Below are 57596 nucleotides of genomic sequence, written 5' to 3'. Positions count from 1 at the left end.
TAGATAAGGAAAAATAGGAACAATACAGGTATGGTAAAGGGAGGGGTGGAAGGAAAGGGGAAGGGGAAGGGAATAAGGAATAGGCACCCACAGGAATGAGGAGGCTCGCGAGGACCAGCCCTGCCCCGCGTCCCATAGCAGCTCTGTGAAGCTTTGGGGAAAGGAGGCCAGCCTGGGGAGGGCAGCAGAGACGCCTTGAGAAGGTCCAGAGATCCTTTTGCCCTCTGTAGTATGTTATATCCCCCCATTTGGTAGCATGTCCAAAACTGATTACAATGTTTTCTTACTCCTAACCTAATTATAAATATGTTAAAAAGCACAAGCCCCGCAATTCCTCACTTCCTTTCAATCAGATCTGGAGCCTTTAATAAGCCCTTGTTGGATTTGAACTCTCCACCGGCTCTATCCATGTAATGGTAGTTAGTGTAGGCCAGCCACAGGTTGCCTTCTTCTTCTTCACCAGGATTTCATTGATTTGCTGAAGTCAAATTAGATAATGTCCACTGCATTCCCATAATCAACTAAATCAGAGAGTGTGTCAAAAAATATCAGATTGATTTGAGGTCACCCCAAACCCTTAATGGTCCTGCTAAGCACTAAAATATGATGGATCTGAGATGGCCAAAGGAGCTCTTTTGAGATTCCTGACATCCTGCCTTGAAGACTTCAACTCACCCATGCTCTCTCTGTCTCTGTCTCCATCTCTCCCTCCCTGTCTCCCCCCCCCTTCTCTCCTGGTCCCTGCTGGTGATTCTGCCCAGCTCCATCTGGACTCTGGGGGGGGGGGGGAGAAGACCCAGAGAAGTAGCAGCTCTGCTCTTTGCCTGGCTCAGCCGCTCAGCCTGGGGCCCTGACAGGTTAGGGTACCCTGGGTGTGTCTTGCCCCCAGGCTGTCCATCACCTTGGTTCTTAACTTTTAATCTCTTTATTCTAGTTTCAATTCTTTTTAGCACTTTTTAACATTTATTACATTGTAAGCCACCCAGAGTTGCTGTATTAGTGAGATGGGTGACATAAAAAGTTATTAAAATAAAATAAGCTCTCTACTTCTGGGTTGTTGTTTTTTTGACATGCTGAGGTGGAGCTTTTTGTCTCTGGACCTTTAAGCAAAAATGCCAAGTTACTTTTTCTTGTTCCTCTAACTGCTCCACTTGCAAAGGTCTTGATTGCAATTCCAGGTGTTATTAGTGAACAGTTTGTGGCCAACCTCTTTGGCTTCTTCAGGTAAGTGTTGAAATAGGTTCTAGCTAAGTGCTGGTTCTAAGGATGACTCTGTCAAGCAAAGCTTGGGCCAAGTGATTGGGATGGACGAGGTCTGGGTGAAGCTCATTCATGGCTCCTTTGCAAAACCCTTTCATAATTTCCTAATAAATTAATAGGCCAGATCCTGAGTGGATTGGCTGCAGGTTCCCAAAGTCTTCAAGGGCAAAGGCTGAGTAAAGTGCAGAACAGTAGTAGATGAGTAGTAGAGACAAGCAGAGCCTCTGTACCCGAGAGTTCGCTTTGAGCCCCCCCTCCAGATGGGGGTCCTACCCAGCCTCTCCTGGAAACCTGCAGACTGGCACCCAGGGAGCTTCTGAGAGACCAGGGAGGCCGAGGTTGCTCAGGGAAACATTTTATTGGAGAAGAGCATCTGATGGGTGAAGTAGGAAGGGTCACCCCCCCCAAGGCCCCCCAAGGCAGAAACCAGGGAAGCCTTGCTCTCTTCATCCTCTCATTTGATGCGGTAGAAGATGCTGGTGCGAAGGCTACAATGAAGCAGGAGGGAGGGAATTGTCAAAATTCATATTGGCATGATTGGTGTCCCCCCCCCCCCCCCGGCTGAGCATTCCACTCCCACCCCATTGCCTCCTCCCACCCACTCACGTGAGAATGAAAGGGGGGGCAAAGGAAATGGATTCGGCTGGTTCTCAGGGGCAGTCAGGGCCAGGTAAGTACCCAGCCATGCATTGCAGGCCACCTCTGATGAGGGGAAGGACACTGATCCAGAGCAGGCTGGGCTAAGTCTCCTCGGCCTTCGGGGGGGGGGCACCCTTGAAGCAGCTCCATCCAGGTGTCCCAGAAGTGTTGCCAGCTGTGGGCAACCCAGACTCTGGTGCCAGGCAAACAGCACTTGTCAGTGAGAAGGACCTGGGCAACCTCCTCCAAAGCTTTGCTGTGTTTCTTTGTGGGGGAATTGGCAGAAGTGGAGTCTCCTAGACTCAAAATGCCAGCCTCTCTCACAGGAGCTGCTCAGCCCTGGGTGAGGAAACGTCCCCGAGAGGCAAACCATTGGGTCGTCCTGGTCGTCCTTTCAAGAGCCACTTTGAGGGGGGGGGGAAAGAGAGAGAAAAAGAGAAGTGTCCAGGGCCCTTCCAGTTAGGGGGCACAGCAGTTCAGTCCCTGCGTTTCCTTACCGGGTCGCCCCCCAAACGTCTTCTGGGAATTCCACTTCGCTACGCACCACCCAGGTTGTCCTCAGCTGCTCCTTTCCGTTCTCGTCCACCAGACACTGGCCCGCAAAGACGAAGGTATGTCCTGTCAGATCAAAGTTGTTGTACCAATTAGGGGGGGGGATATAGTTCGCATAAAGACCCCCTCTCACCTATGCTACCTTTAGATTGGGAATCTTTTATAGATATTTGGGCATCTCCATCTGATGGTTGGGGGGGGGAAGGAGGGAGGAGATTCAGTGAAAGAATCTGCAAGAGGCAGATCTCAGGAAGGGGCGATCCACTTGATTCCTTCTTCCCGTTCTATTTGCTTCCACAACAAAAACTGAGTGGCTCTACCATCGAGCTCCCCGCTGACGATGAGGCCAAAGGTAGGCTGGGTCCACTGGTGCTGGATGCCCTGCAGCGAGGATGGATAGATGTGCTTTGTCGAATAGAGAAAGAAGACGCCGCTCAACACCCCCGTGTCACTAACGCTGTTGATCTCTATGGTGTTCCCATGGTCATTCATCCAGATGCCGGTCAGGGAGCACTAAAAAAAAGCGGGAGAGGGGAGGAAAGCGGCTCACGGCGCTAGCCAAGCCCAGCTGTCCAACAGGTAGAGGCTCTGCCTCCATTTTCTCCGGGGGATCTGAAAACACCCGCTGCTCCCACGTGCCCGATCTCCGGGCTGCCCACGCCGCGTCGGGCTGAGAATGGCGGCCATCCCAAAGTCCGTCGGTCGAGGCGCTTGCGGGTGCATCGCTCTGCCAGCAGCGCATTCGCGGCCGAGCACGGAGGAGGACACGCTCGGCCGACTGTCCGTCGGAGACCGAAAGCCTCTTAGCGCGACGGCACCGGGTGCGATCAACCCCGAGGAAGCGGCACCCTCTGCGCAGCGCGCCGGCTCCCACCAGCTGCTCCTGCCGCCCACCCGAGCAGAGGCTGGTGTGTGTGTGTGTGGGGGGGGTCTTTCCACACGGGAGGCTGGAGCTCTCCGCCCGTCACCTCGGATCTCACCTTGACGGGTCGCTCCGAGTTTTGGGGTTCGGCAAAGGTTCCCGAGCAGCCGAGCAGGAAAGCGAGGAGCCCCAGAGCTGCCAGGCCAATCGCCATGGTGGTCTCCAGGAATCTAGACGTGCCAGCCCCAGGCGGGACGCCCCTTATAAAGCCCCGCTCGCACCCGCTCTCCCCCCCCTTTCAGCTGCCGCCTCCCTCCACCACCCCCAGCGGCTGGGAGGGGCGGGATCCCCGTCCGAGGGGCGGAGGCTTCTGCGAAATCGCTGGTCCTGCTGCGAGCGCTGAGCAGCACTTGGGCAGGAAGAGGGGAGAGGGGCATTTCTCCTCTGGAACCCCACCGCCTCTGACCCAACACGGGCATTCTTACTCACCTCCTCCTCCTCCTGCTCCTCCTCCTCCTGCTGCTGCTGCTCCTGCTCCTCCTCCTCCTCAATTAGCTTTCCCAATTAGCTTCCCCAATTAGCTTAAATCCCGGGCTTTCTCCTCAGCTCCTCAGCCCGGCAAACCCTTATCAGCTTCTCCTTGGGTTCCCACAGCAGCCTTGTTATTATGGCTAGCTGAGCTTACATTCCCCCCTCCCCCCATGCACCTGATTTCTAAAGGTAAGAAAAAGCCTATTAAAGGAATAGAGAAAATGGCTGCATTTTCATCAGTTGTCAGAGCGGGAGAATACAATGTCAGCAGCGTTGACATCCACCACCCCCCTTAAAAAAAGACAAATCCTTCAATTCAAACAAAATCATAGTTTAGGGGTCGCCCCTTGGTTTGTTAGGGTGTTTCTCATAGAATTTATTAATGAGCCTGTCTGCTTTTACATCACTAGATTTTACCCATGTGGCTTCAGTCAAAGGGTATCCTTTCCTCTGCACTAAGTACTGTAACTTTCCCTGAAAAAGTCTAGAATCAAGAATAGGCTTCCCTTCATAATGAGTCTGCCTGGCTGGCTACCAGGAGAGGCCCAGATGCCTTCTTAGGGGGAGGCCTTAAGGTGGAGCCCCGAGACAGGCTCAGCAGTTAGCTAGAACCTATTTCCACACTTACCTGAAGAAGCCAAAGAGGTTGGCCACAAACGGTTCAGTTATAACAACTGGATTTGCAATCAAGAATTTTGAAAGTGGAGCAGTTAGAGGAACAAGAAAAAGTAACGTGGCATTTCGCTTAAAGGTCCAGAGGCTAAATGCTCCACCTTAGAGTGTCAAAAAACAACCCCAGAATTGAGAGTTTATTTTATTTTAATAACTTTTATGCCACCCATCTCACTAATACACTGGTTGGCTTACATTGTAATAAAAATTAAAAAGTTCTAAAAAGAAATGAAACCAGAATAAAGAGATTAAAAGTTAACAACCCAGGTGATGGACATTCTGGGGCTAAGAATCTTGTCTACCCCATGAGACACCCCCAGGGTACCCTACCCTGTCAGGATCCCAGGCTGAGCAACTGAGCCAGGTTTTCAGGCCCTTCCAGAAGGCCAGGATTGTATTCTTTTGTGTTTGTGTGTGTGTGTGAGGAGGAATCTCACCTCTGAGGGTAGAACTTTCTAGGGGGGGGGGCAAAGCAGAAAATGCTCTTCTCCTGGAGCCCAGCAGCAGAAATTCTTTTTCCAATGGGATCCAAATTAGGCTGCTTCCACTGGAAGGAGAGGGGCCAAATAGTCCCATTGGGGAGAGGCAGTTCTGCACATACCCCAGCTGCACTAAGTGCACCCCAATGCTTATTATGGGATGTTACCCAGCTGCATTTGTCTTCAGCACATCAGGAACAGGTGATGAAATATAATGAAATGCTGATGTGTTTAGGACTTATATTACTTTTATTGCAAAGTTAAAGTAATAGAACCTTGCAAGGCTGAATCTACCTCCCTCTCTTCATCTTCCTGAAAGGGAAGAAATTCCTTAGGCCTGAGACCCTTCCTCAAGTTTCATTTCTACTTTGGACACAGTTTTTTTCATCTGATCCTCACTTCTCTTGAGGCTCTTCCTCCTGTTTCCTCTTGTAGCCCATTCTGTCACCAGGGAGGTACACCAGCAAATGGGTAATCTGATGCACAACTGGAAGAGATGCTCAGAAGAGAAGATAAAAGCGAAGGAAAAGGGGGGGGGGTTTGGCTGGGTCTGTTGTCCAAGGAAGGGAAAGAAAAGACTGGATCTGCTGCCAGGAGGACCTGGTTGGAGGTGAACAAGGAAGAGGCAAAGAGAAGAGCTGCTCCTTCCCTGGGTCTTCTCCCCCAAGATTCCAGATGGAGCTGGGCAGAATCACCAACAGGGACCAGGAGACAAGAGAGGGAGGGAGAGAGAGGCAGAGAGAGAGAGGGAGGGAGAGAGAGAGAGAACATGGGTGAGTTGAAGTCTCTAAGCCAGGTTGTCCAGGAGTCCCAAAAGAGCTCCTGGGGGCATCTCAGACTCATCATATTTTAGTGCTTAGTAGGCGCATCAAGGGTTTGAGGGTGATGCCAAATCAACCTGATATTTTTTGATACACTGTCTGATTTAGTTGATTATGGGAATTGATTTTCTATACTACCTGCCATCCTGCATTCATGCACTTGATTCTTCTTTCTACACAAATGTTGGACTTTGCATTTATTCCTGTTGAAATTAATCATCCTAATTTTTGCCCATTATTCCAGCTTTTAAAGATCCTTTGTAATCTTCATTCTGCCCTCTGAAGTATTTTACATACCCCCATTTCGTATCATGTCCAAAAATGTTTACAATTTTCTAACTCCAAAATTAACTTAATTAATTATTAATTATAATTCATTAATTATAAATATGTCAAACAGCACAAGCCCTGCAATTCCTCACTTCCTTTCAATCAGATCTGGAGCCTTTAATATGCCCTTGTTGGATTTGATCTCTCCAGTGGCTCTATCCATGTAATGGTAGTGTAGGCCAGCCACAGGTTGCCTTCTTCTTCTTCTTCTTCACCAGGATTTCATTGATATTTCTCAATTGTTTTGCTGAAGTCAAGGTACATAATGTCCACTGCATTCCCATAATCAACTAAATCAGACAATGTGTCAAAAATATCAGGTTGATTTGGGGTCACCCCAAACCCTTGATGCTCCTGCTAAGCACTAAAATATGTTGGGTCTGAGATGGCCCCCAGGAGCTCCTTTGAGACTCCTGACAACCTGCCTTGGAAACTTCAACTCATCCATGCTCTCTCTGTCTCTGTATCTTTCTCCATCTCTGTCTCTATCTGTCTGTTTCTGTCTGTCTGTCTCCCTCTGTCTGTGTCTGTTGTGTCTGTGTCTGTCTGTCTGTCTGTCTGTCTGTCTGTCTGTCTGTCTGTCTGTCTGTCTGTCTGTCTGTCTCTCTCTCTCTCTCTCTCTCTCTGACTGTCTCTGTCTCTCTGCCTCCCTCTCACCCTCTTGTCTCCTGGTTCCTGCAAGTGATTCTGCCCAGCTCCATCTGGAGTCTAGGGGGAGAAGACCCAGGGAAGCAGCAGCTCTGCTCTTTGCCTCTTCCTTGTTCACCTCCAACCAGAGGTGATCCACTGGCAGCAGATCCACTCTTTCCTTTCCCTTCCTTCGACCACTGATCCAGCCAAACCCCCCCTTTCCTTTGCTTTTATCTTCTCTTGTGAGCATCTGTTCCAGTTGTGCCTCAGATTACCCATTTGCTGCTGCACCTCCCTGGTGACAGAATGGGCTACAAGAGGAAACAGGAGGAAGAGCCTCAACCTAAATGAGGATCAGATGAAAAATAAAATATGTCCAAGGCAGAAATGAAATTTAAGGAAGGGTCTCAGACCTAAGGACTTTGTTCCCTTTCAGGAAGATGAAGAGAGGGAGGTGGATTCAGCCTTGCAAGGTTCTTTACTTTGTAATAAAAGTAATGTAAGTCCTAAACACATCAGAATTTCATTACCACTTGTTCCTGATGTGCTGAACACACATGCAGATGGGTAACATCCCATAACAAGCATGGGGGGGGGGTGCACTTAGTGAAGTTCTGGGGTATCTGAGGAACTGCCTCACCCCAATGGGACTATTTGGCCCCTCTCCTTCCAGTGGAAGCAGCCTAATTTGGATCCCACTGGCCAAAGAATTTCTGCTGCTGGGCTCCAGGAGAACAGCCTTTTCTGCTGTGCCCCTCCCCCCCCGGAATATTCTACCACCAGGGGTGAAATCCCCCCCCAACACACACACACACACAAACACAAAAGAATACAATCCTGGCCTTCTGGAAGAGCCTGAAAGCCTGGCTCAGTTGCTCAGCCTGGGATCCTGACGGGGTAGGGTACCCTGGAGGTGTCTCATGGGGTAGACAAGATTCTTAGCCCCAGAATGTCCGTCACCTTGGTTCTTCACTTTTAATCTCTGTATTCTAGTTTCATTTCTTTTTAGCACTTTTTAATTTTTATTACAATGTAAGCCAACCAGAGTTGCTGTATTAGTGAGATGGGTGGCATAAAAGTTATTAAAATAAAATACGCTCTCCACTTCTTGGGGTATTTTTTGGCATGCTTAAGGTGGAGCTTTTTGCCTCTGGACCTTTAAGCAAGTTCATTATGTTCATTATGTTTTCTTGTTCCTCTAACTGCTCCACTTGCAAAATTCTTGATTGCAAATCCAGTTGTTATAACTGAACCGTTTGTGGCCAACCTCTTTGGCTTCTTCAGGTAAGTGTCGAAATAGGTTCCAGCTAACTGCTGGTTCTAACAATGACTCTATCCAGCAAAGCTTGGGCCAAGTGATTAGGATGGGCCAGCTCTGGGTGAAGCTAATTCATGGCTCATTTGCAAAAGCCTTTAAGGACTTCCTAATAAAATAATTGGTCAGATCCTCAGTGAATTAGCTGCAGGTCCACAAAGTGTTCAAGGCCAAAGGCTGTGTAAAGTGCAGACCAATAGTAGAGACAAGAATTAGCTTTGAGCCCCCCCTCCAGATGGGGATCCTACCCAGCCTCTCCTGGAAACCTGCAGACTGGCACCCAGGGAGTTTCTGAAAGACCAGGGAAGCTGAGGCTGCTCAGGCAAACATTTTATTGCAGAAGAGCTTCTGATGGGGGAGGTAGGAAGGGTCGCCCTCCATGCCCCCCCCAGGAAGAAACCACGGAAGCCTTGCTCTCTTCAGCTTTACTCAGTGCATTAGAAGGTGTCCATGCGAACTCTACAATGAAGCCGGAGGGAGGGAAATGCCAAAATTCATGGTGGTGTGATTGGTGTGTTACCCCCCCCCCCAGGCCACAGCATCCCACCCTCCATCCCATTCCCTGTGACAATGAAAGGGGGGGCAAAGGAAATGGATGCTGCTGGTTCTCAGGGGCGGTCAGGGCCAGGTAAGTAACCAGCCATGCATTGAAGGCCACCTCTGATGAGGGGAAGGACACTGACCCAGAGCAGGCTGGGCTAAGTCTCCTGGGTCTTTGGGTCTTTGGGGGCCTCCCTTGAAGCAGCTCCGTCCAGGTGTCCTAGAAGGTGGCCTCTTTGGAGGGGAGCAGCAGAGCTGCAGGCCTTGCGCTCAGGGTAGGCACCTGGGTGGCCTCTTTGCCCCATACAAATATGGGGGCTGTGCCAACTCTCCAAGTGTTGCCTGCTGTGGGCCCACCAGACTGTGGTGCCAGGCAAACCACACTTGTCAGTGAGAAGGACCTGGGGAAGCTCCTCCAAAGCTTTGCTGTGTTTCTTTGTGGGGGAAGTGGCAGAAGTGGAGTCTCCTAGACTCAAAATGCCAGCCTCTCTCACAGGAGCTGCTCAGCTCTGGGTGCGGAAAGGTCCCCCAGAGAGGCAAACCTTTGGGGCATCTTATCAAGAGCCACTTTGGCAGGGGGGGGGCGGGAGAGAGAGAAAAAGAGGTGGCCAGGGCCCTTCCAGTTAGGGGGCACAGCAGTTCAGCCCCTGCTTTTCCTTACCGGGTCACCCCCCCCCCAATCCTCTGCTGCAGATCCCACCTCCCCACACAGCAGCCAGGTTGCCTCCAGCTGCTGCTTTCCCTTCTCCTCCACCAGAGACTGGCCCACAAAGACAGGGGTGGATGCTGAGGGAGGAGACTCACTGGCAGGTCAAAGTTCTTGTACCAATTTGGGGGGGGGATTTCCCATAAAGACCCCCGCTACCTTTACATTGGGAAAGTTTTATGGGCTCCAAAATATTTGGGCAGGTCCAGCTGATGCGAGGTGGGTGAGTGGGAGGGGGAACATTCAGGGAAAGAATCTGCAAGAGGTAGATCTAAGGAAGGGGAGATCCATTAGATTCCCTCCCTCCTGTTCCATTTGCTTCCACACCAAATAGTGAGTGGCTCTACCAGAGAAGCTCCAGTTGAGGGTGAAGCCAAAGTTGGGTTGGTGCCCCTTTGTGCTGGACGCCCTGCATCGGGGGTGGCCGGATGGGCATGTCGGAGGCCGAGACTGCCGTTTGGTAGAGGCCGCTGAAGACCCCCGTGTCACTGATGCTGTTGATCTCCATGGTGGAGTTGAGGTCTTTCTTCCAGCTGCCGCTCAGGGAGCACCAAAGGAGAGCGGGAGGGGGGAGGAAAGCGGTTCATGGCGCTAGCCAAGCCCAGCTGTCCAACAGGTAGAGACTCTGCCTCCATGTTGCCTGCGGTTAGACGCGGTGCGGCGCCCGAGAAGAAGTGGGCATGTGAAGGCAGCCGGGTTCAGCGGTTCCATTCCAAACGAACGAAGAACAGAATGCAAAGCGCCCCCCCCCGAAGAAAGTTGGCCTGAAAGCGGGAGGTGAGAAAGCAGAGATATTTCTTCCCCATCAGGTGTGCCGGTTGAGGGTCTCAGCCTCCCTTCCTCTTAACTTCAGAATCCGCAGCAGCCTCTCTTTAAAGGCTTTTCCCCTTTCGTTTGACCCTCTTCTTTTTCTTGCTCAAAACTTCCAGGAATCGCCTCCTTCCTATTTCTCACCCTCAACCCACAAAAGTAGAAAGATCTCCCCATTGTTTCTTTCTTGCCCAGCAGGCTCCAATGATCCTTGAGTGGCCACTTCTCCTGGGCCTTGTTCCAGGAGCCACCAAGAACACCAGACTGCTGATTCCCCCCTCCCCACATCTTGCTTCTGCCCTTGGGCCAGGTTCTCCTGGAACCCGGCCCTCTCCCTCCCTCCCTCCCTCGGCCTTCTTTTCTTTTCACTAAACATGCCTGGTTCTGGATCTCTGAGGATTTAGCCAATTATTCCCCTGATCTGTCATCGGTAGTTCCACATTCTCTATTTCCTCTGTGCTGGACCAGTTATGTAATCATCTGGCCAGAGTATGTACTTGAGAATTGTGTTAAGCTCTGTCTCCTTAAGAGATAGCTTATGGGTAATGTAGTTTAGCTGTTTAGTGAACCCTATATTCATCAAGTCAGTGGGAGGGGCCACTAAGTTCATCACAGGATATCCTGGCTATGTGCCAGCTTGTGAAAGAATGCTTTTGTGTAAAACCAGCATGGGGAAGCATGCAGGTACATCCTCTGTAACCAGGCTAGAGCTGATATGAAGGAATTACTGTTTTTACCTAAGTAAAATGGACAAATGTAACATCCGAAAGCATCTTCAGAATAGTAAGTTTGTATGTCACAAGGGAAGAATAAGCAACTATACAATTGCCAGTTTGCTATGTGGTTAGCAACGCTTTGCTCATCAGGCTACCACTTCAAAGCCGGTTCTTCTCCGAAGCCAGAACTTGCCCACCTCCTCGGGGCATGAAGGAAGGAAGAGGAATCCCTGGAATTGATTTCTGGAATTGCCATTGTTACGCAGTATGGTCACGTCATTGTAAGTCAAGGACTACTTGCAGTGAGTCCCTTGAATATGACCTGTTCAGTGTGAAATATATGATATTAAAATAGCAAGAGGAAAAACATGGGTTCTGCCCGAGGAAAGCCCTGTTCCTCTATGGTGGCAAAAGAGCCAGAGGGTGAAACGTTGCTGCCAGATTCCTCCTTACTTTCTGCTTATTTGGTGGCTGAGGCTTCTTCCATGTCTGGGCTCCCCTGCCCTATCTGGGCATCCCGAAGACAGCTGCCACCTTGTGCAGGATGTCTCAGCCAGGCCCTCTCCTGCCCATCTCCTGCTTTGATACTCACCCAGGTACACCTGGTGCAGCTTCAGCAGGTGCCCACAGAAGCACTTGGACTCATCACCCACCCGGAAACGATCCCAAAGGGATTCAGGAGAGCGCCAGCCGATGTAGAGACCTTCAGAGGAACAGAGGGGCCTGCTGGGTGGGTGGGCTTGCAGAAGGCTGTCTGCCCAGGGTTCTCCTCATCATCATCAGGAAGACCAGCTGCCCTGGCCGACTCCCCCCTGACCTGGCGCGCCCTTCTTGGCCGGCGGGCCCTTCTTCTTGGCTTTCCTCTGCTCACCCGGGCTCAACCCGGCCGGAGCGCAGGCTTGCTCCCCGCGGCCTTCCGCCTCTTCCAGCCGCGGCCGCAGCCCGTCGGAGGGCGCCTTTCGGGACAGCGGCGACGGCGAGAGCGAGAAGGAGGAGGGGGGGACTCCAGCGGCGCGGAGGACGGCTCGCTCAGGCTCGCGCCCTGCGGCTCCGGCCACTCGGACGAGGAGGGCAGGGAGGGGTCCGGGAGCTCCCCCTTCTCCTGCCAGGAGGTCGAGCACGGCAAGACTGTCCTCATCACTCCCCAGGGAGGTGGGGGCGGGCAGGATCAGCTCTTCCTCCACCTCGTGAGCCGTGGGCGCTTCCTCCTCCTCCTCCTCCCCCTCCTCCTCCCAGGACTGAGGCGACACCGCCGGAGGCAGCGAGGCCGACGCCACCGTGGGTTCCGCTTCCATGCTGGCTCTGCTGGATGCAAGCAGGAGAGGCGACCAGGCGGGCCGCGTGGGCCGGGGAAGGGCGCGGGGAGGGCTCGGTGGAAGGGAGCCGGGCAGAGGCCGAGACGGCTCACGCGCGCCTGGCCAAGGATCCGTCTGGGGGCTCTACCTCCTTCTGCCGCTGGGTTGCGCGCCTTGTGGTGCTAACGCCAGAGCCGCCTTGCCCGAAACTACCGCCGGCCCATGGAGCCCCGAGCCCCGGGAGGCCTGGCGATCTGCCGGCCGGCGGAGCAATTGAACTTTCCCGGCACCCAGATGCGGAGGAGAGGGCAGGGCGAATTAGCGGGCCGGGAGGGGCGCAGGGGGGACAGGGGCAGCCGGGGGTGGAGTTTGAGCAGGCGTCTCACCCCCGCCCCCCGCAGCTCCTCTACGTTCCTGGGATTCCCCGTCGGGTGGAAGAGAGGCGGCGGCCTGGAGGCCTGGATTCCCCGGCGGGGGGAGGAAACCTTTCCAGGGCAACAGAAGCCTTGTTTTATTGGCACAGCAGCCGCCAACTGGGTTCCGGCGTTACTGCTCCGCTCCTCCCGCCTCTCTTCCGGCCGCCGGAACCCGGGATCTCCGCCTGGCCCCTTCCGACCAGCCCCTGCTGGGGCACAGACGGCACCCACAGGAATGAGGAGGCTCGCGAGGACCAGCCCTGCCCCGCGCCCCACAGCAGCTCTGTGAAGCTTTGGGGAAAGGAGTCAGCCTGGGGAGGGCAGCAGAGACCGCCCTGAGAAGGTCCAGAGGGAGCTCCGAGGTGCTGAACTCGGCATAGGATTCTCGGTTAAGTCCAGGATCGCATTTCCTCTTGCTCTTTTCTCCACCAAATGAAGTTGTCAGAAAGAGAGGACTAGGATAATTACCCCCCCCCCTTATCATTCATTTCCTCTTGCTCTTTCTTGCGTTAAATGAAGTTGTCAGCAAGGGAGAACCAGGATGCCCTGATAATTGCCCCCTCCCCTTATCACTCTTGCAGACCTCCCTGATAACCTCTCTGCTCATCTGATGCAGAAAGACCTGGCCTATATCTTCTGCCTGCCCAGATGGTCCATAGTAACTTCCTTCGGCAGGATCCCGTATCAGTTTTCTATCTATACTACCTGCCATCCTGCATTCATGCCTTTGATTCTTGTTTCTACACAAATGTTGGACTTTACATTTATCCCTGTTGAAATTAATCATTCTGATTTTTGCCCATTATTCCAGTTTTTAAAGATCCTTTGAAATCTTCATTTTGCCCTCTGAAGTATTTTATATCCCCCCATTTGGTATCATGTCCAAAACTAATTACGTTTTCTTACTCCTAACCTAATTATAAATATGTTAAAAAGCACAAGCCCCGCAATTCCTCACTTCCTTTCAATCAGATCTGGAGCCTTTAATAAGCCCTTGTTGGATTTGAACTCTTCACCGGCTCTATCCATGTAATGGTAGTTAGTGTACGCCAGCCACAGGTTGCCTTCTTCTTCTTCACCAGAATTTCATTGATTTGCTGAAGTCAAATTACATAATGTCCACTGCATTCCCATTATCAAGTAAATCAGAGAGTGTGTCAAAAAATATCAGGTTGGTTTGGGGTCACCCCAAACCCTTAATGGTCCTGCTAAGCACTAAAATATGATGGGTCTGAGATGGCCAAAGGAGCTCTTTTGAGACTCCTGACATCCTGCCTTGAAGACTTCAACTCACCCATGCTCTCTCTGTCTCTGTCTCCATCTCTCCCTCCCTGTCTCCCCCCCCCCTTCTCTCCTGGTCCCTGCTGGTGATTCTGCCCAGCTCCATCTGGACTCTGGGGGGGGGAGGAGAAGACGCAGAGAAGTAGCAGCTCTGCTCTTTGCCTGGCTCAGCCGCTCAGCCTGGGGCCCTGACAGGTTAGGGTACCCTGAGTGTGTCTTGCCCCCAGGCTGTCCATCACCTTGGTTCTTAACTTTTAATCTCTTTATTCTAGTTTCTATTCTTTTTAGCACTTTTTAACATTTATTACATTGTAAGCCACCCAGAGTTGCTGTATTAGTGAGATGGGTGACATAAAAAGTTATTAAAATAAAATAAGCTCTCTACTTCTGGGTTGTTGTTGTTTTGACATGCTGAGGTGGAGCTTTTTGTCTCTGGACCTTTAAGCAAAAATGCCATGTTACTTTTTCTTGTTCCTCTAACTGCTCCACTTGCAAAGGTCTTGATTGCAATTCCAGGTGTTATTAGTGAACCGTTTGTGGCCAACCTCTTTGGCTTCTTCAGGTAAGTATCCAAATAGGTTCTAGCTAAGTGCTGGTTCTAAGGATGACTCTGTCAAGCAAAGCTTGGGCCAAGTGATTAGGATGGACGAGGTCTGGGTGAAGCTCATTCATGGCTCCTTTGCAAAAACCCTTTAATGACTTCTTAATAAAATTGTTGGTCAGATCCTCAGTGAATTAGCTGCAGGTGCACAAAGTGTTCAAGGCCAAAGGCTGTGTAAAGTGCAGACCAATAGTAGATGAGTAGTAGAGACATGTAGAGATTCTGTACCCGAGAGTTAGCTTTGAGCCCCCCCCCCGATGGGGGTCCCACCCAGCCTTTCCTGGAAACCTGCAGACTGGCACCCAGGGAGCTTCTGAAAGACCAGGGAGGCCGAGGCTGCTCAGGCAAGCATTTTATTGCAGAAGAGCGTCTCCTGGGAGAGATAGGAAGGGTCACCCCCCCATTTCTCCCCCAAGGCAGATACCGGGAAGCCTTGCTCTCTTCACCCTCTCACTTGCTGCGGTAGAAAGTGCTGGCAGCAAAGCTACAAGGAAGCAGGAGGGAGGGAAATGTCAAAATTCATATTGGCATTTATTTATTTATGATTGGTGTCCCCCCCCCAGGCTGAACATTCCACCCCACCCCATTCCCTCCTCCCACCACTCACGTGAGAATGAAAAGGGGGGGCAAAGGAAATGGATGCTGCTGGTTCTCAGGGGCGGTCAGGGCCAGGTAAGTACCCAGCCATGCATTGCAGGCCACCTCTGATGAGGGGAAGGACACTGATCCAGAGCAGGCTGGGCTAAGTCTCCAGGGTCTTTGGGTCTTTGGGGGCCTCCCTTGAAGCAGCTCCGTCCAGGTGTCCGAGAAGGTGGCCTCTTTGGAGGGGAGCAGCAGAGCTGCAGGCCTTGCGCTCAGGGAAGGCACCCGGGTGGCCTCTTTGCCCCATACAAATATGGGGGTTGTGCTGGGCTACTGCTCTTTAATTTGAGTAGAGCAATTAATGCCAACTCTCCAAGTGTTGCCTGCTGTGGGCCCACCAGACTGTGGCGCCAGGCAAACCACACTTGTCAGTGAGAAGGACCTGGGGAAGCTCCTCCAAAGCTTTGCTCTGTTTCTTTGTGGGGGAAGTGGCAGAAGTGGAGTCTCCTAGACTCAAAATGCCAGCCTCTCTCACAGGAGCTGCTCAGCCCTGGGTGAGGAAACGTCCCCGAGAGGCAAACCATTGGGTCGTCCTGGTCGTCCTTTCAAGAGCCACTTTGGGGGGGGGGGAAGAGAGAGAAAAAGAGAGGTGCCCAGGGCCCTTCCAGTTAGGGGGCACAGCAGTTCAGTCCCTGCCTTTCCTTACAGGATCGCGTTCCAATCCTCTGCTACGGATCCAACCTTCACACGCAGCAGCGAGGTTGTCTTCAGCTGCTCCTCTCCGTCCCTGCCCACCAGACACTGGCCCACAAAGATGGTGATGGATTCTGAGGGAGGAATCGGTCAGAGACTCACTGGCAGGTCAAAACTGTTGTACCAATTGTGGGGGATATATATCCCATAAGGACCCCCGCTCACCGATGCTACCTTTAGGTTGGGCTTGAAAAACTTTGGGCTGCTCCAGCTGATGGGGTGGGGGAGGGGAAATAATCTGCAAGATGTAGATCTAAGGAAGGGGCGATCCACAAGATTCCCTCCTCCCGTTCTATTTGCTTCCACACCAAATAGTGAGTGGCTCTACCAGAGAAGCTCCCGTTGATGGTGAAGAAAAAGACAGGCTGTGGCCCCTGGAACTGGGTGCCCTGCAGCGGGGATGGAGAGTCGGAATCGTCGGAGGGCGAGACTGCCTGTTGGTAGACGCCGCTGAACACCCCCGTGCTACTGACGCTGTTGATCTCTATGGTGGAGTTGAGGTCATCCTTCCAGCTGCCGCTCAGGGAGCACTAAAGGAGAGCGGGAGAGGGGAGGAAAGCGGCTCACGGCGCTAGCCAAGCCCAGCTATCCAACAGGTAGAGACTCTGCCTCCATTTTCTCCGTGGAATCTGAAAACACCCGCTACTCCCACTTGCCCGATCCCCGGGCTGCCCACGCCGCGTCGGGCTGAGAATAGCGGCCATCCCAAAATCCGTAGGTCGAGGCGCCTGCCAGACCGCGTCCGGGACGGCACCCCGCGGGTGGATCGCTCTGCCAGCAGCGCAGCGAGCGAGAGCAGCAGCCCCGCCGGCAGGCTGCCGAAGCCGCGGCCGAGCACGGAGGAGGACACGCTCGGCCGACTGTCCGTCGGAGATCGAGGGCCTCTTAGCGCGACGGCATCGGGTGCGATCAACCCCGAGGAAGCGGCACCCTCTGCGCAGCCCGCCGGCTCCCACCAGCTGCCCCTGCCGCCCACCCGAGCAGAGGCTGATGTGTGTGTGTGGGGGGGGGCTTTCCACACGGGCGGCTGGGACCCTCCGCCTCCCACCCCGCATCTGACCTTGGCGGCTGGCTCCGAGTTTTGGGGTTCGGCAAAGGTTCCGGGAAAGCCGAGCAGGAAAGCGAGGAGACCCAGAGCTGCCAGGCCAATCGCCATGGTGGTCTCCAGGAATCTAGACGTGCCAGCCCCAGGCGGGACGCCCCTTATAAAGCCCCGCTCGCACCCGCTCTCCCCCCCTTTCAGCTGCCGCCTCCCTCCACCACCCCCAGCGGCTGGGAGGGGCGGGATCCCCGTCCGAGGGGCGGAGGCTTCTGCGAAATCGCTGGTCCTGCTGCGAGCGCTGAGCAGCACTTGGGCAGGAAGAGGGGCGGGGGGGGCATTTCTTCTCGGGCACCCCACCGCCTCTGACCCAACACGGGCATTCTTACTCTCCTCCTCCTCCCCAATTAGCTTAAATCCCGGGCTTTCTCCTCAGCTCCTCAGCCCGGCAAAACCTTATCAGCTTGTCCTTGGGTTCCCACAGCAGCCTTGTTATTATGGCTAGCTGAGCTTACATGCCCCCTCCCCCCATGCACCTGATTTCTAATCCTAAGAAAAAGCATATTAAAGGAATAGAGAAAATGGCTGCATTTTCATCAGTTCTCAGAGCGAGAACATCCAATGTTAGCAGCCTTGACATCCGCGCCCCCCCCTTAAAAAAAGACAAATCCTTCAATTCAAACAAAATCATAGGTTAGGGGTCGCCCCTTGGTTTGTTAGGGTGTTTCTCATAGAATTTATTAATGAGCCTGTCGGCTTTTACATCACTAGATTTTACCCAAGTGGCTTCAGTCAAAGGGTGTCCTTTCCTCTGCACTAAGTACTGTAACTTTCCCTTAAAAAGTCTAGAATCAAGAATAGGCTTCCCTTCATAATGAGTCTGCCCGGCTGGCTACCAGGAGAGGCCCAGGTGCCTTCTTAGGGGGAGGTCCTAAGGTGGAGCCCCGAGACAGGCTCAGTAGTTAGCTAGAAACTATTTCCACACTTACCTGAAGAAGCCAAAGAGGTTGGCCACAAACGGTTCAGTTATAACAACTGGATTTGCAATCAAGAATTTTGCAAGTGGGGCAGTTAGAGGAACAAGAAAAAGTAACGTGGCATTTTGCTTAAAGGTCCAGAGGCAAAAAGCTCCACCTTAGCATGTCAAAAAACAACCCCAGAAGTGGAGAGCGTATTTTATTATAATAACTTTTTATGTCACCCATCTCACTAATACAGCAACTCTGGTTGGCTTACATTGTAATAAAAATTAAAAAGTGCTAAAAAGAAATAAAACTAGAATAAAGAGATTAAAAGTGAAGAACCCAGGTGATGGAAATTCTGGGGCTAAGAATCTTGTCTACCCTGTAAGACGCCCCCAAGGTACCCTACCATGTTAGGGACCCAGGCTGAGCGGCAGAGTTAGGTTTTCAGGCTCTTCCAGAAGGCCAGGATTGTGTCTTTGTGTGTGTGTGTGTGTGGGGAAATCTCACCTCTGGTGGTAGAATATTATTGGGCGGGCAGCAGAAAAGGCTCTTCTCCTGGAGCCCAGCAGCAGAAATTCTTTGGCCAGTGGGATCCAAATTAGGCTGCTTCCACTGGAAGGAGAGGGGCCAATTAGTCCCATTGGGGTGAGGCAGTTCCTCAGATACCCCAGAACTGAATCCACCTCCCTCTCTTCATTTTCCTGAAAGGGAAGAAAGTCATTAGGCCTGAGACCCTTCCTCAAATTTCATTTCTACTTTGGACACAGTTTTTTTCATCTGATCCTCATTTAGGTTGAGGCTCCTCCTCCTGTTTCCTCTTGTAGCCCATTTTGTCACCAAGGAGGTGCACCAGCAAATGGGTAATCTGATGCACAACTGGAAGAGATGCTCACAAGAGAAGATAAAAGCAAAGGAAGGGGGGGGGGTTTGGCTGGATCAGTGGTCCAAGGAAGGAGTGGATCTGCTGCCAGGAGGACCTGGTTGCAGATGAACAAGGAAGAGGCAAAGAGCAGAGCTGCTCCTTCCCTGGGTCTTCTCCCCCAAGACTCCAGATGGAGCTGGGCAGAATCACCAGCAGGAACCAGGAGACAAGAGAGGGAGGGAGAGAGAGGCAGAGAGAGAGAGGCAGAGAGAGAGAGGGAGGGAGAGAGTGAGAGAGACAGAGAGAACATGGGTGAGTTGAACTCTCTAAGCCAGGTTGTCCAGGAGTCTCAAAGGAGCTCCTGGGGGCATCTCAGACCCATCATATTTTAGTGCTTAGTAGGGGCATCAAGGGTTTGGGGGTGACGCCAAATCAACCTGATATTTTTTGATACACTGTCTGATTTAGTTGATTATGGGAATTGGTTTTCTATACTACCTGCCATCCTGCATTAATGCCTTTGATTCTTCTTTCTACACAAATGTTGGACTTTGCATTTATCCCTGTTGACATTAATCATTCTGATTTTTGTCCATTATTCCAGCTTTTAAAGATCCTTTGAAATCTTCATTCTGCCCTCTGAAGTATTTTACAACCCCCCATTTTGTAATTTCCAAAACTGATTACAATTTTTTAACTCCAAAACTAACTTAATTATTACTATTATTATTATTTATTGAATTTATATACCGCCCTATCTCCCTTACGGGACTCAGGGCGGTGAACAGGCGATAATAAAAACCACGATAAATATACGCAAGTTTCTGTTCTAAAATCAAATTAAATAACAGGCCTGCTCTAAAAATACCCCGTACAAAACCCCCACTAAAACATAATCAAACTACGCCAGGCCGGCCGCACGGAATAGATAGGCCTTCAGGGCTCGGCGAAAAATTAGTTATTAATTATAATTTATTAATTGTAAATATGTCAAACAGCACAAGCCCTGCAATTCATCACTTCCTGTCAATCAGATCTGGAGTCTTTAATAAGCCCTGGTTGGATTTGAACTCTCCACCGGCTCTATCCATTTAATGGTAGTGTATGCCAGCCACAGGTTGCCTTCTTCTTCTTCTTCACCAGGATTTCATTGATATTTCTCAATTGTTTTGCTGAAGTCAAGGTACATAATGTCCACTGCATTCCCATAATCAACTAAATCAGACAGTGTGTCAAAAAATATCAGATTGATTTGGGGTCACCCCAAACCCTTGATGGTCCTGCTAAGCACTAAAATATGATGGGTCTGAGATGGCCAAAGGAGCTCTTTTGAGACTCCTGACATCCTGCCTTGAAGACTTCAACTCACCCATGCTCTCTCTGTCTCTCTCTCCATCTCTCCCTCCCTGTCTCCCCCCCCTTCTCTCCTGGTCCCTGCTGGTGATTCTGCCCAGCTCCATCTGGACTCTGGGGGGGGGAGGAGAAGACGCAGAGAAGTAGCAGCTCTGCTCTTTGCCTGGCTCAGCTGCTCAGCCTGGGGCCCTGACAGGATAGGGTACCCTGAGTGTGTCTTGCCCCCAGGCTGTCCATCACCTTGGTTCTTAACTTTTAATCTCTTTATTCTAGTTTCTATTCTTTTTAGCACTTTTTAACATTTATTACATTGTAAGCCACCCAGAGTTGCTGTATTAGTGAGATGGGTGACATAAAAAGTTATTAAAATAAAACATGCTCTCTACTTCTGGGGGTGTTTTTTGACATGCTAAGGTGCAGTTTTTTGCTTCTGGACCTTTAAGCCAAAATGCCAAGTTACTTTTTCTTGTTCCTCTAACTGCTCCACTTGCAAAATTCTTGATTGCAAATCCAATTGTTATAACTGAACCGTTTCTATCCAACCTCTTTGGCTTCTTCAGGTAAGTATTGAAATAGGTGCTAGCTAACTGTTGGGTCCAACAATGACTCTTATCAAGCAAAGCTGCCTCCTCACAACCTGCCTGTGTCTCTGTCTCTGTCTCTGTCTCTCTCTCTCTCTCTCTCTCTCTCTCTGTCTCTCTCTCTCTCTGTGTCTCTCCCTTCCTCCCTCTTGTCTCCTGGTCCCTGCTGGTGATTCTGTCCAGCTCCATGTGGACTCTTGGGGGAGAAGACCCAGGGATGGAGCAGCTCTGCTCTTTGCCTCATCCTTGTTCATCTCCAACCAGGGAAGAGATCCACTCCTTCCTTTCCCTTCCTTGGACCACTGATCCAGCAACCCCCCCCCCTTTCCTTTGCTTTTATCTTCTCTTGTGAGCATCTCTTCCAGTTGTGCCTCAGATTACCCATTTGCTGGTGCACCTCCCTGGTGACAGAATGGGCTACAAGAGGAAACAGGAGAAAGAGACTCAAACTAAATGACGATCAGATGAAAAATAAAATATGTCCAAGGCAGAAAGGAAATTTGAGGAAGGGTCTCAGACCTAAGGACTTTCTTCCCTTTCAGGAAGATGAAGAGAGGGAGGTGGATTCAGCCTTGCAAGGTTCTGTTACTGTAACTTTGTAATAAAAGTAATGTAAGAATTTCTTGGTATTTCATCCTGATCTGCTAAAGACACATGCAGATGGGTAACATCCCATAACAAGCATGGGGGGGGGTTGCACTTAGTGAGGTTCTGGGGTATCTGAGGAACTGTCTCACCCCAATGGGACTAGCTGGTGCCTCTCCTTCCAGTGGAAGCAGCCTAATTTGGATCCCACTGGCCAAAGAATTTCTGCTGCTGGGCTCCAGGAGAATGCCTTTTCTGCTGTGCCCCCCCCAAGAATATTCTACTACCAGAGGTGAGATTCCCACAAACACACAAACACAAACACAATCCTGGCCTTCTGGAAGAGCCTGAAAACCTGGCTTAGCCACTCAGCCTGGGATCCTGATAGGGTAGGGTACCCTGGGGGTGTCTCATGGGGTAGACAAGATTCTTACCCCCAGAATGTCCAACACCTTGGTACTTAACTTTCAATCTCTTTATTCCAGTTTCATTTCTTTTTAGCACTTTTTAATTTTTATTACAATGTAAGCCAACCAGAGTTGCTGTATTAGTGAGATGGGTGACATAAAAAGTTATTAAAATAAAATACGCTCTCGTTTCTGGGGTTGTTTTTTTGACATGCTAAGGTGGAACTTTTTGCCTCTGGACCTTTAAGCAAAGATGCCATGTTACTTTTTCTTGTTCCTCTAACTGCTCCACTTGCAAAATTCTTGATTTCAAATCCAGTTGTTATTAGTGAACCGTTTGTGGTCAACCTCTTTGGCTTCTTCAGATAAGTGTCGAAATAGGTTCCAGCTAACTGCTGGTTCTAACAATGACTCTATCCAGCTAAGCTTGGGCCAAGTGATTAGGATGGAGCAGCTCTGGGTGAAGTTAATTCATGGCTCCTTTGCAAAACCCTTTGAGGACTTCCTAATAAAATAATTGGTCAGATCCTCAGTGAATTAGCTGCAGGTTCCCAAAGTCTTCAAGGCCAAAGGCTGTGTAAAGTGCAGAGCAGTAGTAGAGACAAGTAGAAACTCTGTACCCCAGAGTTAGCTTTGAGCCCCCCTCCAGGTGGGGATCCTTCCCAGCCTCTCCTGGAAACCTGCAGACTGGCACCCAGGGAGTTTCTGAAAGACCAGGGAAGCTGAGGCTGCTCAGGCAAACATTTTATTGCAGAAGAGCTTCTGATGGAAGAGATAGGAAGGGTCGCCCTCCATGCCCCCCCCCAGGAAGAAACCATGGAAGCCTTGCTCTCTTCAGCTTTACTCAGTGCATTAGAAGGTGTCCATGCGAACTCTACAATGAAGCAGGAGGGAGGGAAATGTCAAAATTCATGGTGGCGTGATTGGTGTGTTACCCCCCCAGGCAAGAGCATCCCACCCTCCATCCCATTCCATGTGACAATGAAAGGGGGGGCAAAGGAAATGGATGCTGCTGGTTCTCAGGGGCGGTCAGGGCCAGGTAAGTCCCCAGCCATGCATTGCAGGCCACCTCTGATGAGGGGAAGGACACTGACCCAGAGCAGGCTGGGCGAAGTCTCCTGGGTCTTTGGGTCTTTGGGGGCCTCCCTTGAAGCAGCTCCGTCCAGGTGTCCAAGAAGGTGGCCTCTTTGGAGGGGAGCAGCAGAGCTGCAGGCCTTGCGCTCAGGGAAGGCACCCAGGTGGCCTCTTAGCCCCATAGAAATATGGGGACTGTGCTGGGCTACTGCTCTCCGATTTGAGTAGAGCAATTAATGCCAACTCTCCAAGTGTTGCCTGCTGTGGGCCCACCAGACTGTGGTGCCAGGCAAACCACACTTGTCAGTGAGAAGGACCTGGGGAAGCTCCTCCAAAGCTTTGCTGTGTTTCTTTGTGGGGGGAGTGGCAGAAGTGGAGTCTCCTAGACTCAAAATGCCAGCCTCTCTCACAGGAGCTGCTCAGCCCTGGGTGAGGAAACGTCCCCGAGAGAGGCAAACCTTTGGGGGATCCTATCAAGAGCCACTTTGGCAGGGGGGGGGAGAGAGAGAAAAAGAGAAGTGTCCAGGGCCCTTCCAGTTAGGGGGCACAGCAGTTCAGCCCCTGCTTTTCCTTACTGGGTCGCCCCCCCCAATCCTCTGCTGCCGATCCCACCTCCCCACACAGCAGCCAGGTTGCCTCCAGCTGCTGCTTTCCCTTCTCCTCCACCAGAGACTGGCCCACAAAGACAGGGGTGGATCCTGAGGGAGGAGAGTCACTGGCAGGTCAAAGTTCTTGTACCAATTTGGGGGGGGGGATTTCCCATAAAGACCCCCGCTACCTTTACGTGGGAAAGTTTTATGGGCTCCAAAATATTTGGGCAGGTCCAGCTGATGCGAGGTGGGTGAGTGGGAGGGGGAACAATCAGTGAAAGAATCTGTAAGAGGCAGACCTCAGGAAGGGGAGATAGCAAATACTGTATATTCTTGCTTTGACAATATGCAGAACTGTCTGGTATTTTTAGGGTTAATGCAGAGCAGAAGAGGGTGGGGGGGGGGAAAGCCCGGGAAAGAAAGAGGAAGAAAACCTTTGACCTTCACATTAGCTGGATAACGTGATATATGACAGCTAATTTAGGGAGGGAACATGCTGATAATTTAACTGCTCAGAGGAAATGAATTTCAGTTCTTAGCATAAATTTCAAGTTGTGCCTGTGCCGACATTTTGTAACAATAAATTACTTTTAGGAAATTCAATGCCTGGAAGTTCTTTGAAGTGTTTCATTAGCCGGAACCATAACACTCCATTAGATTCCCTCCCTCCTGTTCCATTTGCTTCCACACCAAATAGTGAGGGGCTCCACCAGAGAAGCTCCAGTTGAGGGTGAAGCCAAAGTTGGGTTGGTGCCCCTTTGTGCTGGACGCCCTGCAGCGGGGGTGGCCGGATGGGCACGTCGGAGGCCGAGACTGCCGTTTGGTAGAGGCCGCTGAACACCCCCGTGTCACTGACGCTGTTGATCTCCATGGTGGAGGCGAGGTCATTCTTCCAGGTGCCGGTCAGGGAGCACCAAAGGAGAGCGGGAGGGGGGAGGAAAGCGGTTCATGGCGCTGGCCAAGCCCAGCTGTCCAACAGGTAGAGGCTCTGTCTCCCTATTGCCTGCGGTTAGACGCGGTGCGGCGCCCGAGAAGTGAACACGTGAAGGCAGCCGGATTCAGCGGTTCCATTCGGAGCGAGCAAAGAAGGGAATGCAAAACGCCCCCCTGAAGAAAGTTGGCCTAGGAAGCGGGAGGTGAGAAAGCGGAGATATTCCCTCCCCATCAGGTGTGTCGGTTGAGGGTCTCAGCCTCCCCTCCTCTTAACGTCGGAATCCGCAGCAGCCTCGCTTTAAAGGCTTTTTCCCTTTCGTTTGACCCCCTTCTCTCGCTTGCTCAAAACGTCTCAGGAATCGGCTTCTCTACGTCTTGCAGGCCTCTCTGATAGCCTCTCTGCTCATCTGATGCAGAACGACCTGGCCTGTATCTTCTGCCTGCCCAGATGGTCCATAGTAAACCTCCTTCGGCCGGATCCCGTATCAGTTTTCTATCTATACTACCTGCCATCCTGCATTCATGCCTTTGATTCTTGTTTCTATACAAATATTGGACTTTGCATTTATCCCTGTTGAAATTAATCATTCTGATTTTTGCCCATTATTCCAGCTTTTAAAGATCCTTTGAAATCTTCATTCTGCCCTCTGAAGTATTTTATATCCCCCCATTTGGTATCATGTCCAAAACTGATTACAATGTTTTCTAACTCCTAACCTAATTATAAATACGTCAAACAGCACAAGGCGTAAAATGGAGCCCTGGAATTCCTCACTTCCTCTCAATCAGATCTGGAGCATTTAATAAGCCCTTGTTGAGTTTGATCTCTCCACCATGTGATGGTAGTGTAGGCCAGCCATAGGTTGCCTTCTTCTTCTTCTTCTTCACCAGGATTTCATTGATATTTGTCAAATGTTTTGCTGGTCAAATTACATAATGTCCGCTGCATTCCCATAATCAACTAAATCAGAGAGTGTGTAAAAAAATATCAGGTTGATTTGGGGTCACCCCAAACCCTTGATGCTCCTGCTAAGCACTAAAATATGATGGGTCTGAGATGGCCCCAGGAGCTCCTTTGAGACTCCTGAACATCCTGGCTTGGAGACTTCAACTCACACATGCTCTCTCTCTCTCTCTCTCTCTCTCTCTCTCTCTCTCTCTCTCTCTCTCTCTCTCTCTCTCTCTCTCTCTCTCTCTCTGTGTGTGTGTGTGTGTGTGTGTTGGTGTGTGTGTGTGTGTGTGTGTGTGTTCATAAGGCAACATCATTGGGATCCATCCACATCCATGTGGTTTTTTTCATATATAGTACCTGCCATCCTGCAGGTACTATATATGCTCTCTCTGTCTCTGTCTTTCTGTCTCTGTCTGTCTCCCTGTGTCTGTGTCTATGTGTGTCTCTCTGTCTCTCTCTCTGCCTCTCTCTCCCTCCCTCTCTTGTCTCCTGGTCCCTGCTGGTGATTCTTCCCAGCTCCATCTGGAGTCTTGGGGGAGAAGACCCAGGGAAGCAGCAGCTCTGCTCTTTGCCTCTTCCTTGTTCATCTCCAACCAGCAGATCCACTCCTTCCTTGGACCACTGATCCAGCCAACCTCCCCCTTTTCCTTTGCTTTTATCTTCTCTTGTGAGCATCTCTTCCAGTTGTGCCTCAGATTACCCATTTGCTGGTGCACCTCCGTGGTGACAGAATTGGCTACAAGAGGAAACAGAGGAAGAGCCTCAACATGACAGGGTAGGGTAGGGTACCCTGGGGGTACCCTGGGGAGTGTCTCATGGGGTGCAGGTGCAGTATGTGCAGAACTGCCTCACCCCAATAGGAACAGTGGAAGCAGCCTAATTTGGATCCCATTGGCCAAAGAATTTCTGCTGCTGGCCTCCAGGAGAAGAGCATTTTCTGCTGTGCCCCCCCCCGAATATTCTACCATCGGAGGTGAGATTTTCCCCTTCCCTCAGACACACAAGAACACAATCCTGGCCTTCTGGAAGAGCCTGAAAACCTGGCTCTGCCGCTCAGCCTGGGTCCCTAACAGGGTAGGGTAGCCTGGGGGTGTCTCACAGGGTAGACAAGATTCTTAGCCCCAGAATGTCCATCACCTGGGTTCTTAACTTTTAATCTCTTTATTCTGGTTTCATTTCTTTTTAGCACTTTTAAACTTTTATTACAATGTAAGCCAACCAGAGTTGCTATATTAGTGAGATGGGTGGCATAAAAACTTATCAAAATAAAATAAGGTCTGAATTCTGGGGCTGTTTTTTGACATGCTAAGGTGGAGCTTTTTGCCTCTGGACCTTTAAGCAAAATGCCACGTTACTTTTTCTGTTCCTCTAATGGCCCCACTTGCAAAATTGTTATAACTGAACCGTTTGTGGCCAACCTCTTTGGCTTCTTCAGGTAAGTGTGGAAATAGTTTCTAGCTAACTGCTGAGCCTGTCTCGGGGCTCCACCTTACGGCCTCCCCCTAAGAAGGCACCTGGGCCTCTCCTGGTAGCCAGCCGGGCAGACTCATTATGAAGGGAAGCCTATTCTTGATTCTTGACTTTTTAAGGGAAAGTTACAGTACTTAGTGCAGAGGAAAGGATACCCTTTGATTGAAGCCACTTGGGTAAAATCTAGTGATGTAAAAGCCGACAGGCTCATTAATAAATTCTATGAGAAACACCATAACAAACCAAGGGGTGACCCCTAACCTATGATTTTGTTTGAATTGAAGGATCTGTCCTTCTTGTAAGCCCCCCACCACCACCGGATGTCAACGCTGCTGACATTGTATTCTCCCGCTCTGACAACTGATGAAAACGCAGCCATTTTCTCCATTCCTTTAATAGGCTTTTCTTACCTTTAGGAATCAGGTGCATGGGGGGAGGGGGGATGTAAGCTCAGCTAGCCATAATAACAAGGCTGCTGTGGGAACCCAAGGAGAAGCTGATGAGGTTTTGCCGGGCTGAGGAGCTGAGGAGAAAGCCCGGGCTTTAAGCTAATTGGGGAAGCTAATTGAGGAGGAGGAGGAGGAGGAGCAGGAGGTGAGTAAGAATGCCCGTGTTGGGTCAGAGGCGGTGGGGGTCCCGAGAAGAAATGCCCCCCCGCCCCTCTTCCTGCCCAAGTGCTGCTCAGCGCTCGCAGCAGGACCAGCGATTTCGCAGAAGCCTCCGCCCCTCGGACGGGGATCCCGCCCCTCCCAGCCGCTGGGGGTGGTGGAGGGAGGCGGCAGCTGAAAGGGGAGGGAGCGGGTGCGAGCGGGGCTTTATAAGGGGCGTCCCGCCTGGGGCTGGCACGTCTAGATTCCTGGAGGCCACCATGGCGATTGGCCTGGCAGCTCTGGGGCTCCTCGCTTTCCTGCTCTGCTGTTCGGGAACCTTTGCCGAACCCCAAAACTCGGAGGTCAGATGCGGGGTGGGAGGCGGAGGGTCCCAGCCTCCCGTGTGGAAAGCCCCCCCCACACACACACCAGCCTCTGCTCGGGTGGGCGGCAGGAGCAGCTGGTGGGAGCCGGCGGGCTGCGCAGAGGGTGCCGCTTCCTCGGGGTTGATCGCACCGGTGCCGTCGCGCTGAGCGCCAGAGGCCCTGGGTCCCCGACGGCCGACCGGTCAAGCGTTTCCTCCTCCGTGCTCGGCCGCGACTTCGGCAGCCTGCCGGCGGGGCTGGTTCTCTCGCTCGCTGCGCAGATGGCAGAGCGATCCACCCGCGGGGTGCCGTCCCGGACGCGGTCTGGCAGGCGCCTCGACCGACAGACTTTGGGACGGGCCGCCTTTGCCAGCCCGACCCGGCGTGGGCATCCCCGGGGGTCGGGCACGTGTGAGCAACGGGTGTTTTCAGATCCCCCGGAGAGAATGGAGTGAGAGTCTCTACCTGTTGGACAGCTGGGCTTGGCTATTACCCTGACACGCTTTCCTCCCCCCTCCCGCTCTTTTTTAGTGCTCCCTGATCGGCATCTGGAAGAATGACCTCAACTCCACCATAGAGATCAACAGCGTCAGTGACACGGGGGTGTTCAATGGCACCTTCTCTCTCTATCCGACACCGCGCATCCGTCCATACCCGCTGCAGGGCAAGAAGTACCAGTGGCCCGAGCCACAGTGGCCCAACCCCACCTTTGGCTTCACCGTAGGCGACTTCCTCTTCTTTGGTAGAGCCTCTCAGTCTTTGTTGTGGAAGCAAATAGAACGGGAAGAAGGAATCAAGTGGATCGCCCCTTCCTGAGATCTGCCTCTTGCAGATTCTTTCACTGAATGTCCTCCCTCCTACCCACCCACCCCCCCCGCATCAGATGGAGATGCCCAAATATTTTGGAGCCTATAAAACATCCCCAATCTAAAAGTAGCATAGGTGAGGGGGGGTCTTCATGCGAACTATATCCCCCCCCCTAATTGGTACAACAACTTTGATCTGACAGGACCCATCTCAGTCTTTGTGGGCCAGTGTTTTGTGGACAAGAACGGAAAGGAGCAGCTGAGGACAAACTGGCTGCAGCGTGAGAAGGTTGGATCCGCAGCAGACGATTGGCAGGCGATCAGGTAAGGAAACGCAGGGGCTGAACTGCTGCACCCCCTAACTGGAAGGGCCCTGAGCACCTCTTCTTTTTCTCTCTCTTCCACCCCCCAAAGTGGCTCTTGCAAGGGTGCCCCAATGGTTTACCTCTCTCGGGGCAGCTCCTGCAGGAGAGGCTGGCATTTTGAGTCTAGGAGACTCTGTTTCTGCCACTTCCCCCACAAAGGAAGGCAGCAAAGCTTTTCATGAGGTTCCCCAGGTCCTTCTCACTGACAAGTGTGGTTTGGATGGCACCACAGTCCAGGTTTCCCACAGCTGGCAACACTTGGAGAGTTGGCACTAATTGCTCTACTCAAATCGGAGAGCACAGCACAGCCCCATATTTGTAGGGGGCAAAGAGGCCACCTGGCTGCCTTCCTGGAGCGCAAGGCTTGCAGCTCTGCTGCTCCCCTCCAAAGAGGCCATTTTTGCAGCCACCTGGATGGAGCTGCTTGACGGGAAAGCCCCCAAAGACCCAGGAGAATTCGCCCAGCCTTCTTTGGGTCTTGTCATTTCCCGGCCCTGGCCGCCTCTGAGAACCAGAAGCCTCCATTTCCTTTGCCCTCCCTTTTCATTCTCACCTGCGTGGATGGGAGGAGGGAATGGGGTGGGGAATGGGATGCTCAGCCTGGGGGGGGGAGAGACATCAATCATGCCAATATAAATTTTGACATTTCCCTCCCTCCTGTTTCACTCTAGGCTTGGCGGGAGCACCTTCTACCGCAGCAAGTGAGAGGGTGAAGAGAGCAAGGCTTCCCTGGTTTCTGCCTTGGGGGGGAAATGGGGGGGTGACCCTCCCAACCTCACCCATCAGATGCTCTTCTCCAATAAAATGTTTGCCTGAGCAGCCTCGGCCTCCCTGGTCTTTCAGAAGCTCCCTGGGTGCCAGTCTGCAGGTTTCCAGGAGAGGCTGGGTAGGACCCCCATCTGGAGTATGGGCTCTGGGGTAAAGAGTTAGCTTTGTCTCTACTACTGCTCTACTACTGTTCTGCACTTTACTCAACCTTTGCCCTTGAAGACTTTGGGAACCTGCAGCCAATCCACTCAGGATCTGGCCTATTAATTTATTGGGAAATTATTAAAGGGTTTTGCAAAGGAGCCATCAATTAGCTTCACCCAGAGCTGGTCCATCCTGATCACTTGGCCCAAGCTTTGCTTGACAGAGTCATTGTTAGAACCAGCACTTAGCTAGCAACTATTAAGACACTTACCTGAAGAAGCCAAAGAGGTTGGCCACAAACGGTTCACTTATAACAACTGGATTTGCAATCAAGAATTTTGCAAGTGGAGCAGTTAGAGGAACAAGAAAAAGTAATGTGGCATTTTGTTTAAAGGTCCAGAGGCAAAAAGCTCCACCTTAGCATGTCAAAAAACAACCCCAGAAGTGGAGAGCGTATTTTATTTTAATAACTTTTTATGTCACCCATCTCACTAATACAGCAACTCTGGTTGGCTTACATTGTAATAAAAATTAAAAAGTTCTAAAAGAAATGAAATTAGAATAAAGAGATTAAAAGTTAAGAACCCAGATGATGGACATTCTGGGGATAGGAATCTTGTCTACCCCATGAGACACCCCCAGGGTACCCTACCCTGTCAGGACCCCAGGCTGAGCTGCTGAGCCAGGTTTTCAGGCTCTGCCAGAAGGCCAGGACTGTGTTTGTGTGTTTGTGTGTGTGTGTGTGTGTGGGGGGAAATCTCACCTCTGATGGTAGAATATTGTTGGGGGGGGGGCACAGCAGAAAAGGCTGTTCTCCTGGAGCCCAGCAGCAGAAATTCTTTGGCCAATGGGATCCAAATTAGGCTGTTTCCACTGAAGGAGAGGGGCCAATTAGTCCCATTGGGGAGAGGCAGTTCCTCAGATACCCCAGAACTTTACTAAGTGCATGCTTCTTATGGGATGTTACCCATCTGCATGTGTCTTCAGCAGATCAGGATGAAATACCAGGAAATTCTTACTCACTTTTATAACAAAGTAACAGGACCTTGCAAGGCTGAATCCACCTCCCTCCCTTCATCTTCCTGAAAGGGAAGAAAGTCCTTAGGTCTGAGACCCTTCTTCAAATTTCATTTCTGCCTTGGACACATTTTATTTTTCATCTGATCCTCATTTAGGTTGAGGCTCTTCCTCCTGTTTCCTCTTGTAGCCCATTCTGTCACCAGGAAGGTGCACCAGCAAATGGGTAATCTGAGGCACAACTGGAACAGATGCTCACATCTGTGGAAGATAAAAGCAAAGGAAAGGGGGGGGGTGTTGGCTGGATCAATGATCCAAGGAAGGGAAAGGAAAGGAAAGACTGGATCTGCTGCCAGGAGGATCTGGTTGGAGATGAACAAGGAAGAGGCAAAGAGCAGAGCTGCTGCTTCCCTGGGTCTTCTCCTCCCAAGAGTCCCGATGGAACTGGGCAGAATCACTCACAGGAATCAGGAGACAAGAGAGAGGGAGGGTGAGTGAGGGAGAGGGAGGGAGAGAGGGAGAGAGGGAGAGAGGGAGAGAGAGAGAGAGAGACAGACAGACAGACAGAGACAGAGAGAACATGGGTGAGTTGAAGTCTCCAAGGCAGGATGTCAGGAGTCTCAAAGGAGCTCCTGGGGGCATCTCAGACCCATCATATTTTAGTGCTTAGCAGGAGCATCAAGGGTTTGGGGTGACCCCAAATCAACCTGATATTTTTTTGACACACTGTCTGGTTTAGTTGATTATGGGAATGCAGTGGACATTATGTACTTTGACTTCAGCAAAACATTTGAGAAATATCAATGAAATCCTGGTGAAGAAGAAGAAGGAGGCAACCTGTGGCTGGCCTACACTACCATTACATGGATAGAGCCGGTGGAGAGATCAAATCCAACCAGGGCTTATTAAAGGCTTCAGATCTGATTGAAAGGAAGTGAGGAATTGCAGGGCTTGTGCTGTTTGACATATTTATAATTAGGTTAGGAGTTAGAAAACGTTGTAATCAGTTTTGGACATGATACTTTCTGCTTCAGATGAGCAGAGAGGCTATCAGAGAGGCCTGCAAGAGTGATAAGGGGGGGGGCAATTATTCGGGCATCCTGGTCCTCCCTTGCTGTCAACTTCATTTAGTGGAGAAAAGAGCAAGAGGAAACGCTATTCTGGACTTAGCCGAGAATCCCAGGCCGAGTTCAGCACCTCGGAGCTCCCTCTGGACCTTCTCAGGGCGGTCTCTGCTGCCCTCCCCAGGCTGTCCTCCTTTCCCCAAAGCTTCGCAGAGCTGCTGTGGGGCGCGGGGCAGGGCTGGTCCTCGCGAGCCTCCTCATTCCTGTGGGTGCCGTCTGTGCCCCAGCAGGGGCTGAATTCGGAAGGAGACAGGCGGGGACCCAGGGTTCCGGCGGCCGGAAGGGAGGCGGGAGGAGCGGAGCAGTAACGCCGGAACCCGGCTGGCGGCTGCTCTTCCAATAAAACAAGGCTTCTGTTGCCCTGGAAAGGTTTCCTCCCTCCGCCGGGGAATCCAGGCCTCCAGGCCGCCGCTGCTCTTCCACCCGACGGGAATCTCAGGAACGTAGAGGAGCTGTGGGGGGCGGGGGCGAGACGCCTGCTCAACCTCCACCCCCCCCGGCTGCCCCCTTTCCCCCCTGCGCCCCTCCCGGCCCGCTAATTCGCCCTGCCCTCTCCTCCGCATCTGGGTGCCGGAAAAGTCCAATTGCTCCGCCGGCCGACAGATCGCGAGGCCTCCCGTGGCTCGGGGCTCCATGGGCCGTCGGTTGAGGCGTTCGCACCACAAGGCGCGCCACCCAGCGGCAGAAGGAGGTAGAGTCCCCAGACGGAGGGGGTTCCCTCGACTCCCCCCCCCGTGGGAGAGCCCGGCTGCCCAGGGATCCTTGGCCAGGCGCGCGTGAGCCGTCTCGGCCTCTGCCCGGCTCCCTTCCACCGAGCCCTCCCCGCGCCCTTGCCCGGCCCACGCGGCCCGCCCGGTCGCCTCTCCTGCTTGCACCCAGCAGAGCCAGCATGGAAGCGGAACCCACGGAAGCGTCGGCCTCGCTGCCTCCGGCGGTGTCGCCTCAGTCCTGGGAGGAGGAGGAGGAGGAGGAGGAGGCGCCCAGGGCTGGCGAGGTGGCGGAAGAGCTGATCCTGCCCGCCCCCACCTCCCTGGGGAGTGACGAGGACAGTCTTGTCGTGCTGGACCTCCTGGGAGGGGAAGGGGGAGCTCCCGGACACCTCCCTGCGCTCCTCGTCCGAGTGGCCGGAGCCGCAGGGCGCCAGCCGTCCTCCGCGCCGCTTGAGTCCCCCCTCTCCTGAAAGGCGCCCTCCGGCCGGGTTGAGCCCAGGTGAGCAGAGGAAAGCCAAGAAGAAGGGCCCGCCGGCCAAGAAGGGCGCACCAGGTCAGGGGGAGTCGGCCAGGGCAGTGCCCCCCCCAGATGCAGCCGGGCCCAGGGCAAGGCCAGGGAGGGAGAGGAAAGAGTGCCGGAGCAGGGGCTCTTCCCTCTTCGCCCACTACGACGAAGGGAAGCCGAACTGGACTGGGCTTTGGCCGCCAACTAGCGGAGAAGCCACCATAAAGCGGGTGTTTTCTGTCCAGGGCCCCAGTCCAGCAGAGGAGAAAAGGGTGCCCCCCCACCCGGGGCAGGAATCTTCAGGGACAGGGAGGGGAGGGGGCCACCCCAGGGCAGAGACCAAAGCGGGGTAGCAGTTTGCACAGCCCCCCAGAAGCAGCTGCCAGGCAGCGAAAGGAGCAGAGGGAAGGCAGGGCTGGAGGGCAGCAGCGGGAGCCCAACATGGAAGGTGGCAGGCTTAAAGCAAAGCTGGGAGCCAGGCTGAGGCCGGCTGCTCTCCCTACAGGCTACGCGGTGAGGACCATCGTGCCAGCCGAGAAGGAGGAGCTGGAGTCGGTGGCCAAGGCCATGCACCGAGAGAAATTCGCCAAAAACACCAAGGAGCTCTTCCACCTGGAGAAGGAGGCGGCCCTCAAGTCCATCCAGACAGGTGGGTGGGAGCCTCCCTGCAGCGACCCATGGAGGGGAGGCCCCAGGAGCCACTGCAATGATGCCAGCCACAAGCCTCAGAGGGACCCTCTTCACAGAATTCTGGGCAGGTGGGCACAGCAACCAGGGGCTGCTTTCTGAGAAGCAGCTTGCATGCTCTGCTTCCTTCTGGTGATGATGATGATGATGAGGACGACACTGGGCAGAATCCAAGCTGTTTCCCAGTTTGGCATCTGGGATGCCCTCCTCTTCCCCCCAATAGAGAGGAATGAGTGTTGAGGCTGCTGGGTGGGATTTGAGCTTGCTGGGGCAGGGATTGGGGCCCTGATGGCCATCCAAACAGCCCCCCAGCCCTCTGCAAGCCCACCCACCCAGCAGGCCCCTCTCCTCCTCTGCAGGTGTCTACATCGGCTGGCGCTCTCCTGAATCCCTTTGGGATCGTTTCCGGGTGGGTGATGAGTCCAAGTGCTTCTGTGGGCACCTGCTGAAGCTGCACCAGGTGTACCTGGGTGAGTATCAAAGCAGGAGATGGGCAGGAGAGGGCCTGGCTGAGACATCCTGCACAAGGTGGCAGCTGTCTTCGGGATGCCCAGATAGGGCAGGGGAGCCCAGACATGGAAGAAGCCTCAGCCACCAAATAAGCAGAAAGTCAGGAGGAATCTGGCAGCAACGTTTCACCCTCTGGCTCTTTTGCCACCATAGATGAACAGAACCCACGTTTTTGCTCTTGCTATTTTAATATCATATATTTCACACTGAACAGGTCATATTCAAGGGACTCACTGCAAGTAGTCCTTGACTTACAACGACTATGACCATACTGCTTAACAATGGCAATTCCAGAAGTCAATTCCAGGGATTCCTCTTCGTTCCTTCATGCCCCGAGGAGGTGGGCAAGTTCTGGCTTTGGAGAAGAACCGGCTTTGACGTGGCAGCCTGATGAGCAAAGCGTTGATAACCACATAGCAAACTGGCAATTGTATAGCTGCTTATTCTTCCCTTGTGACATACAACTCACAGTGGAAGGAGAAATGGCCCGTGTTCTGGGACCTGAACTAAGATGCTTTGTCATTCAAGTCCAGGTAGAGTCAACTCAATGATTAAATGGTTTTAAAACAAATATTTATTCCAGGAATCCTTAGCAGAACTTACTATTCTGAAGATGCTTCCGGATGTTACATTTGTCCATTTTAAAATAGGTAAAAACAGTAATTCCTTCATATCAGCTCTAGCCTGGTTACAGAGGATGTCCCTGCATGCTTCCCCATGCTGGTTTTACACAAAAGCATTCTTTCACAATAACACAATTCTCAAATATATACTCTGGCCAGATGATTACATAACTGGTCCAGCACAGAGGAAATAGAGAATGTGGAACTATAGATGACAGATCAGGGGACTAATTTGGAAAAGGATGTCTTACTGGATATTTTCTTTATTAAATTTATACGCTGCCCATCTCACTGTCAAGTGATTCTGGGTGCTATTCAAAACAACCAGGCTGAAGTTTTAAAAACTAAAAAGAAAATACAAAGGATAAATCAAGAGAATGACCTGGAAAATGTATTTTTAATTGAATCTACAAAAAGCCTTATTGTCAAGTCCAAACCCAGAGTGCCAAGGGGATGAGGAGGCGGGGGCTTAGCTAAATCATGAGAGATCCAGAACCAGGCATGTTTAGCGGAAAGAAGAGAAGTCCAAGAGAGGGAAGGAGATGGCTCCTGTGAGAGAGGCTGGCATTTTGAGTCTAGGAGACTCCACTTCTGCCACTCCCCCCACAAAGAAACACAGCAAAGCTTTGGAGGAGCTTCCCCAGGTCCTTCTCACTGACAAGTGTGGTTTGCCTGGCACCACAGTCTGGTGGGCCCACAGCAGGCAACACTTGGAGAGTTGGTATTAATTGCTCTACTCAAATTAAAGAGCAGTAGCCCAGCACAGCCCCCATATTTGTATGGGGCAAAGAGGCCACCCGGGTGCCTTCCCTGAGCGCAAGGCCTGCAGCTCTGGACACCTGGACGGAGCTGCTTCAAGGGAGGCCCCCAAAGACCCAAAGACCCAGGAGACTTCGCCCAGCCTGCTCTGGGTCAGTGTCCTTCCCCTCATCAGAGGTGGCCTGCAATGCATGCCTGGGTACTTACCTGGCCCTGACCGCCCCTGAGAACCAGCAGCATCCATTTCCTTTGCCCCCCCTTTCATTCTCACATGGAATGGGATGGAGGGTGGGATGCTGTGGCCTGGGGGGGGGTAACACACCAATCACGCCACCATGAATTCTGACATTTCCCTCCCTCCGGCTTCATTGTAGAGTTTGCATGGACACCTTCTAATGCACAGAGTAAAGCTGAAGAGAGCAAGGCTTCCATGGTTGCTTCCTGGGGGGGGCATGGAGGGCGACCCTTCCTACCTCCCCCATCAGAAGCTCTTCTGCAGTAAAATGTTTGCCTGAGCAGCCTCAGCTTCCCTGGTCTTTCAAGAGAGGCTGGGTAGGATCCCCACCTGGAGGGGGGCTCAAAGCTAACTCTGGGGTACAGAGTCTCTACTTGTCTCTACTACTGCTCTGCACTTTACACAGCCTTTGGCCTTGGAGACTTTGGGAACCTGCAGCTAATTCACTGAGGATCTGACCAATTATTTTATTAGGAAGTCCTTAAAGGGTTTTTGCAAATGAGCCATGAATTAGCTTCACCCAGAGCTGGTCCATCCTAATCACTTGGCCCAAGCTTTGCTTGACAGAGTCATCCTTAGAACCAGCATTAGCTGGAACCTATTTCGACACTTACCTGAAGAGGTCAAAGAGGTTGGCCACAAACGGTTCACTTATAACAACTGGATTCGCAATCAAGAATTTTGCAAGTGGAGCAGTTAGAGGAACAAGAAAAAGTAACGTGGCATCTTTGCTTAAAGGTCCAGAGAGAAAAAGCTCCACCTTAGCATGCCAAAAAATACCCCCTGGATTGAGAGCTCATTTAATTTTAACAATCTTTTATGTCACCCATTTTACTAATACAGCAACTCTGGATGACTTACAATGAAATAAAAGTCAAAATGCAAAAAAGAATCGAAACTAGAATAAAGAGATTAAAAGTTAAGATGATGGACAACTTGGGGGTAAGAATTTTCTCTACCCAATGAGACACCTTCAAGGTACCCTACCCTGTCAGCCCCTCAGGCTGAGCGGCTGAACCAGGTTTTCAGGCTCTTCCAGAAGGCCAGGATTGTGTTTATGTGTTTGTGTGTGTGTGTGTGTGGGGGGGGGAAATCTCACCTCTGATGGTAGAATATTCGGGGGGGGGGGGCAGAGCAGAAAAGGCTCTTCTCCTGGAGCCCAGCAGCAGAAATTCTTTGGCCAGTGGAATCCAAATTAGGCTGCTTCCACTGGAAGGAGAGGGGCCAATTAGTCCCATTGGGGTGAGGCAGTTCCTCAGATACCCCAGAACATCACTGAGTGCACACACACCCATGCTTGTTATGGGATGTTACCCATCTACATGTGTCTTCAGCAGATCAGGATGAAATACCAGGAAATTCTTACATTACTTTTATTACAAAGTAACAGGGCCTTGTAAGGCTGAATCCACCTCCCTCTCTTCATCTTCCTGAAAGGGAAGAAAGTCCTTAGGTCCGAGACCCTTCCTCAAATTTCATTTAATTTTTCATCTGATCCTCATAATCCACTAAATCAGACAGTGTGTCAAAAAATATCAGATTGATTTGGGTTCACCCCAAACCCTTGATGCTCCTGCTAAGCATTAAAATATGATAGGTCTGAGATGGTCCTCAGGACCTCCTTTGAGACTCCTGGACAACCTGGCTTAGAGAGTTCAACTCACCCAGGCTCTCTCTGTCTGTCTGTCTGTCTCTCTCTCTCTCTCTCTCTCCCTCCCTCCCTCCCACCTCTTGTCTCCTGGTCCCTGCTGGGGATTCTGCCCAGCTCCATCTGGAGTCTTGGGGGAGAGGATCCAGGGATGGAGCAGCTCTGCTCTTTGCCTCTTCCTTGTTCTCCTCCAACCAGGTCCTCCTGGCAGCATATCCAGTCTTTCCTTTCCCTTTCTTGGACCACTGACCCCTTTGCTTTTATCTTCTCTTGTGAGCATCTCTTCCAGTTGTGCCTCAGATTACCCATTTGCTGGTACACCTCCCTGGTGACATAATGGGCTACAAGAGGGAACAGGAGGAAGAGCCTCAAGAGAAGTGAGGATCAGATGAAAAAAACTGTGTCCAAAGTAGAAATGAAATTTGAGGAAGGGTCTCGGATCTAAGGACTTCTTCCCTTTCAGGAAGATGAAGAGAGGGAGGTGGATTCAGCTTTGCAAGGTTCTATTACTTTAACTTTGTAATAAAAGTAATATAAGTCCTAAATACATGAGCATTTCATTATATTTCATCACTGATGTGCTGAAGACAAATGTAGCTGGGTAACATCCCATAATAACCATGGGGGTGCACTTAGTGCAGCTGGGGTATGTGCAGAACTGCCTTACCCCAATGGGACTAATTGGCCCCTCTCCTTCCAGTGGAAACAGCCTAATTTGGATCCCACTGGCCAAAGAATTTCTGCTGCTGGGCTCCAGGAGAAGAGCCTTTTCTGCTGTGNAGAAAGAAACAGCGGAGAGATCTTTCTACTTTTGGGGGTTGAGGGTCAGAAATATGAAGGAGCCGATTCCTGGGACCTTTGGAGCAAGCGAGAGAAGAGGATCAAACGAAAGGGGAAAAGCCTTTAAAGCGAGGCTGCTGCGGATTCCGACGTTAAGAGGAGGGGAGGCTGAGACCCTCAACCGACACACCTGATGGGGAGGGAATATCTCCGCTTTCTCACCTCCCGCTTCCAGGCCAACTTTCTTCAGGGGGGGCCCTTTGCACTCTGTTCTTTGCTCGCTCTGGGTTTTTCGGAGAAATGCCCCCCCCCCGCCTCCTCTCCCAGGTGGACTGCAGAAACTGCGGAGGGTGGGGGGGATTTGCCTCCCTTCGGGAAGGGCGAGGAGTAGCGCGGCCAACGGAACCGGGGATGGGGAGCCAGGCTTAGAGGGGAGCGGATTCTCTGAGCGCAGCAGCCCTTCGCCCCGCAGAGCCCATAAAACTTTCCCAACGTAAAGGTAGCGGGGGTCTTTATGGGAAATATCCCCCCCCCCAAATTGGTACAAGAACTTTGACCTGCCAGTGAGTCTCCTCCCTCAGGATCCACCCCTGTCTTTGTGGGCCAGTCTCTGGTGGAGGAGAAGGGAAAGCGGCAGCTGGAGACAACCTGGCTGCTGTGTGGGGAGGTGGGATCTCCAGCAGAGGATTGGGGGGCGACCCAGTAAGGAAAAGCAGGGGCTGAACTGCTGTGCCCCCTAACTGGAAGGGCCCTGGCCACTTCTCTTTTTCTCTCTCTCCCCCCCCCTGCCAAAGTGGCTCTTGATAGGCTGCCCCAAAGGTTTGCCTCTCTCGGGGACGTTTCCTCACCCAGGGCTGAGCAGCTCCTGTGAGAGAGGCTGGCATTTTGAGTCTAGGAGACTCCACTTCTGCCACTTCCCCCACAAAGAAACACAGCAAAGCTTTGGAGGAGCTTCCCCAGGTCCTTCTCACTGACAAGTGTGGTTTGCCTGGCACCACAGTCTGGTGGGCCCACAGCAGGCAACACTTGGAGAGTTGGCATAAATTTCTCTACTCAAATCAGAGAGCAGTAGCCCAGCACAGCCCCCATATTTGTATGGGGCAAAGAGGCCACCTGGGTGCCTTCCCTGAGCACAAGGCCTGCAGCTCTTCTGCTCCCCTCCAAAGAGGCCACCTTCTCGGACAACTGGAGGGAGCTGCTTCAAGGGAGGCCCCCAAAGACCCAGGAGTGGACATAATGAACCTTGACTTCAGCAAAACATTTGAGAAATATCAATGAGATCCTGGTGAAGAAGAAGAAGGCAACCTGTGGCTGGCCTACACTTCCATTACATGGATAGACCTTATGGAGAGTTCAAATCCAACAAGGGCTTATTAAAGTCTCCAGATCTGATTGAAAGGAAGTGATGAATTGCAGGGCTTGTGCTGTTTGACATATTTATAATTAATAATAAATAATTTATATTTATAATTATAAATAATTAATAACTTCAGAGGGCAGAATAAAGATTTCAAAGGATCTTTAAAAGCTGGAATAATGGGCAAAAATCAGGATGATTAATTTCAACAGGGATAAATGCAAAGCCCAACATTTGTGTAGAAAGAATAATTAAAGGCATTAATGCAGGATGGCAGGTAGTATAGAAAACCAATTTCCATAATCAACTAAATCAGACAGTGTATCAAAAAATATCAGGTTGATTTGGGGTCACCCCCAAACCCTTGATGCCCCTACTACACTAAAATATGATGGGTCTGAGATGCCCCCAGGAGCTCTTTGAGACTCCTGGACAACCTGGCTTAGGGAGTTCAACTCACCCAGGCTCTCTCTGTCTCTGTCTCTGTCTCTGTCTCTGTCTCTGTCTCTGTGTCTGTCTCTGTCTCTGTCTGTCTGTGTCTGTCTCTGTCTCTGTCTCTGTCTCTCTCTGTCTGTCTCTGTCTCTGTCTCTCTCTCTCTCTCTGCCTCTCTCTCCCTCCCTCCCACCTCTTGTCTCCTGGTCCCTGCAGGTGATTCTGCCCAGCTCCATCTGGAGTCTTGGGAGAGAAGACCCAGGGAAGCAGCAGCTCTGCTCTTTGCCTCTTCCTTGTTCATCTCCAACCATGTCCTCCTGGCAGCAGATCCACTCCTTCCTTTCCCTTCCTTGGACCACTGACCCAGCCACCCCCTTTTCCTTTGCTTTTATCTTCTCTTGTGAGCATCTCTTCCAGTTGTGCCTCAGATTACCCATTTGCTGGTGCACCTCCCTGGTGACAGAATGGGCTACAAGAGGAAATAGGAGGAAGAGCATCAAGAGAAGTGACTATCAGATGAAAAAAAACTGTGTCCAAAGTAGAAATGAAATTTGAGGAAGGGTCTCAGGCCTAATGACTTTCTTCCCTTTCACAAAGATGAAGAGAGGGAGGTGGATTCAGCCTTGCAAGGTCCTGTTATGTAAGTCCTAATGTAAGTCCTAAACACATCAGCATTTCATTATATTTCATCACTTGTTCCTGATGTGCTGAAGACAAATATAGCTGGGTAAAATCCCATAATAAGCCTTGGGGGTGCACTTAGTACAGCTGGGGTATGTGCAGAACTGCCTCAACCCAATGGGACTAGCTGGCCCCTCTCCTTCCAGTGGAAGCAGCCTAATTTGGATCCCATTGGCCAAAGAAATTCTGCTGCTGGGCTCCAGGAGAAGAGCCTTTTGTGCTGTGCCCCCCCCCCAGAATATTCTACCATCAGAGATGAGACACCCCCCCTCAGACACACAAAAACACAATCCTGGCCTTCTGGAAGAGCCTGAAAACCTGGCTTAGCTGCTCAGCTTGGGGTCCTGACAGGGGAGGGTACCCTGGGGGTGTCTCATTTGGTAGACAAGATTCTTACCCCCAGAATGTCCATCACCTGGGTTCTTACTTTCAATCTCATATATTGTAGTTTCATTTCTTTTTAGAATTTTTAAATTTTTATTACAATGTAAGCCAACCAGAGTTGCTGCATTAGTGAGATGGGTGGCATAAAAGTTATTAAAATAAAATAAGCTCTCAATTCTGGGGTTGTTTTTTAACATGGTAAGGTGGAGCTTTTTGGCTCTGGACCTTTAAGCAAAATGCCACGTTACTTTTTCTTGTTCCTCTTTTGGCCCCAATTGCAAAATTCTTGATTGCAAATCCAGTTGTTATAACTGAACCGTTTGTGGCCAACCTCTTTGGCTTCTTCAGGTAAGTGTGGAAATAGTTTCTAGCTAACTGCTGAGCCTGTCTCGGGGCTCCACCTTAGGACCTCCCCCTAAGAAGGCACCTGGGCCTCTCCTGGTAGCCAGCCGGGCAGACTCATTATGAAGGGAAGCCTATTCTTGATTCTAGACTTTTTAAGGGAAAGTTACAGTACTTAGTGCAGAGGAAAGGACATCCTTTGACTGAAGCCACGTGGGTAAAATCTAGTGATGTAAAAGCCCACAGCCTCATTCATAAATTCTATGAGAAACACCCTAACAAACCAAGGGGCGACCCCTAACCTGTGATTTTGTTTGAATTGCAGGATTTGTCCTTTTTGTAAGGGCCCCCCCACCGGATGTCAACGCTGCTAACATTGGATGTTCCCCCTCTGACAACTGATGAAAACGCAGCCATTTTCTCTATTCTTTAATAGGCTTTTTCTTACCTTTAGGAATCAGGTGCATGGGGGGAGGGGGGATGTAAGCTCAGCTAGCCATAATAATAAGGCTGCTGTGGGAACCCAAGGAGAAGCTGATAAGGTTTTGCCGGGCTGAGGAGCTGAGGAGAAAGCCCGGGCTTTAAGCTAATTGGGGAAGGTAACTGAGGAGGAGGAGGAGGAGGAGGAGGAGGAGGAGGAGGAGGAAAGTAAGAATGCCCGTGTTGGGTCAGAGGCGGTGGGGTGCCCGAGAAGAAATGCCCCCCGCCCCTCTTGCTGCCCAAGTGCTGCTCAGCGCTCGCAGCAGGACCAGCGATTTCGCAGAAGCCTCCGCCCCTCGGACGGGGATCCCGCCCCTCCCAGCCGCTGGGGGTGGTGGAGGGAGGCGGCAGCTGAAAGGGGGGGGGGGGAGCGGGTGCGAGCGGGGCTTTATAAGGGGCGTCCCGCCTGGGGCTGGCACGTCTAGATTCCTGGAGACCACCATGGCGATTGGCCTGGCAGCTCTGGGGCTCCTCGCTTTCCTGCTCGGCTGCTCCGGAACCTTTGCCGAACCCCAAAACTCCAAGTCGCGCGTCAAGGTCAGATGCGGGGTGGGAGGCGGAGGGTCTCAGCCTCCCGTGTGGAAAGCCCCCCCCACACACACACACCAGCCTCTGCTCGGGTGGGAGACAGGAGCAGCTGGTGGGAGCCGGCCGGCTGCGCAGAGGGTGCCGCTTCCTCGGGGTTGATCGCACCCGGTGCCGTCGCGCTGAGCGCCAGAGGCCCTGGGTCCCCGACGGCGGACCGGTCAAGCGTTTCCTCCTCCATGCTCGGCCGCCTGCCTCCGGGGCTGGTGCTCTCGCTCTGTGCGGAGATGGCAGAGTGATCCACCCGCGGGGTGTCGTCCCGGACGCGGTCTGGCAGACGCCTCGACCGACGGACTTTGGGATGGGCTGCCTTTCTCAGCCCGACGCGGCGTGGGCATCCCCGGGGGTCGGGCACGTGTGAGCCGCGGGTGTTTTCAGATCCCCCGGAGAGAATGGAGTCAGAGTCTCTACCTGTTGGACTTTCCTCCCCCCTCCCGCTCTTTCCTAGTGCTCCCTCACCGGCAGATGGGAGGATGACCGTGGCTACAGCATGGAGATCGACAGCGTCAGTGACACGGGGCTGTTCAGAGGCACCTTCTATTTCGATACGACACTTATGCCTTACATGTTTTCAAACCCGCTGCTGGGCATCCAGCATCAGGGGCTCCCGCCCATCTTTGGCTTCGCCGTCCTCTATGATAGTGAAATCGTTCAGTTTTTGTTGTGGAATCGAAGACACGTGACAGGACCCAGAGCCGTCTTTGTGGGCCTGTGTCTGGTGGACTGGAAGGGAAAGGAGCAGCTGAGGACAACCTGGCTGCGGCGTGAGCCCCCGGAATCCGAGGGAAAGGATTGGGGGGCGGCCTGGTAAGGAAAACCAGGGGCTGAACTGCTGCACCCCCTAACTGGAAGGGCCCTCTCTTCCACCCCCCAAGTGGCTCTTGAAAGGGCGCCCCAATGCTTTGCCTCTCTCGGGGCAGCTCCTGCGGGAGAGGCTGGCATTGTGAGTCTAGGAGACTCTGTTTCTGCCACTTCCCCCACAAAGAAACACAGCAAAGCTTTTGAGCAGCTTCCCCAGGTCCTTCTCACTGACAAGAGTGGTTTGGGTGGCACCACAGTCTGGGTTGCCCACAGCTGGCAACACTTGGAGGGTTGGCATTAATTGCTCTACTCATACCGGAGAGCAGTAGCCCAACACAGCCCCATATTTGTATGGGGCAAAGAGGCCACCCGGGTGCCTTCCCTGAGCGAGCGCAAGGCCTTTTGCGGCCACCTGGACGGAGCTGCTTGAGGGGAAGCCCACAAAGACCCAGGAGAATTCGCCCAGCTTGCTTTGGGTCTTGTCATTCCCCAGCCCTGGCCGTCTCTGAGAACCAGAAGCCTCCGTTTCCTTTGCCCCCCTTTTCATTCTCACGTGCCTGGGTGGGAGGAGGGAATGGGGTGGGGGATGGGACGCTCAGCCTGGGGGGGGGGAGACATCAATCATGCCACCATGAATTTTGACATTTCCCACCCTCCTGTTTCATTGTAGGGCTGGCTCCAGCATCTTCTACCGCACAGAGTGGTGATGAAGAGAGCAAGGCTTCCCCGTTTCTGCCTTGGGGGGCCTTGGGGGGGTGACCCTTCCTACTTCACCCATCAGACACTCTTCTCCAATAAAATGTTTGCCTGAGCAGTCTCTGCCTCCCTGGTCTTTCAGAAGCTCCCTGGGTGCCAGTCTGCAGGTTTCCAGGAGAGGCTGGGTAGGACCTCCATCTGGAGTATGGGCTCTGGGGTAAAGAGGTAGCTTTGTCTCTACTACTGCTCTACTACTGTTCTGCACTTTACTCAACCTTTGCCCTTGAAGAATTTGGGAACCTGCATCCAATCCACTCAGGATCTGACCTATTAATTTATTAGGAAATTATGAAAGGGTTTTGCAAATGAGCCATGAATTAGCTTCACCCAGAGCTGGTCCATCCTAATCATTTGGCCCAAGCTTTGATTGACAGAGTCATCCTTAGAACCAGCACTTAGCTAGAACCTATTTCAACACTTACCTGAAGAAGCCAAAGAGGTTGACCACAAACGGTTCACTTATAACAACTGGATTTGTAATCAAGAATTTTGCAAGTGGAGCAGTTAGAGGAACAAGAAAAAGTAATGTGGCATCTTTGCTTAAAGGTCCAGAGAGAAAAAAGGTCCACATTAGCATGTCAAAAAAAACCACCCCCAGAAGTGGAGAGCGTATTTTATTTTAATAACTTTTTATGTCACCCATTTCACTACTACAGCAACTCTGGATGGCTTACAATAAAATAAAAGTTAAAAAGTACTAAAAAGAATCGAAACTAGAATAAAAAGATTAAAAGTTAAGAACCAAACTGATGGACTATACCCAATGAGACACCCTCAAGGTACCCTATCTTGTCAAGCCAGGTTTTCGGGGTCTTCCAGAAAGCCAGGATTGTGTGTCTGGGGGGATCTCACCTCTGATGGTAGAATATTCTTGGGGGGGGCACAGCAGAAAAGGCTCTTCTCCTGGAGCCCAGCAGCAGAAATTCTTTGGCCAATGGGATCCAAATTAGGCTGCTTCCACTGGAAGGAGAGGGGCCAGCTAGTCCCATTGGGGTGAGGCAGTTCCTCAGATACCCCAAAGCAGTGATGGCGAACCTTTTAGAGACCGAGTGCCCAAACTGCAACCCAAAACCCACTTATGCATCGTCGGGTGCCGGGTGGGTGTGGCCCATTGGGTGGGTGTGGCTACAGTGGTAACAGCAGACTGGGTGGGATAAAAAGTTCAATCAATCAATTCCAACTTTGCAAGATCTTTTTTTCCCCACGAGAAGTTGAAATTGACTGATTGATTGAACTTTTTTTTGTACACGGCGGCGGAGGCCTAAAGCGAAAAGGTTTTATAAAACCCAGCTGAAGGCCTAGGACTGGGGCGAAGGCGCGTGTGCCCACAGAGAGGGCTCTGAGTGCAACCTCTGGCACCCGTGCCATAGGTTCACCACCACTGCCCGAAAGCTTCACTAAGTGCATCCCCCATGCTTATTATGGGATGTGTCTTCAGCAGATCAGGAACAGGTGATGAAATATCAGGAAATTCTGATATGCTTAGGACTTACCTGACTTTTATTACAAAGTTAAAGTAACAGACCCTTACAAGGCTGAATCCACCTCCCTCTCTTCATCTTACTGAAAGGGAATAAAGTCCTTAGGTCTGAGACCCTTCCTCAAATTTCATTTCTGCCTTGGACACATTTTATTTTTCATCTGATCATCATTTATATTGAGGCTCTTCCTCCTGTTTCCTCTTGTAGCCCATTCTGTCACCAAGGAGGTGCACCAGCAAATGGGTAATCTGAGGCACAACTGGAAGAGATGCTCACAAGAGAAGATAAAAGCAAAGGAAAAGGGGGGGGTTGGCTGGGTCAGTGGTCCAAGGAAGGGAAAGGAAGGAGTGGATCTGCTGCCAGGAGGATCTGGTTGGAGGTGAACAAGGAAGAGGCAAAAAGCAGAGCTGCTCCTTCCCTGGGTCTTCTCCCCCAAGACTCCAGATGGAGCAGGGCAGAATCACCTGCAGGAACCAGGAGACAAGAGAGGGTGGGAGGGAGAAAATAGAGAATGTGGAACTACCTATGACAGATCAGGGGAATAATTTGGAAAAGGATGTCTTACTGGATATGTTATTTATTAAATTCATTCACTGACCATTTCACTGCCAAGTGACTCTGGGTGCTATTCAAAACAACCGGGCTGAAGTTTTAAAAACTAAAAAGAAAATACCAAGGATAAATCAAGAGAATGACCTGGAAAATGTATTTGAATCTACAAAAAGCCTTATTGTCAAAGCCAAACCCAGAGTGCTAAGGAGATGGGGCAGGTGCGGGGAGGGGGGGTTTGACTAAATCCTCAGAGATCCAGAACCAGGCATGTTTAGCGGAAAGAAGAGAAGGCCCAGGGAGGGAGGGAGGGGGAGGGCTGGGTTCCTCCCCTTCCTGCCCTGCTCCCTCTGCCCAGCCTGCCCCAGGAGAACCTGGCCAGAGGGCAGAGGCAAGATGGGGGGTGGGGGGGGGGAACCAGCAGTCTGGTGTTCTTGGTGGCTCCTGGAACAAGGCCCAGGAGAAGTGGCCACTCAAAGATCATTGGAGCCTGCTGGGCATCTTTCTTTGTCGCCTCTCTAGAAAGATGAAAACCCCCAACTCCCAGTCTTTATACTTCCTCGGCTAAGGACCCTGGAAACCTCGTTCGCTCTCTTCTCCTAGTTTGCTTTCCCCTTTTCGGAAATTTCGCTCCGACGACGCCTAAGGCTGCAATTCTCCTCCCCTCCGACTCTGGGAGTTGGCTGTGTGGACTACCCCGGGGGGAAATATCTCCGCTTTCTCACCTCCCGCTTCCAGGCCAACTTTCTTCAGGGGGGGCCCTTTGCACTCTGTTCTTTGCTCGCTCTGGGTTTTTCGGAGAAATGCCCCCCCCCCGCCTCCTCTCCCAGGTGGACTGCAGAAACTGCGGAGGGTGGGGGGGATTTGCCTCCCTTCGGGAAGGGCGAGGAGTAGCGCGGCCAAAGGAACCGGGGATGGGGAGCCAGGCTTAGAGGGGAGCGGATTCTCTGAGCGCAGCAGCCCTTCGCCCCGCAGAGCCCATAAAACTTTCCCAACGTAAAGGTAGCGGGGGTCTTTATGGGAAATATCCCCCCCCCCAAATTGGTACAAGAACTTTGACCTGCCAGTGAGTCTCCTCCCTCAGGATCCACCCCTGTCTTTGTGGGCCAGTCTCTGGTGGAGGAGAAGGGAAAGCGGCAGCTGGAGACAACCTGGCTGCTGTGTGGGGAGGTGGGATCTCCAGCAGAGGATTGGGGGGCGACCCGGTAAGGAAAAGCAGGGGCTGAACTGCTGTGCCCCCTAACTGGAAGGGCCCTGGCCACCTCTTTGTCTCTCTCCCCCCCCCCCTGCCAAAGTGGCTCTTGATAGGCTGCCCCAAAGGTTTGCCTCTCTCGGGGACGTTTCCGCACCCAGGGCTGAGCAGCTCCTGTGAGAGAGGCTGGCATTTTGAGTCTAGGAGACTCCACTTCTGCCACTCCCCCCACAAAGAAACACAGCAAAGCTTTGGAGGAGCTTCCCCAGGTCCTTCTCACTGACAAGTGTGGTTTGCCTGGCACCACAGTCTGGTGGGCCCACAGCAGGCAACACTTGGAGAGTTGGCATTAATTGCTCTACTCGAATTAAAGAGCAGTAGCCCAGCACAGCCCCCATATTTGTATGGGGCAAAGGGGCCACCCGGGTGCCTTCCCTGAGCACAAGGCCTGCAGCTCTTCTGCTCCCCTCCAAAGAGGCCACCTTCTCGGACACCTGGACGGAGCTGCTTCAAGGGAGGCCCTCAAAGACCCAGGAGTGGACATAATGAACCTTGACTTCAGCAAAACATTTGAGAAATATCAATGAGATCCTGGTGAAGAAGAAGAAGGCAACCTGTGGCTGGCCTACACTTCCATTACATGGATAGACCCTGTGGAGAGTTCAAATCCAACAAGGGCTTATTAAAGTCTCCAGATCTGATTGAAAGGAAGTGATGAATTGCAGGGCTTGTGCTGTTTGACATATTTATAATTAATAATAAATAATTTATATTTATAATTATAAATAATTAATAACTTCAGAGGGCAGAATGAAGATTTCAAAGGATCTTTAAAAGCTGGAATAATGGGCAAAAATCAGGATGATTAATTTCAACAGGGATAAATGCAAAGCCCAACATTTGTGTAGAAAGAATAATTAAAGGCATTAATGCAGGATGGCAGGTAGTATAGAAAACCAATTTCCATAATCAACTAAATCAGACAGTGTATCAAAAAATATCAGGTTTATTTGGGGTCACCCCCAAACCCTTGATGCCCCTACTACACTAAAATTTGATGGGTCTGAGATGCCCCCAGGAGCTCTTTGAGACTCCTGGACAACCTGGCTTAGGGAGTTCAACTCACCCAGGCTTTCTCTGTCTCTGTCTCTGTCTCTGTCTGTCTGTCTTTGTCTCTGTCTCTGTCTCTGTCTCTGTCTCTGTCTCTGTCTCTGTCTCTCTCTGTCTGTCTCTGTCTCTGTCTCTCTCTCTGCCTCTCTCTCCCTCCCTCCCACCTCTTGTCTCCTGGTCCCTGCTGGTGATTCTGCCCAGCTCCATCTGGAGTCTTGGGAGAGAAGACCCAGAGAAGCAGCAGCTCTGCTCTTTGCCTCTTCCTTGTTCATCTCCAACCATGTCCTCCTGGCAGCAGATCTAGTCTTTCCTTTCCCTTCCTTGGACCACTGACCCAGCCACCCCCTTTCCTTTGTTTTTATCTTCTCTTCTGAGCATCTCTTCCAGTTGTGCCTCAGATTACCCATGTGCTGGTGCACCTCCCTGGTGACAGAATGGGCTACAAGAGGAAACAGGAGGAAGAGCCTCAAGAGAAGTGACTATCAGATGAAAAAAAACTGTGTCCAAAGTAGAAATGAAATTTGAGGAAGGGTCTCAGGCCTAATGACTTTCTTCCCTTTCACAAAGATGAAGAGAGGGAGGTGGATTCAGCCTTGCAAGGTCCTGTTATTTTAAAATTGTAACAAAAGTAATGTAAGTCCTAAACACATCAGCATTTCATTATATTTCATCACTTGTTCCTGATGTGCTGAAGACAAATGCAGCTGGTTAACATCCCATAATAAGCATTGGGGGTGCACTTAATGCAGCTGGGGTGTGTGCAGAACTGCCTAACCCCAATGGGACTAGCTGGCCCCTCTCCTTCCAGTGGAAGCAGCCTAATTTGGATCCCATTGGCCAAAAAAATTCTGCTGCTGGGCTCCAGGAGAAGAGCCTTTTGTGCTGTGGGCCCCCCCAGAATATTCAACCATCAGAGATGAGACACCCCCCCTCAGACACACAAAAACACAATCCTGGCCTTCTGGAAGAGCCTGAAAACCTGGCTTAGCTGCTCAGCTTGGGGTCCTGACAGGGTAGGGTACCCTGGGGGTGTCTCATTTGGTAGACAAGATTCTTACCCCCAGAATGTCCATCACCTGGGTTCTTACTTTCAATCTCATATATTGTAGTTTCATTTCTTTTTAGAATTTTTAAATTTTTATTACAATGTAAGCCAACCAGAGTTGCTGCATTAGTGAGATGGGTGGCATAAAAGTTATTAAAATAAAATAAGCTCTCAATTCTGGGGTTGTTTTTTAACATGGTAAGGTGGAGCTTTTTGGCTCTGGACCTTTAAGCAAAATGCCACTTTACTTTTTCTTGTTCCTCTAATGGTCCCACTTGCAAAATTCTTCATTGCAAATCCAGTTGTTATAACTGAACCGTTTGTGGCCAACCTCTTTGGCTTATTCAGGTAAGTGTGGAAATAGTTTCCAGCTAACTGCTGAGCCTGTCTCGGGGCTCCACCTTAGGACCTCCCCCTAAGAAGGCACCTGGGCCTCTCATGGTAGCCAGCTGGACAGACTCATTATGAAGGGAAGCCTATTCTTGATTCTAGACTTTTTAAGGGAAAGTTACAGTACTTAGTGCAGAGGAAAGGACACCCTTTGACTGAAGCCACTTGGGTAAAATCTAGTGATGTAAAAGCCGACAGGCTCATTCATAAATTCTATGAGAAACACCCTAACAAACCAAGGGGCGACCCCTAACCTATCATTTTGTTTGAATTGCAGGATTTGTCCTTTTTGTAAGGGCCCCCCCACCGGATGTCAACGCTGCTAACATTGGATGTTCCCCCTCTGACAACTGATGACAACGCAGCCATTTTCTGTATTCTTTAATAGGCTTTTTCTTACCTTTAGGAATCAGGTGCATGGGGGGAGGGGGGATGTAAGCTCAGCTAGCCATAATAAAAAGGCTGCTGTGGGAACCCAAGGAGAAGCTGGTAAGGTTTTGCCAGGCTGAGGAGCTGAGGAGAAAGCCCGGGCTTTAAGCTAATTGGGGAAGGTAACTGAGGAGGAGGAGGAGGAGGAGGAGGAGGAGGAGGAGGAGGATTGTAAGAATGCCCGTGTTGGGTGGGGTGCCCGAGAAGAAATGCCCCCCCCGCCCCTCTTGCTGCCCAAGTGCTGCTCAGCGCTCGCTGCGGGACCAGCGATTTCGCAGAAGCCTCCGCCCCTCGGACGGGGATCCTGCCCCTCCCAGCCGCTGGGGGTGGTGGAGGGAGGCGGCAGCTGAAAGGGGGGGGAGCGGGTGCGAGAGGGGCTTTATAAGGGGCGTCCCGCCTGGGGCTGGCACGTCTAGATTCCTGGAGACCACCATGGCGATTGGCCTGGCAGCTCTGGGGCTCCTCGCTTTCCTGCTCGGCTGCTCGGGAACCTTTGCCGAACCCCAAAACTCGGAGTCAGCTGCCAAGGTCAGATGCGGGGTGGGAGGCGGAGGGTCTCAGCCTCCCGTGTGGAAAGCCCTCCCACACACACACACACCAGCCTCTGCTCGGGTGGGCGGCAGGAGCAGCTGGTGGGAGCCGGCGGGCTGCGCAGAGGGGGCCGCTTCCTCGGGGTTGATCGCACCCGGTGCCGTCGCGCTGAGTGCCAGAGGCCCTGGGTCCCCGACGGCGGACCGGTCAAGCGTTTCCTCCTCCGTGCTCGGCCGCGGCTTCGGCAGCCTCCCGCCGGGGCTGGTGCTCTCAATCGCTGCGGAGATGGCAGAGCGATCCGCCCGCAGGGCGTCGTCCCGGACGCGGTCTTGCAGGCGCCTCGACCGACGGACTTTGGGATGCGCCCCCTTTGCCAGCCCCACCCGGCGTGGGCATCCCCGGGGGTCGGGCACGTGTGAGCAGCGGGTATTTTCAGATCCCCCGGAGAAAATGGAGTGAGAGTCTCTACCTGTTGGACATCTGGGCTTGGCTATCACCCTGACAGGCTTTCCTCCCCCCTCTCGCTCTTTTTTAGTGCTCCCTGACCGGCAGATGGAGTGATGAAGGTGGCTACAGCATGAAGATCCACAGCGTCAGTGACACGGGGGTGTTCAGAGGCTTCTTCTATTTCGATACACATATGCCTTACATCTTTTCACACCCGCTGCTGGGCATCCAGCATCAGGGGTTCCTGCCTACCTTTAGCTTCACCGTCCTGTACAATAGTGAAATCTCTCAGTTTTGGTTGTGGAATGGAAGATACCTGACAGGACCCATAGCCGTCTTTGTGGGCCATTGTCGGGTGGACTACGACGGAAAGGAGCAGCTGAGGACAACCTGGCTGCGGCGTGAGCCCCCTGAATCCAAGGGAAAGGATTGGGGGGCGGCCTGGTAAGGAAAACCAGGGGCTGAACTGCTGCGACCCCTAACTGGAAGGGCCCTGGGCACCTCTTCTTTTTCTCTCTCTTCCACCCCCCAAAGTGGCTCTTGAAAGGGCGCCCCAATGGTTGGCCTCTCTCTGGGCAGCTCCTGCAGGAGAGGCTGGCATTGTGACTCTAGGAGACTCCGTTTCTGCCCCTTCCCCCACAAAGAAAGGCAGCAAAGCTTTTGAGCAGCTTCCCCAGGTCCTTCTCACTGACAAGTGTGGTTTGGGTGGCACCACAGGCTGGGTTGCCCACACTTGGAGAGTTGGCATTTATTGCTCTACTCGAATCGGAGAGCAGTAGCCCAACACAGCCCCATATTGGTAGGGGGCAAAGAGGCCACCTGGGTGCCTTCCCTGAGGGAGCGCAAGGCCTGCAGCTCTGCTGCTCCCCTCCAAAGAGGCCCCTTTTGCAGCCACCTGGACGGAGCTGCTTGATGGGAAGCCCCCAAAGACCTAGGAGAATTCGCCCAGCCTGCTTTGGGTCTTGTCATTCCCCGGCCCTGGCCGCCTCTGAGAACCAGAAGTGTCCATTTCCTTTGCCCTCCCTTTTCATTCTCACGTGCCTGGGTGGGAGGAGGGAATGGGGTGGGGGATGGGATGCTCAGCCTGGGGGGGGGGAGACATCAATCATGCCACCATGAATTTTGACATTTCCCACCCTCCTGTTTCACTGTAGGGTTGGCTCCAGCACCTTCTACCGCAGAGAGTGGTGATGAAGAGAGCAAGGCTTCCCCGTTTCTGCCTTGGGGGGCCATGGGGGGGTGACCCTTCCTGCCTCTCCCATCAGACGCTCTTCTCCAATAAAATGTTTGCCTGAGCAGCCTCGGTCTCCCTGGTCTTTCAGAAGCTCCCTGGGTTCCAGTCTGCAGGTTTCCAGGAGAGGCTGGGTAGGACCCCCATCTGGAGTATGGGCTCTGGGGAAAAGAGTTAGCTTTGTCTCTACTACTGCTCTACTACTGTTCTGCACTTTACTCAACCTTTGCCCTTGAAGACTTTGGGAACCTGCAGCCAATCCATTCAGGATCTGGCCTATTAATTTATTAGGAAATTATGAACGGGTTTTGCAAAGGAGCCATGAATTAGCTTCACCAGAGATGGTCCATCCTAATCACTTGGCCCAAGCTTTGCTTGACAGTCATCCTTAGAACCAGCACTTAGCTAGAAACTATTACGACACTTACCTGAAGAAGCCAAAGAGGTTGGCCACAAAGTCCAAACCCAGAGTGCCAAGGGGATGAGGAGGGGGGTGGCTTAGCTAAATCCTGAGAGATCCAGAACCAGGCATGTTTAGCGGAAAGAAGAGAAGTCCAAGAGAGGGAAGGAGATGGCTCCTGTGAGAGAGGCTGGCATTTGGAGTCTAGGAGACTCCACTTCTGCCACTTCCCCCACAAAGAAACACAGCAAAGCTTTGGAGGAGGTTCCCCAGGTCCTTCTCACTGACAAGTGTGGTTTGCCTGGCACCACAGTCTGGTGGGCCCACAGCAGGCAACACTTGGAGAGTTGGTATTAATTGCGCTACTCAAATTAAAGAGCAGTAGCCCAGCACAGCCCCCATATTTGTATGGGGCAAAGAGGCCACCCGGGTGCCTTCCATGAGCACAAGGCCTGCAGCTCTTTGCTCTCCTCCAAAGAGGCCTCCTTCTCGGACACCTGGATGGAGCTGCTTCAAGGGAGGCCCCCAAAGACCCAGGAGACTTCGCCCAGCCTGCTCTGGGTCAGTGTCCTTCCCCTCATCAGAGGTGGCCTGCAATGCATGGCTGGTTACTTACCTGGCCCTGACCACCCCTGAGAATCACCAGCATCCATTTCCTTTACCCCCCCCCTTTCATTGTCACATGGAATGGGATGGAGGGTGGGATGCTCTGGCCTGGGGGGGGGGGTACACAGCAATCACACCACCATGAATTTTGACATTTCCCTCCCTCCTGCTTCATTGTAGAGTTCGCATGGACACCTTCTAATGCACTGAGTAAAGCTGAAGAGAGCAAGGCTTCCCTGGTTTCTTCCTGGGGGGGGGGCATGGAGGGCGACCCTTCCTACCTCCCCCATCAGAAGCTCTTCTGCAGTAAAATGTTTGCCTGAGCAGCCTCAGCTTCCCTGGTCTTTCAAGAGAGGCTGGGTAGGATCCCCACCTGGAGGGGGGCTCAAAGCTAACTCTGGGGTACAGAGTCTCTACTTGTCTCTCCTACTGCTCTGCACTTTACACAGCCTTTGGCCTTGGAGACTTTGGGAACCTGCAGCTAATTCACTGAGGATCTGACCAATTATTTTATTAGGAAGTCCTCAAAGGGTTTTTGCAAAGGAGCCATGAATTAGCTTCACCCAGAGCTGGTCCATCCTAATCACTTGGCCCAAGCTTTGCTGGATAGAGTCATTGTTAGAACCAGCAGTTAGCTGGAACCTATTTCGACACTTACCTGAAGAAGCCAAAGAGGTTGACCACAAACGGTTCACTTATAACAACTGGATTTGCAATCAAGAATTTTGCAAGTGGAGCAGTTAGAGGAACAAGAAAAAGTAACGTGGCATTTTTTCTTAAAGGTCCAGAGAGAAAAAGCTCCACCTTAGCATGTCAAAAGATACCCCCTGGATTGAGAGCTCATTTAATTTTAACAACTTTTTATGTCACCCATTTTACTGATACAGCAACTCTGGATGACTTACAATGAAATAAAAGTCAAAAGGCAAAAAAGAATCGAAACTAGAATAAAGAGATTAAAAGTTAAGATGATGGACAACTTGGGGGTAAGAATTTTCTCTACCCAATGAGACACCTTCAAGGTACCCTATCCTGTCAGCCCTTCAGGCTGAGCGGCTGAACCAGGTTTTCAGGCTCTTCCAGAAGGCCAGGATTGTGTTTATGTGTTTTTGTGTGTGTGTGTGTGGGGGGGGAAATCTCACCTCTGATGGTAGAATATTCTGGGGGGGGGGGCAGAGCAGAAAAGGCTCTTCTCCTGGAGCCCAGCAGCAGAAATTCTTTGGCCAGTGGGATCCAAATTAGGCTGCTTCCACTGGAAGGAGAGGGGCCAATTAGTCCCATTGGGGTGAGGCAGTTCTGCAAATACCCCAGAACATCACTGAGTGCACCCCCAATGCTTGTTATGGGATGTTACCCATCTGCATGTGTCTTCAGCAGATCAGGATGAAATACCAGGAAATTCTTACATTACTTTTATTACAAAGTAACAGGGCCTTGCAAGGCTGAATCCACCTCCCTCTCTTCATCTTCCTGAAAGGGAAGAAAGTCCTTAGGTCTGAGACCCTTCCTCAAATTTCATTTAATTTTTCATCTGATCCTCATAATCCACTAAATCAGACAGTGTGTCAAAAAATATCAGATTGATTTGGGTTCACCCCAAACCCTTGATGCTCCTGCTAAGCACTAAAATATAATAGGTCTGAGATGGTCCTCAGGACCTCCTTTGAGACTCCTGGACAACCTGGCTTAGAGAGTTCAACTCACCCTGTGGGAATAATGCCCTTGCAGTCCATGTGTAGGCTGCCATGCAGCTGTACCACGTGGATGGAAGAAGGATGAAGAAGCAGGAAGAAGGAACAAAGAACATTCACCCCCTCTTGCAAACTCCCCCCACTCCCCCCATTTACAAGGCTTGTAAAGTGTGCTTACTGTCACGTACCTATATGTTAATATGTACCTGCCCCCTTCTTACCTTCTGTAACCACCCATTTTATCCCAAATACAATAAAAGGGGTCTTTGGAGTCAGCTCTGGATGACTCATCCCAGACATGCTCTAGGCTCTCATCAGGAGAAGTCCTTGTGTCGTGTCGTTCATTTGCGGCCTTCATGAGAAGCCCACCAGACATTAGCAACTGGTGACCGATGTGATTGTCCCAAAGATGATACGTCCTTGGACCTCTCATTCTCATTGCCGTGAAGAGGCTTGTGCACACAATATTGTCTGAAACAAGACAAATATCCACTCGTGAGTATGGGAGGAGGGTTTTCTAAATCACAAGCAGTGGACTTGCAAGAACTTAGAGAACTAACCAAGTCCTCAATTATTATATTAAAAAACAATGGAAAATTACTCCCTATTTTGGCAAAATATGACCTTGTTGAATTATTATCCTATATTTGGAAACAATGCCCGGCATATCCGGAAAAGGGCTCGCTCAAAGTGACTACGTGGAAAAAATTGGGTACCTATTTCCATGAGAGTCCAAGAGCCCCTGCAAAAATTCTATCCACATGGCGCGTAGTCCTTGAATGCCTCATTTTACACGAGAAAGGACTCACAGACGCCACTTTGCCACCTGGAGAGTTGTCAGAACCTCCGCCTTATCAAAAAATGACTCAAAAAGATCCACCAGAGGCCTTTCCTGTCGGCTCTCTTTGTTCTTCGGCTATCCCACATCAGTCTGCTTCAGCTCCTCCTAGCCCTCCTACTGTGACTCCCCCCCCTTTCCCCCCTTTATTCTTTTGCTTCTTCTCAGACCTCATACACCCCCACACAGAAAATATTAGAGAAACTATCTTGAAGTAGAAAAAATAATAAGGGGAATCTTCAGAGTAATTTAAAGACATAAATTAACTCAAAATGCACTCCTCTGCAATGCGTTTTGAACAATTGGAATGTTTTGAAACTTCATGTAGCTGTTAAGTTTACCCCTGTCAGACAATGTCTTTGTGTTGAAGTGTAATGTGTTTTGTGTATATGTATACATGTGTGTGTGTGTGTGTGTGTGTGTGTGTGTGTGTGGCCACCCAGAACATTATGCTTGGGCTTGGAATGGTGAGAAAAATAGGAGATGATAAAGGGCCCTATATAAAAACCACATGAGACAGAGACAGAGACAGAGACAGAGAAAGAGAGACAGAGAGACAGAGACAGAGACAGATTGAGACAGATTGAGACAGAGACAGAGAGACAGAGACAGAGACAGAGACACAGACACAGACACAGACAGAGGGAGATAGACAGAGACAGACAGAGAGAGACAGAGATGGAGACAGAGACAGAGAGAGCAGGGATGAGTTGAAGTCTCCAAGGCAGGATGTCAGGAGTCTCAAAGGAGCTCATGGGGCCATCTCAGACCATCATATTTTAGTGCTTAGCAGAAACATCAAGGGTTTGAGGTGACCCCAAATCAACCTGATATTTTTTGACACTGTCTGATTTAGTTGATTATGGGAATGCAGTGGACATTATGTAATTTGACTTCAGCAAAACATTTGACAAATATCAGTGAAATCCTGCTGAAGAAGAAGAAGGCAACCTGTGGCTGGACTACACTACCATGACAGACAGAGCTGGTGGAGAGATCAAACCCAACAAGGGCTTATTAAAGGCTCCAGATCTGATTGAGAGGAAGTGAGGAATTGCAGGGCTCAATTTTAGGCCTTGTGCTGTTTGACATATTTATTTATAATCAAGTTAGTTTAGGAGTTAGAAAACATTGTAATCAGTTTTGGACATGATACGAAATGGGGGTTGTAAAATACTTCAGACATGCTAAGGTGGAGCTTTTTGCCTCTGGACCTTTAAGCAAAAATGCCACATTACTTTGTCTTGTTCCTCTAATGGCCCCGCTTGCAAAATTCTTGATTGCAAATCCAATTTTTATAACTGAACCGTTTGTGGCCAACCTCTTTGGCTTCTTCAGGTAAGTGTCGAAATAGATTCTAGCTAACTGCTGGTTCTAAGGAAGACTCTATCAAGCAAAACGTAGGCCGAGTCTCATGGTTCTGATAGATGAAACACATCCAAAGAACTTGGAGGCAAAGTTCTTCCTTAAGGAACATTTTATTCAGGAAACAAAGTATCAGTACTACATAGTTAACCCCAAAACTAAATTCCCTTCACCCTGATACAAAGTAACAAAGTACAATTCTCACCCCCAATAAACTGTCATAAATCACATTCC

General features: G+C 51.4%; 5 protein-coding genes across 5 annotated transcripts; 3 read left to right on the top strand and 2 right to left on the bottom strand.

The window, feature by feature from the left end:
* Positions 1-1714: 1714 nt before the first annotated feature.
* LOC107298134 (avidin-like) lies at positions 1715-3527 on the bottom strand. The gene is made up of 4 exons (XM_015827496.1): positions 3432-3527; positions 2772-2964; positions 2397-2517; positions 1715-1748 (listed from the first exon to the last, which is right to left on the bottom strand). Exons 1-4 carry the CDS (start codon positions 3525-3527, stop codon positions 1715-1717), a joined length of 444 nt encoding a protein of 147 aa, XP_015682982.1.
* Positions 3528-14906: 11379 nt separating this feature from the next.
* LOC114923454 (avidin-related protein 6-like) lies at positions 14907-24154 on the bottom strand (the record flags this gene model as incomplete). The annotated part of the gene is given in 4 exon segments (XM_029286458.1): positions 14907-14940; positions 15745-15865; positions 23958-24007; positions 24009-24154. Coding segments are annotated over 4 exon segments (351 nt in total), but the record flags the coding sequence as incomplete, so codon positions are not given.
* Positions 24155-27470: 3316 nt separating this feature from the next.
* LOC107298133 (avidin-related protein 1-like) lies at positions 27471-29433 on the top strand. Its single transcript, XM_015827495.1, has 4 exons — positions 27471-27554; positions 28089-28277; positions 28593-28687; positions 29400-29433. Exons 1-4 carry the CDS (start codon positions 27471-27473, stop codon positions 29431-29433), a joined length of 402 nt encoding a protein of 133 aa, XP_015682981.1.
* A 12923-nt stretch (positions 29434-42356) lies between these two features.
* Positions 42357-44008, top strand: LOC107298132 (avidin-related protein 1-like). The gene is made up of 3 exons (XM_015827494.1): positions 42357-42452; positions 42949-43307; positions 43972-44008. Exons 1-3 carry the CDS (start codon positions 42357-42359, stop codon positions 44006-44008), a joined length of 492 nt encoding a protein of 163 aa, XP_015682980.1.
* A 6677-nt stretch (positions 44009-50685) lies between these two features.
* Positions 50686-52422, top strand: LOC107298131 (avidin-related protein 1-like). Its single transcript, XM_015827493.1, has 3 exons — positions 50686-50781; positions 51320-51675; positions 52386-52422. Exons 1-3 carry the CDS (start codon positions 50686-50688, stop codon positions 52420-52422), a joined length of 489 nt encoding a protein of 162 aa, XP_015682979.1.
* Positions 52423-57596: the final 5174 nt, after the last annotated feature.

Source organism: Protobothrops mucrosquamatus, unplaced genomic scaffold (assembly GCF_001527695.2).
Source record: "Protobothrops mucrosquamatus isolate PMUCROS unplaced genomic scaffold, P.Mucros_1.0 scaffold3738, whole genome shotgun sequence".
NCBI lineage: Eukaryota > Metazoa > Chordata > Lepidosauria > Squamata > Viperidae > Protobothrops > Protobothrops mucrosquamatus.
The sequence above is the reverse complement of the archived record's forward strand: the minus strand, read 5'-3'. Positions and strand labels throughout refer to the sequence as shown.

Excerpts from the sequence above, each read along its gene's own strand:
- LOC107298134 (XM_015827496.1), bottom strand. The coding sequence starts at position 3,527 with ATGGCGATTGGCCTGGCAGCTCTGGGGCTCCTCGCTTTCCTGCTCGGC. Across the intron at positions 2,518-2,771 it reads CGTCAGCGGGGAGCTCGATG|GACATACCTTCGTCTTTGCG; the intron begins GTAGAGCCACTC and ends TTGATCTGACAG. Across the intron at positions 1,749-2,396 it reads GACGTTTGGGGGGCGACCCG|CCTTCGCACCAGCATCTTCT; the intron begins GTAAGGAAACGC and ends GCTTCATTGTAG.
- LOC107298133 (XM_015827495.1), top strand. The coding sequence starts at position 27,471 with ATGGCGATTGGCCTGGCAGCTCTGGGGCTCCTCGCTTTCCTGCTCTGC. Across the intron at positions 27,555-28,088 it reads CCGAACCCCAAAACTCGGAG|TGCTCCCTGATCGGCATCTG; the intron begins GTCAGATGCGGG and ends GCTCTTTTTTAG. Across the intron at positions 28,688-29,399 it reads GACGATTGGCAGGCGATCAG|GCTTGGCGGGAGCACCTTCT; the intron begins GTAAGGAAACGC and ends GTTTCACTCTAG.
- LOC107298132 (XM_015827494.1), top strand. The coding sequence starts at position 42,357 with ATGGCGATTGGCCTGGCAGCTCTGGGGCTCCTCGCTTTCCTGCTCGGC. Across the intron at positions 42,453-42,948 it reads ACTCCAAGTCGCGCGTCAAG|TGCTCCCTCACCGGCAGATG; the intron begins GTCAGATGCGGG and ends GCTCTTTCCTAG. Across the intron at positions 43,308-43,971 it reads AAGGATTGGGGGGCGGCCTG|GGCTGGCTCCAGCATCTTCT; the intron begins GTAAGGAAAACC and ends GTTTCATTGTAG.
- LOC107298131 (XM_015827493.1), top strand. The coding sequence starts at position 50,686 with ATGGCGATTGGCCTGGCAGCTCTGGGGCTCCTCGCTTTCCTGCTCGGC. Across the intron at positions 50,782-51,319 it reads ACTCGGAGTCAGCTGCCAAG|TGCTCCCTGACCGGCAGATG; the intron begins GTCAGATGCGGG and ends GCTCTTTTTTAG. Across the intron at positions 51,676-52,385 it reads AAGGATTGGGGGGCGGCCTG|GGTTGGCTCCAGCACCTTCT; the intron begins GTAAGGAAAACC and ends GTTTCACTGTAG.